This window comes from Rosa chinensis, chromosome 6 (assembly GCF_002994745.2).
Source record: "Rosa chinensis cultivar Old Blush chromosome 6, RchiOBHm-V2, whole genome shotgun sequence".
Classification (NCBI taxonomy): domain Eukaryota; kingdom Viridiplantae; phylum Streptophyta; class Magnoliopsida; order Rosales; family Rosaceae; genus Rosa; species Rosa chinensis.
The window spans coordinates 14,990,976-15,061,571 of NC_037093.1; the positions used below are offsets into that span (position 1 = coordinate 14,990,976).

The 70,596-nt window shown below is 40.4% G+C and overlaps 5 protein-coding genes and 3 pseudogenes across 14 annotated transcripts; 7 read left to right on the forward strand and 1 right to left on the reverse strand.

Annotated features, from left to right (window-relative positions):
- LOC112168885 overlaps window positions 1–126 on the forward strand; it is a 3,190-nt pseudogene extending 3,064 nt beyond the window's left edge.
- A 1,495-nt stretch (window positions 127–1,621) lies between these two features.
- LOC112170884 lies at window positions 1,622–2,244 on the reverse strand (annotated as a pseudogene).
- A 13,874-nt stretch (window positions 2,245–16,118) lies between these two features.
- On the forward strand, window positions 16,119–21,221 carry LOC112170885. The gene is made up of 4 exons (XM_024308166.1): window positions 16,119–19,043; window positions 19,140–19,424; window positions 19,521–20,742; window positions 20,962–21,221. The coding sequence occupies exons 1-4, from the start codon at window positions 16,119–16,121 to the stop codon at window positions 21,219–21,221; spliced, it is 4,692 nt and encodes a 1,563-aa protein (XP_024163934.1).
- Window positions 21,222–26,695: 5,474 nt separating this feature from the next.
- Window positions 26,696–34,262, forward strand: LOC112168827 (B3 domain-containing protein Os01g0723500-like). Of its 7 annotated transcripts, XM_040508029.1 has the most exons (15): window positions 26,696–27,062; window positions 27,290–27,342; window positions 27,818–27,900; window positions 28,017–28,097; window positions 28,575–29,114; window positions 29,239–29,395; window positions 29,622–29,765; window positions 30,534–30,672; window positions 31,195–31,315; window positions 31,947–32,092; window positions 32,730–33,075; window positions 33,174–33,251; window positions 33,351–33,428; window positions 33,528–33,625; window positions 33,818–34,262. In XM_040508029.1, exons 10-15 carry the CDS (start codon window positions 31,997–31,999, stop codon window positions 34,067–34,069), a joined length of 948 nt encoding a protein of 315 aa, XP_040363963.1. In that variant the 5' UTR covers window positions 26,696–27,062; window positions 27,290–27,342; window positions 27,818–27,900; window positions 28,017–28,097; window positions 28,575–29,114; window positions 29,239–29,395; window positions 29,622–29,765; window positions 30,534–30,672; window positions 31,195–31,315; window positions 31,947–31,996; the 3' UTR covers window positions 34,070–34,262. The 7 variants fall into 7 exon arrangements, with proteins under 7 accessions (XP_040363963.1, XP_040363967.1, XP_040363962.1 ...); XM_040508033.1 differs by lacking the exons at window positions 26,696–27,062; window positions 27,290–27,342; window positions 27,818–27,900; ... (2 more) ...; window positions 29,239–29,395; window positions 29,622–29,765 and having other exon boundaries at window positions 30,429–30,672; XM_040508028.1 differs by lacking the exons at window positions 26,696–27,062; window positions 27,290–27,342; window positions 27,818–27,900; ... (2 more) ...; window positions 29,239–29,395; window positions 29,622–29,765 and having other exon boundaries at window positions 31,177–31,315.
- A 365-nt stretch (window positions 34,263–34,627) lies between these two features.
- LOC112173267 (B3 domain-containing protein At2g35310) lies at window positions 34,628–37,303 on the forward strand. Of its 3 annotated transcripts, XM_040508969.1 has the most exons (7): window positions 34,628–34,833; window positions 35,467–35,561; window positions 35,705–36,059; window positions 36,160–36,468; window positions 36,562–36,704; window positions 36,815–36,900; window positions 36,969–37,303. In XM_040508969.1, exons 2-7 carry the CDS (start codon window positions 35,475–35,477, stop codon window positions 36,973–36,975), a joined length of 987 nt encoding a protein of 328 aa, XP_040364903.1. In that variant the 5' UTR covers window positions 34,628–34,833; window positions 35,467–35,474; the 3' UTR covers window positions 36,976–37,303. The 3 variants fall into 3 exon arrangements, with proteins under 3 accessions (XP_040364903.1, XP_024166634.1, XP_040364902.1); XM_024310866.2 differs by having other exon boundaries at window positions 34,629–34,833; window positions 36,815–37,303; XM_040508968.1 differs by having other exon boundaries at window positions 34,630–34,833; window positions 36,568–36,704; window positions 36,815–37,303.
- Window positions 37,304–45,727: 8,424 nt separating this feature from the next.
- LOC112170887 (B3 domain-containing protein Os01g0723500) lies at window positions 45,728–47,428 on the forward strand. Of its 2 annotated transcripts, none has more exons than XM_040507542.1 (4): window positions 45,728–45,857; window positions 46,026–46,380; window positions 46,480–46,607; window positions 47,219–47,428. In XM_040507542.1, the coding sequence occupies exons 1-4, from the start codon at window positions 45,768–45,770 to the stop codon at window positions 47,255–47,257; spliced, it is 612 nt and encodes a 203-aa protein (XP_040363476.1). In that variant the 5' UTR covers window positions 45,728–45,767; the 3' UTR covers window positions 47,258–47,428. The 2 variants fall into 2 exon arrangements, with proteins under 2 accessions (XP_040363476.1, XP_024163936.2); XM_024308168.2 differs by lacking the exon at window positions 47,219–47,428 and adding an exon at window positions 46,724–47,178.
- Window positions 47,429–47,853: 425 nt separating this feature from the next.
- Window positions 47,854–51,440, forward strand: LOC112170888 (annotated as a pseudogene).
- Window positions 51,441–53,870: 2,430 nt separating this feature from the next.
- LOC112169248 (cell division cycle protein 48 homolog) lies at window positions 53,871–57,135 on the forward strand. The gene has a single exon (XM_040509368.1). The coding sequence runs from the start codon at window positions 54,431–54,433 to the stop codon at window positions 56,831–56,833; it is 2,403 nt and encodes an 800-aa protein (XP_040365302.1). The 5' UTR covers window positions 53,871–54,430; the 3' UTR covers window positions 56,834–57,135.
- The last annotated feature ends 13,461 nt before the right edge of the window (window positions 57,136–70,596 follow it).

Sequence of the window (70,596 nt, forward strand, 5' to 3'; positions counted from 1 at the left end):
ATTATTATGACATGTATTGGTAATTTATTATTTGATAAGTGATGGGAAATCTTGTGCAGGATTTTGAATGGTGAAGATGTAGATATAGAGGAAACGATTCTTCGCACTCCAATATCCAAATCCTAGAAGAACCATTAAAATTTGTTCTACTCAACACCACAAACAAATAGGAACATTCCTTCTGGTGCTGCAATATGTGCTAACTTGTGAAGCTTCACAACAAGCTTGGAGGTGATGCAAATAAGAATATAGTGCACAAGATGCTTGGTAAAGTGACACAGAAGATTTTGTTGAAGTGAAAAGATATTATATCAGCTTTTGATTCATGTGTAGCTAGTTAGGAATGTTTTTCTTCTTTTATTGTTGGCTTGAAATTTGGACAATTTTGTTTGGGAAATACTGCCTTTTGCACAAATTAATGCACAAATCAATGCACAAATGGACCAAATTGATGCACCAAATCAATTCGGAGAATGGATATTTGCAGCAATCATATAACAAATTTGCAAAAATGTCAACCAACGTTGTCTGAACCAAAAATTCTGGGTATTCACACAACGCATTGATAGGTATCACACAATGGATTTCAATAAGTAACGTTGTCTAATTTAACTCATTCATAGATATCACACAATGGATTTTAATAAGTAACGTCGTCTAGTTTTAAGCTCATACAACAGAAAATACTAAAACACAGTTGTCTTACTTTTAATCACACAACAGCTAAACTACAAAACCGTTGTATGAAAATCTCAACCCACAATGGCATAAAAGCAAATTTTGTTGTGTGAACTGCTGCGCATGGGTGCGTCCGGCATCTGTCGAGTTCTTGGACAACGGTGTTAAGAAATATACGTCGACTAACTTTGTATCATACAACGGTGAATTCACCGTCGTCTGATTTTTCATCAGACAACATCGAGATAGACGACGGTGAGTCTTCAAATCAGACGACGTTTTTTTCACCGTCGTGTGATGCAGTTTTTGGTGTAGGGTATGTTTTGCGGTTTTTGCCCTTTTGCATATATGATGATGTCATAGACAATTCAATGTAGGGAAAATTTTACAAACAATACACCAAGTAAAGGCTACTAATAATTTTCATACATAAAGTTTCAAACCTAGCATTTTAGTACACGGACTCTCGAACCCAACCTACTGTGTAGACACGACGTCAATGACGCCGTTAACTCTTATGTAATTATTAATTTGTCAAAGGGTAAATTAGTACTCTCACACACTGGTTCATTTTTTGGTTAAAAAAAGAAAGAAAAAGACCCTTCAAAAAAGAAAGAAAAAGAAAAATAGATCTCCTCTCTCTCCCTCTCCCTCCTTCCCTCCCTCCCCATACCCAAACCCAGAAAGCTGGACCCCGAACCCAGAAAGCTCTACCCCGGCGACCACAGCATCTCCTCCCTCCTTCCCTCCCTCCCTTCACATACCCAAACCCAGAAAACTCGACCCCAGCGACCACCGCATCTCCTCCACCTTCTAAATCCACACCACCAAACTCAACCCCACTTCTAATCCCACCAAAACCCTATTCTAATCCCAGCCCCATCCCCATCACTGATCACCACCACAATCCCTACGCCCATCCTTAGTTCAAATTTCACATTCATTAAATCGAAGCAACGAAATCGAATTGAGAATTGGAATTGGAATTGGAATCAGAATCAGAATCTACCTTGAGCTTGAGCTCAGATGGGGAATTGGAAGAAGAAGAAGGAGAGGAGGGATCAGAAGGATCAAGAGCAGTGCAATAGGGCGGAGACTCGAAGAGGGACAAAGAGAACTGCTTATCGACAACGCCGACGTCGAAGTAAATGAGGCCGGAGCTGGGCACATCAACTCGGATACCTTTAACTGGAAACCAGAGGAAGAGTTCCTGAGCGGAGACGCCGGATAAGTCGGCGATTCGGCCGAAAGTGAGAGTCCCAGAGACATTGAAATCGTACCGGACCTGATTCTCGAGCTTGGCAGGCAAGGCTGGGGCAGAAACACCTGGAATTTGCCGCTGGAATCGTCGAGGGAATATTCCTTGATGCCTTTGGGGAGGAGGCCGATGGGTAACCCATATTGCCGGAGGTGATCGTAGATGCTTCCTCCTCCTCCTTCTCCGATGCTTGTTTTGTTACTGGATTTTGGGGCCGGCAATGCTCCGACCATAGCGCCGATCGCAATAAGGAGGAGCAGAAGAACAAAGCCCCCTAGGGATTTTGAACCCTGCAATCCCAGTGCCATTTTTTGTTTTGACTTTTGAGTTTGAGAGATGGGCGTAGGGATTGGGAGACGGGATTGATGGTAATGTTGGAATTGCAGAGGTGATCAGGATTGGGAGAGGGGAAGAGAGATGGGTGCCCATGGCCAGAGAGAGAGAGAGAGAGAGAGAGAGAGAGAGAGAGAACATGCTGGGTGCCCAGAGAGAGAAAGCTGGGTGCTCAGAGTAAAAAACTGAAAAGACCATATTACCCCTCAAATTAACGGCGTTATTGACGTCGTGTCTACATAGTGGGTCGGGCTCGAGAGTCCATGTACCAAAATGCTCGGTTTGAAACTTTATGTATGAAAATTATTAGTGGCCTTTACTTAGTGTACTGGTTGTGAAATTTTCCCTTCAATGTATAGATCTAGATACAATGTAGCTCTGTATTCAAATTGGTTTTTGTCGATCAGTTTCTTTTTGTGGTGGCCGGTTTTTTGTCGATCTAGGTACAGTCTAGAACACAAAGGATCATCCCTCCAGAATTCTTTCTGGAAGATTAAGATATTATCAAGTTCTTATTTCAAAAAAAGATATTATCAAGTTCTATTGATGGGCTTCTTCCCTATAAAATTTCATTCATTGATCCTTGAATTTCTTTCTTCAAGCATTGCGGGATCAACCGTACCCATTAATTTGGTTGTTGTATTTATTTTCAGAAGACAAAATTTAATGGAAACCGCTAGATTAGCAGTTGGTGTAACGTGTAAGTATTGGTGTTGAGAGAAGGAGTACAAGAAGAATGTGAGAGAGAGAGAGAGAGAGGGAGGAGATCAGAACTTTTGCGTGAAATGAAGAGAAGAATAACATAGAGAATAGAAAATGAAAAGAAAAGATAGCTTTGTTGTAGACCATTGGATATGAAAATTAACACATGTCATCATCTATGTGAAAGCTTAGGAAAGGATCCGAGTCCTTTACACAATACTCTCACTGCTTAGCTGTATCCCTTTATGCCCATTTAGTTTGGACTATTTGGTAACTTTGGCATCCATACTATATATCCGACAACAAAAATTAAAAGGCCAATTACATATAAGGCCATTTTTGAATTTTTTTTAGCCATAAGACCACTAACTATTATTTTCCCTCATAAGGCCACTACATTAAAAATTGTGTTATATTTTAGATATAAAAACTAACATATTTACATAAATATCATTAGTGTAAAAAGTCAACAATTATTATCTCTCTCATCTACGGTGAGGTCTCCGGCCGACCTCCAGCGGGTCTCAAGCCGACTCTCGTGGGTCTCCGACCGACCCCCAGCAACTCCAGTGAGGTCTCTGGCCATTTCCAGCGAGGTTACAAAAGCTACTGTTACCAACACTAAAAGTTACTCTCACCAGCAACAAAAGCTACTGACTCAGGTGATGTCTCCCGCCAAATTTCCGGCAAGATCTTCGTTAAGGTGTCAAAATCTACTGTCACCACTAAAAGCTACTCTCACCAGCAACAAAAGCTACTCTCACCAGCAACGAAAAACTACTCTCACTAGCAACAAAAGCTACTGTACCATCAAAAGCTACTATCACTAGCATCAAAAGCTACTCTTACTAGCAACATCAAACTACTTTTACTAGCAACAAAAGCTACTGTCACCAACAAAAGCTACTCTCACCATGACCAAAAAGCTACTGTCAACATCAACTAAAGTTACTCACACCAATACTAAAAGCTACTCTGACCAACCCCAAAAGTTATTATCACCAACACAAAAAACTACTACTAAGTAAAATAAAAGCTACTCACAGAACTAAGAAAGTTATTTACGTAAATTGAGAAAGTTATTCCAAGCTATCAAAGCTACTCCCATCATCTGAGATAGCTATTACTAACTCATTCAAAAGCTACTAAGAACAACTAGTCCATTAGGAAAGAAAAATTTTCGGTTCTTTTTTAAAATCACTCAAACTCATATAAGGAAGAACATTAAAATGAATATCCAAATGAATCTAAATCTACACAAACATGTGAACATCCAAATGAATCTAAAGAACACATAAAATAAGAAACTCAATCACCACAAGATATATAATTTCATACCAGGAAGAACATTCATCATCAACCAAAGAAGAAGAGATCACCAATCCTCATACAAAACAAATCAAAAATTAAAACAAAAATAAAAGAATTAAGGACATGTTCAATCAAATCAAGGACTTGTAGGACTTGTAGTCCCGATTATTCCCAAAAAAAAAAAATTGAGCTAGTCGCTCGCCAGAGAAGAGCAAGGAGGCTCGGGTTCGCCATAAGCCCAAGAAATTGCTCATGTTGTCGCCGCCGCCACTGGAGGATAATAGGAGAGGTCTGGCTAAGGCTCCTTCCTTTGGCCTCCTGTGCTCAGTAGCCTTTGACTACTAGAATTTCATATTTTAACCTGATCTGCGAAGTAGTTAAAGAAGAAAAGCTCTGACTCCGGATCCGGCTCAGGCATGCTTGGACGGTTCTACAGAGTCTATGCGGTGATCGGAATTCAGCTTCGGCTTTGACCTGCTTTGACTCTAACAACTGGACCTGCTTCCTCGGCCTGGCTAATCGAACCTCTGTGAGCCGTAGAATTCAATTGTTGTTACGACAATCCGAACTCAGCTCCAGCCTACTTCAACTTGGAGAGTTGCACCTGATTCCTTGGCCTGGCCAATCGGACCTCAGTGCTCCGTTGAAGTTGATTTTCCACAGCTTCGACGCCATTCGAAGCTACTCTCAGATCCCTCGCCGGACGACTCCAATTGAAGAAAACCCCAGAAAACCAGAACGAGGAAAAGAAGAACGTCGACGGAGAGAAAGAAGATTTTGCCAAAGAGAGAAAGAGACAGGTCGAGCGGTTAGTATTCTTAGGTGGAAGGGTAAAATCATCAGAAATGAGATAATTTAAAAATGCAAGTGGCCTTATGTGTACAAAAAAAAAAAAAAAAAAAATTAGTTGGCCTTATGGCTAATTAAAGTTTCAAAATAACACTTGTCTGTAATTTTCTAAATTAAAAACTAATAAGGTTAATAATAATATAAATTTTAACTAATTATTTTCTAGCGGCATGCAGTTCAATTTTCATAAGAATTTACAAAAAATTGCACCGTAAGGGTAAATTCGACGTACTCTTTATCAATTAAGCCAATTCTACAGTGTATAGAGGGATGGCTAAATTTTTGAACCTCTACAAATACCTCTTTTAATCAAAAATCAATTAAATAAACTATTTATGTGAGGACACAATACTAATTCAATAATATATAATTAAATAATAATAAAAATAAATGTATTATCTTGAGTTCTCGACAATACAAGGACAAGTTCCCATCAAAATTAGGAGAGGATGGGAAAGAGAAACGTCCTTAACAAACTTTTTTAAGATTGTGTGTGTGTGTGTGTTTTTTTTTTCCTCAAATAAGAGAAAAAAACAATTGACATGTGCGAAACACACGTTAAGGATAGACCTGTTAATGGACTGGATTTTGATTTGGCTTTGGTCCGGATATGTGATTTGAAAAGAATGAAAGAAAAAGATAGTTTGCTGGAATGAATTCTTCTATTCAGCTGTGTGAAATATATATAGTAATTACATTAAAGAGTCTCCATAAAGCAAGGAGACAAATAAGGAAAACTATCCTAGATGATTGATGCTGAATGATACAGAATGAATGCAAAAAGATATGACAGCGATTCTAACAGATTATGCTAAACTTTCTAACACTCCCCCTCAAGTTGGAGAGTGGATGTCTTGCACTCCTAACTTGCGAATCATTGGTATGAAGATCTCCTTGCCAAGAGCTTTGGTCAAAATGTTAGCAAGCTGATTTGCAGAACTAACAAACCTTGTCTCCACAGAACCATCTTGAATCTTGTCCCGGATATAATGACAATCCATTTCTATATGTCTTGTACGTTCATGAAACACTGGATTTGCTGCGATGTGTAATGCAGCCTTATTATCACAATACAACAATGCAGTCTCTTGACGCAAAACCCCCCAAGTCTCTAAGTAAATAACGAAGCCATGTCAATTCATAACAAGTTCCTGTCATTGCACGATACTCTGCTTCAGCTAAAGAAAGAGAGATTGTTTTCTGGCACTTTGACCTCCATGAAATCAAGGAAGGGCCTAAGAACACACAGTATCCTGTAGTAGACCTTCTAGTAAGTGGGCATCCTGCCCAATCTGAGTCACAGAATGCTCATAGCCGCAGATCACTAGTTGAGGAGAAGATTAAGCCTTGGCCAAGAGCAGATTTCAGATAACGCACAACTTGTAGAGCTACCTCCCAATGTGCTTTTCGAGGCTGGTGCATAAACCTGCTCAATATATGGACAGAGTACGTAATATCCGGCCTTGAAACTGTGAGGTATATCAACCTTTCAACTAATCGCCTATATCGCCCTGGATCTTGGAGTGGCTCACTTTTATCAGATAATTTTAACCCACGTTCCATGGGTGTATCGATGGGAGCTGCCCCTAATAATCCTGCATCCTTAATGATCTCCAACGCATATTTGCGTTGAGAAATAAAAATGCCTTTCCTAGATGCAGAAATCTCAATACCAAGGAAATATTTCAAGTTACCAAGGTCTTTTAGGCGAAATTTATTATGCAAGAACTTCTTGATATCAGCTATACTCATAGGATCATTGCCAGTAATTAAAATGTCGTCAACATATATCAAAAGGGCAGTAAAAGACTTGCCTTGCTTTCTGATGAAGAGTGAGTAGTCAGCTCGGGATTGCACTGAACGAATAGCTTTGGAGAATTTAGAAAACCACTGCTGTGAAGCCTGTTTCAAACCATACAGAGATTTATGTAACCGACAAACCAAATGCTCCTCCCCCTGTCCCCGAAGCCCTGGCGGCGGAGAAATATAAATTGCTTCATCTAGGTCGCCATGAAGGAAAGCATTGTTGACGTCTAACTGGTGAAGTGACCAACCATGAGAAGCAGCCAATGCAAGCAAGCAACGGACCGAAATGATCTTGGCTGTAGGAGAGAAGGTGTCTTGATAATCAACACCCTCTAATTGGGTGAAACCCTTGGCGACTAACTGGGCATTGTACCGCTCGATAGAGCCATCGGACTTGTGCTTGATTTTGTAGACCCAACGGCAGCCAATGGGAGTCTTGCCTGTGGGAAGAGAAGTGAGGGACCAAGTGCCATTAGCCTGCAAGGCCTCTAACTCAAAATGCATAGCAGCACGCCATTCTGGAAGAGCAACAGCCTCCAAATAAGACTGAGGTTCTGTGACAGTACTGACTTGAGCAATAAAGGATCGAGATGCAGGCCTATATCGGTGATATGATACATAATGGGCTAGTGGATAGCGCATACCTTTTGTCGGACCCGGGATAAGAGAGAGCGATTGGTCGGAGCAAACATTGGAGCAGACATAATCGGTGAGCTTGGCCGGGGGAGCAGTCGGGCGGCTGGAGCGACGGAGAGGAGCGGGGTTGGGAGGGGGTGCGGGTGCGAGGTCGGGAGTGGGTACGGGTTCCAGAACAGGGTCGGGGTCGGGTGACGTTGGGAGAGGGAAGGGCGAAGCGGGAAGCTGGTGCGGTGGGGATTCCGGTGTGGAAGAGGAGCAATTGAGAGGGAGAGGAGGTGAAGGCGAAGGGGGCGGTGGAGCAGGGGTGGGAGGACGGCGACGGGAGTAAGTGCGAAGAGTGGGGTGAGGTGGAAGTTGCGGTGTAGGAGGAGGGGATGAAGGGGTAGACAGATCAAGATCGGGAGTAGAAGAGGAAGGAGAGGCTGAGGTGGGTGGACGATGGTCAAAGCTGAAATCAAGGAGATCGGGTTCTGAGTGCTGGGTCAGCACAGGGATTGGGCTGGAGGTGTGGGCCAATGGAGTTATAGGCATGATGGAGCTCGGCGGAAGAGAGGCATAGGGAAAAATATGTTCATGGAATTTGACATCCCGGCTAGTAAAAACCTTTTTGGTCGATAAGGAAAACAATTTGAAAGCTTTTTGACCGACGGGATAACCAAAGAAGATAGAAGGAATAGCACGGTGATCGAATTTGTGAGAAGTGTGAACATTGGTGGCATAGGCTAAACATCCAAAAACCCGAAGATGAGAAAAAGAGGGGGGTTTGGAATAAAGAAGTTCAAACGGAGTTTTGAAAGAAAGTATGGGTGAAGGTAACCGATTGATAATATGGACAGCAGTGAGAGCACACTCACCCCAAAATTGGGTAGGGAGATGAGCTTGAAATTTTAAAGCACGAGCCACTTGGAGTATATGGCGATGTTTACGTTCCACAACCCCATTTTGTTGAGGCGTGTAAACACAAGAATGTTGGAAAACGACACCATTATCTTGAAAAAAAGAACAAAGTGAGAGAAATTCGCCACCATTGTCACTTCGAAAAGTTTTAATGCGAGATTCAAATTGAGTGAAAGCGTAGCTAAAGAAGCGTTTTAAGAGATGTTGTGCTTCATCTTTGTGTCGCATCAAAAAAATCCAAATGAAACGTGTATAATCATCAACAATAGTAAGAAAATAATGGGCACTAGAAAGAGAAGGATGTCGATATCGACCCCAAATATCACAATGAATAATCTCAAAAGGTCTTGTAGAAGAAATAGTACTAGGATTGAATGGTAAACGACTCTGCTTAGCCAAGGGACATATGTGGCAAGCTTTATTAGACTAAATGGAAAAATTCAAAAAATTCTTAACAATGAAACTTAAACAAGAGGAAGAGACATGGCCTAAGCGATTATGCCAGAGGTCGGTGGATGAGGTGGTAAGATTGTAGGCTGGGCGATGTGTGGATGAGGAAGGGTTGGTTGTTAACTTCTCCGACGCTAGTGCCACTAGGTAGTACAGCCCACCACGTTGTTTACCCAAACCAATCGTCCTCTTCGTAGCCAGATCCTGCAAAATACACCAATAAGGGGAAAACGTCACTGAACAATTCAGACCTCTTGTCAGACGACTAACAGACATTAAATCAACTTTGAATGTAGGCACAGATAAGACTTCATGTAGATAATAGATGGTATTCAGAGGCAAAGATCCTTTCGCAACAATATTCACTTGTTCTCTACTAGGTAGTAATACGGGCGGTAACGAGCAATTTGTATTTTTATGCAATAATTGAGATGATGAAGTAATATGATCAGTCGCCCCGCTATCAATGATCCAATTGCGGGAAGCGACTTTAGACAAACTTGGTTTTGTTACCGCATTTGCTTTGGAGGGAGAGCCTTCATTTTGTTTATTGAGAAGAGACAATAATTGTTTGAGTTGGGCTTCTGATAATGAGACTGCAGGTCTTCCTTCATCATTGTTTAACACCTCAGATACTTGATTAGCTGAAGGAGTTCCTCTAAAATTGTTCGTATTTGGGCCAGAATTCTGTTTTGCTTTAGGATGGCCTGGTGGAAAGCCAATCAGCTTATAGCAATTTTGGGCCCAATGGCCCATATCTCCACAATAGGTACATTCAGGTCTACCTCTACCTGATCCGCGACGCCTATCAGAGTCAAAACAACGTCTTTCGTTCGATGGGGAAGAGTGATCTGGGAAGGAGCGATTGGATCGCTCGAACTTTCCTCCTCTAGCCGAACCGGAATTGTGCTTGTTACCGTTCCTTACTGCCATATGGCTGCGCTAGAGCCTGATTCCACTGAGGTCTGCGAAACGCTGAGAAGTCACTGTTTTTCTTCTTGAGAGACAGCGGAATATGCTTGACGAACACTTGGAAGAGGATTCATCAGAAGAATTTGTCCTCGAGTTGCACCGTAAGTCTCATTCAAACCCATTAAGAATTGCATCAATTTCTGTTGATCTGTAATCTGGAGTTCACATCCAAAACCAATTCAATTGACAATGGATGGAGTGGCCAAAACCCTTATAAACCCACTAGCAAGGTCCCATTTTTCCCATGTGGGATGACATATATTCTCAACACTCCCCCGCATGTGTGGCAAATTTTCAAGCCATACACGTGGACAACTTTGGGTGACGTGGAGCCCGTGTGGCCATTAGGCATGCACACGTGGGTAACCCGCTCTGATACCATGAAAAGAATGAAAGAAAAAAATAGTTTGTTGGAATGAATTCTTCTATTCAGCTGTGTGAAATATATACAGTAATTACATTAAAGAGTCTCCATAAAGCAAGGAGACAAATAAGGAAAACTATCCTAGATGATTGATGCTGAATGATACAGAATGAATGCAAAAAGATATGACAACGATTCTAATAGATTTTGCTAAACTTTCTAACATGATTATTATACGGGTTTGGATTGAAAATTTGATCCGTTGATCCTGTAATGTTATGGATTCGTTACTCTGTTATATTCCGATCAAACACAAATTTAGGTTGATCCGATTGGTTAATGATCTGATTTTTTTTAATTATGTAATATATATATATATATATGTTGTAAATATTATTATCTATATGGTTGTCCACGTAAATACTCATTAGTTATGTACTTTGATGTAAACTCTACCTCTATATAAAGGAGGCTAATGAGACTGAATGATATACTTCTATTTTCCTCCCAACTATTCTCTCTTCATCTTCTTCCTACTTTATAACACGTTATCAGCACGCTCTGCTATTATTTAAAAAAAAAAACTCTATGATGATCCACGAGTTTATGGTGCAACGTTGTTGCTATTAACTATAACTTATTATCTATGAGTTTATTTATGATCTATGTCATTTATGCATATCAGTTTTTATAAAGATAATTCGGCATCATATGTATATAGCCGATACTCAATGCCACGAGCACTGTTCCTTATATATGCTATGCGTTTGCTTTGACTATATTCCATTTTTGAGATATAGGAATCACACCTCACTTTGCCCTTAATCAATCTTATAATCATAAGGGTGCCATTGATTCCTGCTTCATATACTTATATACATATGTTTATTTCTTATATAAATATTGTGGTTATAGTCGTATAAATATGTGATATTATCTCTAGCACAAGGACATTTTTTTTCTTCTGTTTTGTTTTCAAGTCTGATACGTCTCCCATAAACATTATCATATTTATTCTTTTTCCATATGATTTGAGATTTAATAATGTTGCTAGAAAATCTGAAAGAGACGTTGAATGGGTTATCATGATCCTTCTCCTCTTTCTGTTGGTAATCGGTTGTACGGACCGGAGTTATATTCAATTGATGATACAGACTCAATGGAGTATAACAACAGCAGCCGAAGATATGCATCGATTTGGGCAATAAATTAGTTACAGATCTGATTTCTGCCGATGGCTAGGGATCTATAATTCTACAGAAGGAAGCTAGCTAATCAAGCGAAACAGATTTGTTCTTTCTCTATCACATATATATATTTTATATATATATATATATATATATTTCATTACTACAGCATATCAATTATTTAATTCATATATGCTTTGTTACTGATTTTTTAACATATGCAAGGTTAAGTCGTACACAACAGAGTTATTAACCAAATTGGTTGATAGAACACACAGTTGATAACTGTTGCAGACTTCGGTGAGGAAATAAATTTGTTTGGTTCTTTATCAAAACAATTGATTATTCCAGAAATAGTGGACTAGTTTTCCTTTGGTCTACAATCCCGGTACGGGTGAGCTTAACTTATCAAGGTATATTTTTATTTTAACCTCTGTATTTATTGCTTGATTAGACCATCTTATTTTGTAATAAAAATAATCGAGACCTGAAGTCTCTTGATTCAATTACAGAGGGCCTGAAGTTCCTCGAGAGTTACACAATCAAAATTGTGACATGAAAATTTTTCAAAGCTTAACGAGGGCCAGAAGTTCCTCAGAATTATACAATGATCAAAATCGCATGTTGCTTGATCCCTGATCATATGGGAACCTGAAGTTCCTCTAGGGTTATGAAATTTTCTCAGAGCTTATACAATTACGAGGGCCAGAAGATCTTCAGAGAGATACAATGAGAAATTATGACATGGAGTTCCTCACAACTTATGCAATTAATGAGGGCCAGAAGATCCTCGACGTAATATATGAACTCACATATTTTTGATCCCCAATAATTATAAGAGGCCGGAAGTTTCTCAAATTTTTTTTTTTGGTATTGGGGTTCCCTCCTCTGTACGATAATGTGAATTTGAAGTTAATCTTGAACACTTGGCCAAAGCTAGAGGCTACGTTCTCCACAAGATAAAATTATGTTCTTGTGTGATTAGAGGAGCGAAGAAAGATTATCATTTAGTGAAGTTAACCAGACCAGAAGTTCTGTGTATTTCTTCATTAATGGAACCAGAAGTTTCCACAATTAACTTTATTGCATAATTTATCTATTTATTTTCCCTGCAATTTTCCTATTTTCATTACAGTACTTATCTTTTAAATTATTTTTTTGTTACTCATACAGACCAGCAGTGCTATACCTCGAACATATGAATTTTGAGTGTAATATTTTTGAACCAGAAGTTCAAAATTTCATAATAGAACCTGAAGTTCTAACAGTAAAACGCAAACACGAAGCTTTGAGTATAAAAAATAAATTAGTTAAAAGTGAACTTGAAGATTCACTTTAGTCACCTTGAGCCTGAAGTTTCGAGCGCCAAATTTATTTGAACCCGAAGTTCAAATTACAAAATCGTTGAACTTGCAGTTCATAGAAAAAAAATTTGAACCTGAAGCTTCGATTACACATATAATTCATTCATAGTTTATTTGACTTTATGTCAACTCGAACTAGAAGTTTCGAGTAAATTTTCATATGTCGATTGATACATTCTTCTTTTATGCCTGCTTAAAGCATTCCACCTTAGAACTTGAAGTTCTAATTGTGCAGACTCGAGCCATAAGTCTTGAGTGAATATATAGACAATTTATCATAAAGTTTTAATCTGGGTCAACCTCAAACTTGAAGCTTTGAGGGGATTATTTTGACACCAATTTAAAAGTAAGCAGATATTTAACCGTTGGTTTATGACGAATGAGTATGAGTATACCCCAAATTTGTGATCGTGAATTTTTGTAATTAAAAGAGATCAGAACCTGTAGTGAGACCTGCAGTTCCTTGATCCTTAATTACATGAGGACCTGAAGTTCCTTAATGATCATATTCACTACATGACCATATAAAATCTCTCATTTATAAGTTATAGTCATGATAGATGCTACTACAAGATGGTCACATGTAAATACCATATTTGAACATGCGGTTCTAATTAGTAAAACTCGAACCAGAAGTTACGAGTAAATATATGATGGAAACTTAATGTTTCCCGATTATAACAGGACTAGAAGTTCCTCAACTTGGTATTACATGAAAATGGGCGTACAGTCTCTCTTTTTATAATTACATGTGAACCTGAAGTTCACTCCACTCTTAGAACCTGAAGCTTCTAATTGTGTAGACTCGAACCTGAAGTTTCGAGTGGATCAAGAATGAAAAAGTTCTAGTATGTGTCACACTCGAACCTAAAGTTTCGAGTTAGTTGTTTTTCAACATGAGATTGTACAAAAACCTGAAGTTCTAAATCCTGACACATCCCATTTATGAAAACGTTGTGTCAACAACATAATGCGATCGCGTTCATGGTTTTTAAAGCTCTGGTAATAACAATAATCTCAGGTCTTGTAGATCTGATTGATCGATGACTTCAGAAGAGTTCATCTAGTGGAGTATAGTTGCATTATGCACCTCCAAAAGAGACATATGTTGGAAGAGCTTACCAATCACGTTCTCATACAAAATTCGACATTAATTATTGGCCAGATTGGAAAGAGGCAATTCCAATGAATTTGACACGTGATGAAATATTTGGACCTTTAACCCTACATGGTACAAAAGGGTATTTATCAAAAGTGAAGATAAATCACTATGACACAATGTCTATTTATAGAGACATGAGATTATGAATATCTTTCCCTATACGAATGACAATTTTCTATAAGTACAGTGTTACATATAGCTGTTATATTGACGAGAGATTTATGGCACGTCGTCATCGTATATTATGAAGATCTTAAAGACACATTGCTAAAAGCAAAATCTCAAAAGTAAAGTGTCATTATAAGCGTATTGCTTATCAAATCCTCAAGGGATTTAAATACATGAATGATTCAAATGCAAGTCCATGAAAGGTTGAAAGAGCCTGAAGCTCACTGATGGAATCAAAGAGTCTAAAGCTAACTCATATGTACTCATTTCGTTCTAGTCAACGAGATCTAAATTGCCTTAATGAGTACTATGACGAGACTACTATCGAATTCGAATTTTTATTATAATGTTGCAACATATTCTAACTTTCACAAAGTTATGAATTACTTAGAGCTCTTGAAGACCTTATATGAGACATATCAATACGCAAAGATATTGATATGTATGGCTAGGTATGCCATGATGATTTTTCAATGTTTTAAACTATACAAAGTTAAATGTGTCAATTTCTTTATATTGTTTGGCTATTACTTTGTGTATGGTTTTAAGCATATGAGATTGTTTTCTAACCTTATCATATGAGGTAAGGCTTATTGAAAATCGTCTAGTTTTGTTAGTATTGCTTAAACTTTGCAGGTATGAAAATTTGTGATGAGCCCCCATATGCAAAGCACACATGGTCTCACTTTAGTGATAGACACATCAAACCACTATACATGGTACATGTAGCTTATTGCATACATAAATGAGGCTTGCAACAATCAGGGGGAGCATCCAGAAGCATGCTACCTAGGACATATGCGCGTTGTGCTCTTTTTGTCCTTCGACCAGGGTTATTTTTGTCCCATTGGGTTTTTGTTACCTGGCAAGGTTTTTAACGAGTCAATAATAAGCGCGTCCAATATCATCATTCATTAGTGGACATCCAAGGGGGAGTGTTGTAAATATTATTATCTATATGGCTGTCCACGTAAATACTCATTAGTTATGTACTTTGATGTAAACTCTACCTCTATATAAAGGAGGCTAATGAGACTGAATGATATACTTCTATTTTCCTCCCAACTATTCTCTCTTCATCTTCTTCCTACTTTATAACAATATATATATATATATATATATATATATATATTTTGTAAACATAATAATTTGCTTACTTTAGTGTATTGTTCAACATTCAGTGACACTCTTCAATATTTTTTTTAATGTTTATTGAATTTTTATGTAGTATCACTTTCATGATAAAAAAAAATTATTATTTAAAATTTTAGAATATTCATTATAATCTACTAGTGGACTGTGTATTCATTAACTAGATATGGATTTGGATTGAATTATTGATGATTCGCTAAGTTATCAGATTGGGCCAAGTTGGATTTTCTTGTTAATAAACAGATTTAGATTTAAGTTGATATGCACCCAACGTAGTCCATTTACAGATTACATAGAACCGGGAGTTTTATTTAACTTGGTGTACATACTGGGAAGTCTCAACTAGGTTTAGCACTAGCCTCTGAGCCCCCTCGGTACTCCCAGGTACTACGCCATGGGCCGGGTTCACGACCCACCATGGCGGGCCTCACATGGGATGCCACCCTGGGCACCCAGGGCCCGGGGCAAGGCCACCACAGCCCATCTATTTACGCAACAAGAGAGCTGATATGACATCAGAAGAACAACCTGTGTCCCACATCGAGGATAGGGGAGACTCCCTTCCCACGCTTAAGTATAAAGACATTAGCACAACCACCTTTCACTGGTAATAACTCCTATATACACAAATTGATCTCTACATCTATTAGCTTCTCACTCAGACATCAGAGAGGTATAAATCATCCGATACGGTTTATCCCTCTGACGTTGTGTTCTTGATACAGGATTCAGGAGTTGATCGGTGCCCCAGACAGTATAGCATTCTGTGTGAGGTACCCGGAGAAAGCCACCAGAAACATTGGCGCGCCAGATAGGGGCTCATATCATGGATGAGCCAGAAGCGGCAGGAGAGGGTAGAAGTGTCGCCCGGGCACTGATATTCACTCCGGGAACCTCTTCAGCAGAAGCGCCGAGTGTTCAAGGGTCAACGCATGGTCTCGGATGCTTGGACCCCATAGTCCCGGAAGAAGTGACTCCGGTATCGGAGATGGATTCTATGCGAGCTGAGATCGCAGCCTTCAGGGAACAATCCCAGATCGATCGGGAACAAAGGAGTGCCGATAGGGAAACAAACCGCCTTGCACAACAGAAAATGCAGGATTTGGAAGATGAAAACACAGCGCTGGCCCGAGCATTGGATAGGAGGCACCAGCACAACGAGGCACTCACCCAGGCCCTGGCTAGAGCATCCTCGCTAGCAACAGGTGTGAACACTACACCAACAACAGGAGGCCCCAGCACCGCCCCAGCACCTTCTGTGGAGGACGGCCATCGGATAATCCAGGTACCGGTAGACTTATTCCCGGAAAGCTTGAGGCATCTACCACCACCACCATTACCGCAGCCAGTTCACAATATCCCACCGGTAACCGACGCAAACACGGCTTTACTCGTACAAATGAGCAACTCCTTACATGCCTTGCAGGCAAGGGTACAGGCCACAGAAAATAGGGACACCTGGAGAGCTATGAACAGTTACGAGGACCGCCCGGGGCCTTTCACCCAACAGGTTAGAGGAGCCATTCGAGCGAATACATCGAAACCATTGAAGATTGACTATACGGGAGTTGGAGACCCCTACCAGCATCTCCAGGCTTTCCAATCACAAACAAACGCCAAGGGATATACGGATGAAGTGTGTTGTATTATGTTCCAGGAAACCTTGTCAGGGGAGGCTTTGAGTTGGTTCTACGAACTGCCGGTCGGTTCTGTAGGGAATTTTAAGGAGCTGGCTGACAAATTTGTCGCTCGATTCATCTTATGCACCGATGGGATACACACACCAAAGGGCTTGTTAAAAGTCCAGCAGGGGGAAGATGAAACTTTGAAGTCATTTGTAAATCGATGGCAGGCGGCTACCGCTAAGTGCCGGGACCTTAATAAGGAACTGGCTGAGCTGGCTTTCAGGAGGGGCTTAAGGCGCGGAGAATTTCTCTACGGGATCAACCATAATCCTCCAGCTAGCTACGACGAGCTGATGGCCACTGCCATCAGACACGCCCAGGCCAAGTTTGAGACTTACGGGGACAACCCCAGACCGGAGCTAAGATTCTCCTCACCGACCTCGGTTGTCAGGGATGAAACACGAAAGAGGGAGTGGGTCCATAGCCATGATAGGTCACCCTATACCTCGAACAAAAGAGGCAAAGAGTCCTCGTCCAGGTCAAACAGTTACGGGACCACCCACCCTCACCGGGAGCCGAAGACACAGCAGGCCCCACGGACACCACCACCACCCCGGTATGAGGTGTTCACAATCCTCAACACTTCATACGAGACTATTTGGAACGAAAACAAAGATGAGATACCGGGACCACCCCCAAGGAAATTCCCGAAGAGTAAACTTACCCAGCAGGATACCGGAAAGTTCTGCACTTATCATGAAGATGCCGGACATAATACCAATCTCTGCGTTGCTTTAAAAAATACAATCGAGTCCCTCATCCAGAGGGGCAAGCTTCAACGATACCTACCTGCTAAGGAGATAGGAGCTGTAGACGTGTATGGCCAGATCTTCACGATCCACGGTGGGGGCCCGAAAGAGTTGCCCCCCCAGGGGAGGAAACGAAATTCTAGTTTCGGCCGTCCGGAAGTTTTCAACTTCCACAAGGCTATGCAGCAAGACGGTGGCACCGGATGGACATCGGTGACATTCCTGCAGGAGGAGGAGGCCGACCTAAGGATGCCCCATGATGATCCCTTCCTAATCACGCTCCAAATGGACCATTATATAATGTCCCGGGTGCTCGTGGACACCAGGGCCTCAGTTAGCGTATTATTTCGCAATGCATACAAAGCTTTGAACAGAGAAAGGTCCAAGTTGTCACAGGATAACGAGCCCCTAATTAGTTTTTCAGGAGATATCGTCCAACCACTCGGATCAGATTACCTATCGATCACGATAGGCGAAAGTCCGAATTGTTCAACCATCAAAACAGAGTTCATTGTCGTGGACTGTGTCTCGTCCTACAATGCTATCCTAGGCCGGCCGACACTCTGGCGTCTGAAAACCTTCATAGCAGGTCACATGTTGATGATGAAAGTACCAACCCCGGCCGGCACTGCTATGATCTGGGGTGATCAGGCAGCCGCGAGGAAGTGCTATTCTCTAACTGTATCACGCGGTAAGGGAAAGTCTGAAATGTTGCACGTAGCTACTAACCCTCTGTTGGACAGGTACGAGGATCCCAGAGCAGATACCGACTCCGTCGAAGAACGGCCCGGTGCCGTAGAAGACATTGAAGAAGTGGTCCTATCAGAGCAGTTCCCGGACAGGACTGTTAGGATTGGTACAAGGCTGTCTCCGATTGTCAGGGAAGGATTGATCTCGTTTCTTCGATCTAACACATTTGCATTCGCCTGGTCTTATGAGGACATGCCCGGTATACCGCCAGAGATAGCCACGCACAATCTTAGTATTGTTCCTTATTCAACACCGGTAAGACAAAAACGAAGGGCCTTCACACACGAGAAGTACCGGGCTATCCAGGTTGAGGTAAAGAAGCTGATCGCCATCAACTTTATCAGGGAAGTAACATACCCCCGGTGGTTAGCCAACGTGGTAATGGTACCAAAGAAATCCCCGGGATCATGGCGCATGTGTGTGGACTACACAAGCCTCAATCGGGCATGCCCTAAGGATAGCTTCCCGCTCCCGCGAATTGATCAATTAATCGACTCCATTGCTGGGTACCGGTTACTCAGTTTCATGGATGCGTTTAGTGGGTACAACCAAATTCGAATGAACCCGGCAGACGAGGAGCACACTGCTTTTACCACAGACAAAGGTCTCTATTGCTACCAGGTCATGCCTTTCGGGTTAAAGAATGCAGGTGCCACTTATCAGCGACTTGTCAACTCCATGTTTGCGGAGGTTATCGATACTATCATGGAGGTCTACGTGGACGACATGCTGGTGAAGAGTCTAACTCCGGAGGATCATGTAGCCAACTTGTCAATCGTCTTCACCATCATATTGCGCAATGGGATGCGGTTTAACCCACAGAAGTGCATCTTCGGGGTCGAGGTAGGAAAGTTTCTCGGGTACATCATTAGCCACATGGGAATTGAGGCCAATCCAGAGAAGGTGCAGGCTATATTAGACATGGTGTCCCCAACCTACAGGAACGAGGTCCAATCTCTAGTAGGCAAGGTGGCCGCCCTGTCAAGATTCATCTCCAGGCTGACGGACAAGTGTACTCCTTTCTTCAAATTGCTAAAAACCCAGCACGTCGAAATGATAGCCTGGACAGCGGAGCACGAGGCTGCTTTCCTTGGCTTGAAGTCATACTTGTCAGAGGTACCTCTACTCTACAAAACTGTTCCTGGAGAGATGCTTTACGTATATCTGGCGGCATCGTCAACGGCTGTGAGCTCAGTCCTGATTAGGAAGGACTCCGATTGTGAATACCCAGTGTACTACGCTGGAAAAGGTTACACTGGGGCAGAATCCAGGTACCCGGACATTGAAAGAGTGGCACTGGCTCTCCTGGTATCAGCCCGGAAGCTCAGACATTACTTCCAAGCACACTCGATCACCGTTTTCACTAATCACCCATTGAGGCAGGTTTTACAAAAACCAGAGGTATCGGGCAGGTTAATTAAATGGGCCATCGAGCTGGGGGAGTTTGATATCAAGTACCAGCCCCGGACAGCCATCAAAGGCCAGGCAGCGGCAGATTTTATTTCAGAATCAATCCCCTCCTATAACCCAAACCGGGAATCATCGGAACCACTAGCCGCAGATCCACCTCCGCCAAGCACTTGGCGATTATACGTTGATGGAGCATCCAACAGGAAAACCAGCGGAGCCGGCATCCAGCTAATTAGCCCGGACGAGCAAGTCTACGAGTATGCCCTCAAGTTTGCCTTCAAAGCATCCAACAATGCCGCAGAGTACGAGACACTTATAGTGGGTCTGCAGATCGCCCGGGAGCTAGGGGTGCAACACCTTAGTATCTTCAGTGATTCTCAGTTAGTCGTAAACCAGGTCAGCGGTAACTTCGAGGCAAAGGAGCCCCACATGTCCTCCTACCAGGCCTTGGCCCGGGCATTAGTTCAGAGGTTTACCTCCTACATTTTTACTCAAATACCGAGGGAAGAAAAAGACAAGGCAGACGCCCTTGCAAAGCTCGCATCAACTTCTCCAAACCCTACCTATGGGGCCACCAAGGTCGAAATACTCGCAGGACCTAGCACTTCTAAGACGGTGTCAGAAATATTTGCCATGGATCACACAGCTTCATGGATGGATCCAATTTTGAGATACATGGTCGACGGCCTAACACCGGATGATAAGGTCGAGGCCAGAAGACTACAGCTAAGGTCAGCTCGATACACGATCATGAATGGCAAACTGTACAGAAGGGGGCATTGCTTTCCCAACCTGAAGTGTGTAACGCCGGAGGAAGGTCACAAAATAATGAAGGACATTCACGCTGGTGTATGTGGTAACCATGCCGGAGCCCGATCTCTTGCACACAAGACCCTAAGGGCAGGATATTTCTGGCCAACCATGTCGGCCCTGGCCCAAACAATATCCAGTTCTTGCCACAAATGCCAAATGTATGCAAATATCCCAAGGGCACCGCCCATCGCCCTTTCCATCCTCCTGGCACCATGGCCGTTCTGTCAGTGGGGTTTGGACCTGATTGGTAAACTTCCCACAGCAATGGGACAGTTCAAATACGCCATTGTTGCCGTGGACTACCAAACAAAGTGGGTTGAGGCAGAACCTCTCGTCGCCATCACCACGGAAAAGGTCAAAAGCTTGCTATGGAAGAACATTTACTGCAGGTTTGGAGTCCCGGATACCATAGTCACGGACAATGGTACCCAGTTTGGCAATGATGAGTTGAGGGCTTACACACAGAACCTAGGCACTAGGATCCTCTATGCATCCCCGGCACACCCCCAGACCAACGGTTAGGTCGAAGCTGTCAACAAGATAATCAAGAAAATACTGAAAAAGAAGCTTGACGAAGCCAAGGGTCTTTGGGCTGCTAAACTCCCGGAGGTGTTATGGGCTATCAGGACCACGGCAACGGAAGCTACCGGAGAGACCCCTTTCTGCATGGCTTTTGGATCAGAAGTAGTACTCCCTATTGAAACACAAATCCAGAGTCCCCGGATCGAATACTTCGATGCGGGTACCAACTCACAGGGCCTACACCTCGATGCTGATTTACTCAAGGAACGAAGAGATGTGGCACACATGCATAACTTGGAAAACAAGCGGAGGATAGCTCGTTACTACGATGCCAAGGTACAGTCCCGGACATTAAAATTGGGGGACTGGGTCATGAAGCAAGTCTACCCAGAGCCCCGGGGACTGGATCCATCTTGGACAGGCCCTTACGAGATCATTGAAGAAGTAGGTCCCGCAACCTTTTCATCCGGGACATGAACGGGGTCGTTTCCAGGCATCCATGGAATACCCAGCGCCTGCGGTATTACTACAAGTAGCTCCGGGAGCATCTTGTCCTAGCTTTTGCTTTTTGAACATACAGCTATGACAAGCTACCCATCGGGTACTCATTCTGTATTTAACCACCGTGTGGTATTTGAATGGAAAAATGAATTATTCAGACCATTTCTAGCATTTTTTTTTACCTACCCCGGACATTCCCGGACATAGCTATTGTCAGTTACTCTATTCCGGTAATAAGTGATGCAAACAAATGCTTACGGTAACGAAAATCCTAAAATTTTAATTCCTTTCCAATTCCCATTCAAAGTCTGGATGTTTCCATTCACAAAAGGCCTAGACTACCAGACAAAATAAGACAATTGTTCAAAGTAAAATAAAATTAAAAAAAATTTTTACAACCGATCTCCACCGGTACTCTGGGACCCACCGGCACCAGACTTGGCCGCCGCCTCCCGATCTTTCTTCTTCCTCTCCAGGAGACCCCGCTTGAATTTGGCTTCATCTAAATATCCGGCCGCCACCCACTCCTTGAACTTCATGATGACAGCCTTATCTTGGGCAGCAGCTAGCATAGAGATGAGCTCTTTCGAGGACTTGTACTCCTCCACGGCCTCGTGCCTCTCTGCGGGAAGGCGATCCCCCAGGTGGTCTGCCTTCTCCTTCCATGAGACGGCAGACTCTGCAGCCTTTTTCTCGGAGTCCCGGGCGTTTTTTACCTCTTCCCGCGCCTCAGCGACTTCACCCTCAAGCTCCGCGATCTGCTGCTTAGCGGCGGCCATCTCAGTCCTCATTGAGTCCCGCTTCTTCTCCAGCTTGGCCTTCTCGCCATGAAGATACTTCACCTGCCCGGAGAGATTGCTAACCTCCTCCTTCAGATGAGTATCTTCCTCACTGGCGTCAATGGCGTACACATTGAAGAGTGCCTGCAGATACACCGATTAGTGAGTGTATAACAAAAAAAAAAAAACCGGAGAAAATAAAACAAGACGTACCCGCATCATTGATTCTCGGGCAAGACGACGATTCTCCTGGGGAGTATTATCCTTGGCCCGAACCCGGTCGAGGTTAATATCCTTCAGATCCCCAAGCATGGACCGCACGAACTTTTCATCGGCAACTCCGTACTCACTCAGCAGCTGCTTGATGGGCTTCTTGGGGATTACCGGAACGGCGGGAGATAACAGGCCAAGAGAAGGCGACGACTCTGGTCCCGGGTGATCTTTCTTCTGCCTCTTCGCACCAGTACCTTGTACATCCCGACCAGTGTACGTCACCTCCTTATCAGCCCGATGCCGATGCCTGTGGGATCTCTTCTTCTCACCAGGGAGTAATGCCTCATCGCTCCCAGTGGAACGAGAGGAAATAGGCAATGGGGCCGGTACTTTTCCCATCCCGATGTCATCTATCGTGATAACATCGGCCATTGAGGGCTGCGCGACGAGGGTCACGGGAGCGTCGGGGTCAGGCTCACCATATCCCTCGTCGGCGATCTCCAGAAGGGTTTCTTCAATTGACCGACTCGTACCTTTCGACCCTAGGTCGACGTCGATGTGAAGGGCGTCTTCTCCCTGGCCCATCAGCATTTCCATCAATTGGGCATCGTCCATTTTGTCCTCCTCCTTGCCTTTCCGGGGTTTCCTCTTCGGCGCTTTCACTACAACAGTTCAAAGGTTAGTCGAAAGTAAAAAGGACGAGTGAAAAAAAAAAAAAAATTACTACATATTTGTGTAATGTTTTAAATCCCTTACCGGGGAGCCACCCTAGCCCTAGCCTATAAAGTATAGAGTGCCGGATGAATCTATAAGAACTCCTCTCTTTCTCTGACCAAACGACATATACCCGGGCTATCCTCTTCCTTTCTACTTCAGATAGAGTATAGGACTGGTCCCCGATAGCTTAGAAGGTATCGGTCAGCTGCCACTTCTTATTTTTAATCTGCCACCGCCCCCCAGCTAGGAACACTTTGTTCCTCCACCTTTTGCTCATCGAGGTAGGCATGTCGGTAACTAGTGGCTCGTAATCCCTAGCGGCAAAGGTAACCGTACCCGCACACGACTGCTTCCTTGAGTACAGTACCCGATGTACCGCGCGGAACTCGTTTATGGACGGCCACCCTTGTTGGCACAAGTCCCACATGGCCATCATACTGTATATTTGACGAACGGCATTCGGGGTCAGCTGCCCCGGTGACAGGTTCAGCATCCGCAGCAGATACTGTAGGCACCGGGGCAGCGGTAGAGATAACCCTTGGTGAAACTGATTCTCGTGCAGCGCCACCCACCCCGGGGCAGGATTCGCGGCCATCTCTCCATCTCTGAGAGGCCTAAGCTCAACCGCGTCCGGTATCCCCCACTTCAGTCGCATGTCGATGATCTCCTTCATCGTCATACTTCTCCCGGGCTCGTCGCATACGGTCCCATCCGCAAGTGTATACCTCGGCTTCAGTATGCCCTCCGGAATGGCCACTGTGACTACCGGGGCCTCCGCAGATCCACCCTCGCTCTCACCCTCGTCGGACTCCTCACAACTGTCCGAGAACACCCTAGTCAAGGATCCCGTGTTCTCTGCTAATTGATCTACTCGGCCTAAGTACCGGTCGATGTCCACTTCAGCTTGCCTGGCAGAGGACTGGTAGGACGATCCCGTATCCCCACCCCTGGCTTCTGATTCCATCCTAACTACGGTACCGGGGACCTCAAATCTCGCTATCTGGAACCAGAAGCACAAGGGTTAGCCTAGCCAAAACCCAGAAATTCAAGCCAAAACCCATAAAAACCCAGAAATTCAAGCCAAAACCCATAAAACCCAGAAATTCAATGAAAAACCCAGAAAGTGAAACAAACCCGAAAATCTAAAACAAAAAGACAACGACACTTGTATTGTTCGTTTCTGTCTATGCAAACAGGAGGAACAAAAACACAAACAGAAACTGCCATGGCAGAAAATTGAAACAATGAACCTGACAAATAAATAAATTAAATCGTACAAGCAGAGCGAGAGATCTAACCTCTTCTTCGGCAGACGATCGATCTGTCACTCCACAGGCACTCACACTTCTCCCTTGGCTCTCCCTTTCTCTTCGCTGCAAATCGTCCAAGTCTTCTGAGCTTCTTTTTCACGAAAGTGAGGGAAAACAGTCGGTTTCCCTCTTAAATTCAATCTCCAATACATCAGGGCCGTCGAAACCGAAAAGCCCTCAACCATAGGATCGCTACACGTGTCCCACGCATTCCCCCATTTCTCGAGGCCTTGGCAGGCGAAGGGACGGGCATTTATTGCACAACCCAGTCTGCCCCAAGTGGCCGACATGCACCGCCTACCCCATCGGGTATCAGAACCAAGCCTCTCTCTTTACCCCACTGGGTACTGGAAGCTCAAAATTTTCTACCCCATCGGGTATCATAACCAAGCCTCTCTCTTTACCCCACTGGGTACCGGAGGCTCAAAATTTTCTACCCCATCGGGTATCATAACCAAGCCTCTCTCTTTACCCCACTGGGTACCGGAGGCTCAAAATTTTCTACCCCATCGGGTATCAGAACCAAGCCTCTCTCTTTACCCCACTGGGTACCGGAGGCTCACAATTTTCTACCCCATCGGGTATCAGAACCAAGCCTCTCTCTTTACCCCACTGGGTATGGGAGGCTCACAATTTTCTACCCCATCGGGTATCATAACCAAGCCTCTCTCTTTACCCCATTGGGTACCAGAGGCTCAAAATTTTCTACCCCATCGGGTATCAGAACCAAGCCTCTCTCTTTACCCCACTGGGTACCGGAGGCTCACAATTTTCTACCCCATCGGGTATCATAACCGAGCCTCTCTCTTTACCCCACTGGGTACCGAAGGCTCAAAATTTTCTACCCCATCGGGTATCAGTAACCGAGCCTCTCTCTTTACCCCATTGGGTACCGGAGGCTCACAATTTTCTACCCCATCGGGTATCATAACCGAGCCTCTCTCTTTACCCCACTGGGTACCAGAGGCTCAAAATTTTCTACCCCATCGGGTATCAGAACCAAGCCTCTCTCTTTACCCCATTGGGTACCGGAGGCTCAAATTTCCTACCCCATCGGGTATCGGAGCCAAGCCATCTTTTTGCCCCATTGGGTATCGGAGGCTCAAATTCTCCACCCCATCCAGTACTAGGGACTCAACCTCATTGTCCCAGCGAGGTGGCTTACCTACAGCGTAGCCCGCTCAAGATTTCTCTCTTGAGGGAACTTGGGGGACTACCTATAGGCACACTAGTGCCAAACCTTGAGACAAAAAATAATAATAATAAGTCCCCACCTAAGAAACATCTTGAACGGGAACTTGGGGGACTTGTACATACTGGGGAGTCTCAACTAGGTTTAGCACTAGCATCTGAGCCCCCTCGGTACTCCCAGGTACTACGCCATGGGCTGGGTTCACGACCCACCATGGCGGGCCTCACATGGGATGCCACCCTGGGCACCCAGGGCCCGGGGCAAGGCCACCACAGCCCATCTATTTACGCAACAAGAGAGCTGATATGGCATCAGAAGAACAACCTGTGTCCCACATCGAGGATAGGGGAGACTCCCTTCCCACGCTTGAGTATAAAGACATTAGCACAACCACCTTTCACAGGTAATAACTCCTATATACACAAATTGATCTCTACATCTATTAGCTTCTCACTCAGACATCGGAGAGGTATAAACCGTCCGGTACGGTTTATCCCTATGACGTTGTGTTCTTGATACAGGATTCAGGAGTTGATCGGTGCCCCAGACAGTATAGCATTCTGTGTGAGGTACCCGGAGAAAGCCACCAGAAACACTTGATTTAAATATTTGTCAGTTTGGTTCTATTTAATTTGTCCCTTCTTTGGTTAAAAAAAACGCAACCCTACTTCTGAGTTGGTCAACTTGTACGAAGCAAAGTCAAAAGACCAATTGCCCGATTTGCAGAGAATCGATTCTCTGTTTTCTACAGCTTTATGTCAACTGTTTAACAACTCTTACCAGTTGTCCGATTCACGCAGAGAATCAATTCTCTGTTCTCTGCAGCTTTATGTCAATTGTTTAACAACTCTCTCCGCCTCTCTGTAGTTCACTTCAGCCAATATATTCACGTCCATTTTCTGTACAACTCAAGTTTCTGGAGCAGCTCCACACACTTCTTCTGTTCTATGATCTCCTAGTTAGTTTGTCTGAAATTAGCATCTCTTCCGATGCAGTTTATCTCAATTCTTTTGTTGCTCGATCATTCAATTCCAATGATCATCATCATCCCATTTGAAAAATGGAGGGAAGAACATGTAGGAATGGTGAAACAGTACCTCGAATCCCTAGTAACTAGGAACAATGCAAAGTAAGACTTTTCTCGCAATATTTGATATTCCTGCATTTCTTGTAATTAAATCCATATTTGTAGTCTTTGCAAATAATTAATATCAAGACTCAGTTTCTTGTGTTAGTTTATCTCAGTTTGCAAATGAGATGTTATGGTGTTCAATTTGAAGGGAACTGTGATTCATTATCTGTTAAAATAGCATCATGCTTTGTCACAATATTTAATGCACGCGTGTTGAATTTCAGGACAGAAAAAAGTTGGAGAATGGTGGGAAGAACATTAACATCCGAGATTGATGGTACTGAATCTACTGATTGATGTTTATTGATTCTATAAATCATTGGGATGAAACGTGTTTGATCTATCCTTCCATCCATTCATGCTTGCACTATTTTCTTTTGCCTAATTTTATATAGTACTGATTGATGTTTGTTTATAGATTCGATAAACCATCAGGATAAAATGTGTTTGAAATAGATCTTTCCATTTTGCTTGTCAGTGTTAAGAACAAGTGATTTGATAAATTCCCTTGCCTTCTTAAGTTCGGTTTTTATCCCAGTTGGGTTGGTTTGGTGATCCACTGTATAAACTCTGTTACGTATTCAGTTCTTGTTAATGGTTATCCACACGGTTAATTCAGTTAAAGTCTTAGAATGTATTCAGTTCTTGTCTGCTCCTTCTCCCTATTCTTTCATTTTGAAGATGTCTTTGAGGTACACTGTAGAGTTGATTTGATGACATATAATTTCTTACTCTTTAAATTGCCTTTGTAGGTCCGGAGTGCCAAAAACTCTTAGAATGAATGTCGATCAAGAGGTAGCTCCTGATTGACCTCATTCTAATTTTAAGGAAACAGGTAATCTATCAGTAATTTTAGATGGTCATTATCTATTGTTTCTGTCTTTGTTGCTTATTCACTGTGCCTTATTTCTATATAGCACTCTCAGCAACCATCTTTATAATTTTATACAGATCTTCAGAAAGAAAGTATAATTTGTCCTAATCCCAAAAGGCCATCATGAGGTGGTTAAGGAAAAGTTTAAGAAAAAGAAGGTGAGAAACTGAAGTCTTTTTTGTATATAGGGTGAGAGCCAAAATCTTAAAATGGATAGAACTTTTTTGTATCTTTCTTGAAGATGATCCCGGTAGGATTCTGGAAGTATACAGTGAATAAACTATCTGAAAGTGATGATCTGAAATTGAAGTATTCTTCAGATTGTTCATGAAATATTGTTTAACTATCAGCTGATTCACCTGGACCCTGTTTACAAAGATGATATCATGGTATTTTTGGACCTAGTGTTTCAGTTTGCAACATTTACTATCATTACTCCTGACTTTAATCCAAGGGAGAACAACACTTATGACTGTAGTGTTTATGTTATAAGGAACAAAGCGAATTGTGGGAGACAATGGAATTTCATGATATGGGAACATTGATTCAATATGGCTATTTACTTTCTGACTGCATTGTGCATATATTAGAACTGTTATGGAGAATTTCATTGAATAAATGTTGGTTGGTTTCAGTTTAATTCTGCAGTCCATCGCGTTCATCTTGCTCTTCAAATTGTGAAAAACAAGAAGAATGAGAGCAGACTAATGTTCGGTTCAGCATGCCTATGCATAGGAGTGATGACTTGGGAACGAGGACATGGCTGGTGATGACTTGGGAGAGGACAAACCTAATATCCAAGGGGCACAAACATGAAATCAAGAAAGGAATCTGGTAATGACAAAACAACCCTTTGCAGGTTCGTTAACCCCCTCCTCGGCGCTACGAGTATTTAGTTTGGCTAGCAGGAGTTTATAAATGATAACACATTAGGTGACCATGAGTTTTTAGTATTTAGATGCGAGGGGAATATGCATTTCGGCATCCAAGTTTTGGAAAAGAGTGGATGTGAGTCAATTTTCTCGATACCATGAGTACATCAAAAGTTCACCTCCACGAGGAGTAAAAGACCTTGTGGCTGACCAAGAAGAAAAGTGTATGCTTATAAAAAAAACCTTTGTGGTAGACAACAAAATTCCCCGTCAGCAGCAGTAAGCACCTCTATGATAATCCAGGTATCAGAACCACATTCATGTATTAGATTGAGATAGATTGTTATTCCATTACCCTTAAAGCTTAAGTTTTTGAGGATCAGTGGTGTCTAACATCATGTACATGTTACCTATCATGTGAAATCAGATGCAGATAAAAACCTTCCAACTTGCGAATCCGATGAATTCAAAGACATTAGAAAGAAAAGTACCAAGACAGCATACCTGCGGATTGGGAAGCTGCTGGATATATCATATCCAAATTCCCTCATTTTAAAAGCATTATTAGAAAATAAAATATTCTGGTAAGCCAGCAAGCCAATCTTTTCCTTTGTTTTCATTTCCTTTCATGTAAGTTTATGTATGTGACTGATTCCAAAAACATCAACATATATCTTTGAGTGAGAACTGTAATTAGCCATTATGTTCTAGACACAATTAGTCCCCTTCGTATTTCTATAAACCCTGCCATATAGAAAAATAAAGGTCTTATGAATGATATATAACCTTTTGGATTGATGACTCATGCAGGCTGTCCCCAGAGTTATCTCTACAAGGTCTACACTCTACAGAGCATGCTTTCAAAAGTAATTCAAAGGAAGAGACCTAGACAGTAAATGCCATCTTCCATTTGAACGCACTAATTTTCTGCTGGACGGACTTCTTTTTCACATGGTAACCAAATGAAGCTTGGGGTGATTACTAGTACTTGAGCTAGTGATTAGAGACAAGATGACAGTTACATTTTTCAAAACCGATGAGTTTGTAGCTAATGAGTATGGTAATATAAGGTGTGAGATTTTGAAGTTTTTTTTTTCATTATTAGTACATGTATTACTTTTCAATGATGTATTGGACCAAGTTAATGTAGGAGTTAATATAGGGTTGCAGAAGTTTAATCGTGAAAACATCAAATATGTAATTATTATTTTAGACTTGCGCTTACCTTTATAGTCTTGAACATATATTGAATTAAGAGTTGTTTGTGTCCTAATTAAGATGATGGCATTACCTGTTTATCTTTTAGTCAAAAAACCAAGTTAGCTACATTGTTCATGAAGACGTATATAATGGGTGATAAAATCTACATGTGAATTCACCTTGCTGCTTGTTACAAGTCTATAACCCATGACTTGACTAGTTAGACTTGTAGAACGTCATGGACTCATGGTCACATTGTTACCCAGGTAACCGATGTTCATTGCATAGAGGTTGTCTCCGTTCAATAATGTAATGGAAGTATGGTTAGATGCTTACCCAAATTAGAATGACATAACCCAACTTTGCTGATGATGGGTCAGTCTTCAATACTTTATGAGTAGTAATTGCAGTGCCACCTGCTAGAGCTTCATACTATTGTTCACTGGATAAAGAAAAGCATTTATGGCTTTCTGAGTAGAGTAGAACTGAGCCTAGTTTTATATTTGTTTTGGTCAAGAGTAGGGTTGAAAGCAAGGGACAACCTAAGACTGAGGAATGTGTTGCTTCCCTCGTCTTCCCCACCCGCTTTGTCTCAGCAACACAACACAACACAACACAACAGCAACCACCCAGAATTGCAGACAGACCAGCAATTGTTCAGGTAATTTCATGGTAGTGTTTCTGGCCTGTTGACCTTCTTCTTCTTCTTCTTCTTTTTTTTTTTCCAAGAACTTTTCTCTCGAATTTTTATGGGCATTTTTGTTTTCTAGTTTTGTTGTTTGAATGGGGGATAGCTGTATTAATATCCCACTCAACCATTTGTAGCTGAGATAAGTTTTGGTTTGGATTCCTTCATGTGCTGTGTTGATAATTGTGCTTTAGATAAGATCATGGGCTAATATAGACTGATCAATATCTATTAGTTTCACTACTGTTTATAAACCCTTGTAGGGAACTCATTACCTCGCCCGCCTAACTACCCAAGTTCACAGTATGAGTTAGATTTCTTTTTAGGGAAGCAATAGTTCATATATTCAAAGTAAATTGTCTTCTGAAGGATTGTATTGGTTGATTGAGTTCTACAATAGCAAGGGGCTTACTCCAGATACAATTGCTTTGTATTTCCTGGTTTAGTGATATTATTCTGTCCCACACTTTTTAACAGTTGCATTGATGTCGTCAGGCCTCACAAAAGCCCCTATTTTGGCTCATCCTCCAGATAAAATTTCATTGCAAGAAATTTCTTACTCACTGATACAATCCATCAGCAAAAGAAAACTTGAAAGCTTCACTCTTCACTGCGAGTATGCTCTTCTTCCTTTTACTTTGGTATCTAGGATATATTAAGTAAACAACTGTAATCAATTTCAAGATTTCAAGTTTTACACAAGTTTGTGAATGTTTTTCTTGATTTCCATTCAGTCAAGTGTTCGACATATTAGTGTTGGTGAATTTGTTGTGCCACGTTTCCTCGTGCCTAGTTCTATTTGCATCTTGAATAATTGCTGATGGTTAATTTTAGGTCTTGGCAAAGTTGATATTATTACATGTGGTCATGTCATGGTTGATGTTATAGCACACCAAGGTTCAAATTCTGGTTTCATCTAGACCCATCGAGAGGGTCTTTCAATGTTGTCGACGCTTAAAATTGGGTTTTGTCTATTTGGAATTGTAATAGCATTATTTTTTAACGAGTGCTGGCACTTATATATTGATAAGTATGTTGGTGCAGAGAAGTTTTAAGACACTGCTCCTTTGTTTTTGGTTCTAGTCACTCCTTTCTTCAAACTGCAGTAATCGTTAACAGGAGTACCAAGCTATTCATGTCTTTTAAATTAAACTAGGCTTATAAGTCTTGAATATGCATTTTGTAATATTTAACCCAATCCAAACTGAACTAACCCATCCCCCCCCCCCCCTCGTTCTCTCGTGTAGTAACTAAGATATAAGAGCAAAATTTTGAGTCTGTTCAAGGCATCCAAGAAATGGCGAGAGCAGGATTCAACAATGGTGGTATGGAGGAGCAGAAGGGTCCTACCTTCTTCAAGATAATCAAGCCCGGATTCAACACAGATCATCTGGTAATTTTTTACAAGTCCATGTCTTTGATTTCCTGTTTTTGTTTCTGATTGTTTTGTTACTACTAGATCATGTCTTCACATGTATGCACCTTTGTCTTTCTTTGGTTTGGATGTTGTACAAAAAAGGTTTATGGATTTCGGACAGTAGTTATCACCATTTGATTTTAGATCTCTTTAAAATACATTCTTGCTAATTGGATTTTATGTAGTAAAATGATGAGATTTGTCTGTTGATTATGAACTGATGAGGTGTAGATGTCTGTTTTCTGTTCAACTTTCCCAGCTATTTCCTGTGTAAAGTCCATCTTTAACTTTTTGATATACAGTACCTTTGAAAGGGTGAAGTGGAAAGGGACTGTATTTCTGAGATAAGGTTATATGGCCAAATTTTGTATGTCTTTGATGATAACATATTTTCTGTTGGAGATCTTGTGGGTTTGTCAGCAGTGTTTGATTTTTAAGGATCTGTAGTGATTTTTACTGCATAATATGTTTTCCTTTTATTAAGGTTAAACTGTATATATTCTCTTGTTCAGTATGAAATGTTAGCTCTTTCCTAAAATATTGCTAGTGCGTTTTCCTCCATTTGCATAATCTGATTTTATGGGTTCTTCTTTCTTTTTGTTATTTCTTGAAGAGAATTCCACCAGCATTCAGGAAGCACATCTTGAATGAACTCTCTATAGGGGCAACTTTGACTCTGAGCAGTTCTGCAGATTCTTCATGGAATGTCAGAGCCCATAAAATAGGAAGGGATATTTATCTCAAGGAAGGCTGGCAAGAGTTTCTAAGAGATAACTCCTTAGGTGATTCAGAGTTCTTGATGTTTGGATATGATGGAAATATGCATTTCAGCATAGATATTTTTGAGAAGAATTGTTGTAAGAGAACCAAAGCTCCCGCTTTGAGAAGGCATCAACAATCCACCTTTACTAACAATACTAAAAGACCACGTGGTAGACCAAGAAAGAGCGGTGATGCAGGTATATTTGTGTGACCACATGTTGCTAAGTGCATATTATTAGTGGTCAAACTAACTCATGTAGTTGCTAATGTTTTACTTTCATATGTGAAACTGCAGCTGAACACACTCTAAATGGTGAATCCAGTAACAGTACTAAAAGACCACGTGGTAGACCAAGAAAGAGCGGTGATGCAGGTATATTTGTGTGACCACATGTTGCTAAGTGCATATTATTAGTGGATCAAACTAACTCATATAGTTGCTAATGTTTTACTTTCATATGTGAAACTGCAGCTGAACACACTCTAAATGGTGAATCCAGAAACACTACTAAAAGACCTCGTGGTAGACCAAGAAAGAGCGGTGATGCAGGTATATTTGTGTGACCACATGTTGCTAAGTGCATATTATTAGTAGATTAAAATAACTCGTGTATTTGCTAATGGTTTAGTTTCATATGTGAAACTGCAGCTGAACACACTCCAAATGGTAAATCCAGTATTCCCATGGAGTATACTGAATCAAGATTCCCCGCTTTTATCCGAACCATTAATAAAGTCTATGGAGTGGTAAGCAATCCAACCTGTTTACTTTGTTTTCATTATTCATTAGTACAACTGTAAGCTTCAAACAGATTAACTTCTTGCCCATCAGCCTTCAATTTGTACCTTTAGATTCAATTCATAACCTTACATTAGAAAAATCTTATGAATATTAGATCTTTACATGTTAAATTGATAGATTTGATGATCTTCATGCAGGATTTGCCCACAGGCTTCTGTAGGAAGCATCTTCCTCCTGACTACTACAAATTCATCCTGGAAAATACAGAGGGAGACAGATGGGAAGCGAATGGTGTTCCTAGCAATAATACAATTCTGTTGTCTAGAGGATGGGTTTCTTTTGCACGGGGTAACGGAGTTGAAATAGGAGATGATTGCTTGTTTGAGCTCCAGAGCAAAAGCAAGATGGTGGTTCACATGGTGGTTCACAAAATTAGGCAAAACAACTGATCATTTTGAAGCTGCAGTTAAGCAGTTTTATTTTTTTTATGTGAGCTAACTTTAGGGTTCTCTTTTCACCACCAAATATGTTGGTATTATTTCTTATTATGGGATGATTATGCTGTATTTAGTGTCGAAATGGTGTATGAGATTATAAGTGTTAATTTAGATTTGGTGAGCCATATGAAATAACCACTCTGTTCTGGAATAGCCACCCTTCGACTTCATACATGCCCTTCTGGAATAGCCACCCTTCGACTTCATACATGCCCTCCATTATTCATTTCAGTACCATAAAATCAGGCAGAAATATTTGCAAATTCATGTGCATGGTCAAAATCATGTGAGATCACTGAGATGTGAAGCATCTAGGAAAAAATAATATTAACTTTTTACTCTCACTGCTTTTTAAAATTACCCATCTTTAATGTAAGAGTTCTTTTTTTCCTTGAATATGAATTGGAATCTTAGGCTGCTAATGTACATTTATGGAAATGGAAATGGAAATACTGCCATAAATGTGTTCAATTACCATAAATGATAACAAAGTAACCTATACGGGTCCCTAATCATGTTTCCCATTTTCCATTTCGTCACTGCAAATTATGAGTGACTTGTCATTTTTCCACAAAGGAGAGAATCCCTTTAAACTCTGATGGGGTCTCCTCGATTGCAGTAGATCAAGTTCAAACTCATAACAAATTTTTCACCAAACAAAAGCCATTGTCAAATACGCTCTCTCAAGCCTCAAGTTCAAGTTCAAGCCTTGTGGGGTGAGTTCTTTAATTTTCTGAACTTTTTCTTTTCTGGGTCTTGAATGCTTATTCTGTTTCCTCCATGCCTCAAATACTTTTTAATTTCCAGGGCATTAATAGTATCTATGATAAAGTGAATTTTCTTGTTCTGTGATGTTTAATTCTTCAGTATCCTATGTTCTTCTGGTTCTGTTTTTCCTTGAGGGCGCTAATATCATGTCAAGTAACTGAGTTTTCCAGTTTGATTTCTTGTTTTGTGATTTCTGTCCAAAGAAAGATTATTATATATGCTCATCCATTAGTAAAATAACATCAAAGAGATGTTCTTCAATGAAAGAAATAAACTGAATCAAGAGGCATTACCAGTCTAGGAAAGGTACTTTGATAGATTCAGAGGTTAATTTAGGGTGCTCTGTGAGCAATATAATTAGTTATATATAGCTTTCCACTGATCTACTGGACATTGGTGTTTGAATTTTTTGTTGCTTCTTTTGATCAGCTTCAGTTCCTTTTAGTACTTATTGATTTCATGGAAGATTGCTGGTTTGTTTGTGCTTTGGGTTGGATCTTCCCCTTTGTATCTATTTTTATTTATTTATTTATTATTATTATTTTTTCTTTCTAAACAAATTGTCAATTACTTTGACATAGGAAAAGAAATGGTGAAGATATCCAGGAATGGTGTTGAGGAGAAAAAGCCTAGCTTCTTCAAGGTTATTCTACCTGGCTACAGCACTGAGCATTTGGTAATCAATTTTCATGCATTTTCTTAAATGCTGTTGATGTTTTGCAGCTGTTTTATTTAGAATGTCATAAGCATTCTTCACTTCTCCATGAATTTCATTATCTGTAATACTGGTTTCTCCTTTCTTTTTGTTGTGTCTTGAAGAGATTCCCACCTAGATTCCTCCGGAAGCACATTGTGAACAAACTTTCTAAAAGGGCGACATTAAAGTTGAAGCGATCCCCAGAGTGGTCATGGAAGGTTGAAGTGAGAAAATCGGGAGGAGATGTGTATTTGAAAGATGGATGGCAGGAGTTTCTGAGAGATGCCTGCTTGGGTGACAAAGAGTTTTTAGTGTTCATATACAATGGAAAAATGCGTTTCAGCATAAAGGTTTACGACAAGAATGGGTGTGAGAGAATGGATTTCCCTGACATCAACACACACCAACACACAACCTCATCTAGGAGTACTAAAAGGCCTGTTAGGAGACCAAGAAAATCGAGCACAGGCAATTCAGGTATGTCAGTATGTGGTTAGATGTTGCTATATAGATTATTACTACTCGATCTCATACAACTCATGATTATGTTTTTGTATGTTATACTTTGTATGTGAAGCTGATAAGCTCAAAGAGGTTAAAGAAGAGGAAGTAGATTGCAATAACACTACAGACAAATGCGCTTCTAAGAGTACTGAAACGCTTCGTGGTAGACCAACAAAAACTACTGAGGAGTATACCAAGAGGCGTCTTGGTAGACCAACAAAACCTACCTCTAAGAGTACTAAGAGGCCTCCTGTTAGAGCAACAAAAAAAACTACTGAGAGTACCAAGAGGCCTCCTGTTACACCAGCAAAAACTACTTTTGAGAGTACTAAGAGGCCTCGTGGTAGACCAAGAAAATATCCTGTCACGTGTAAAGACTCGGGTAATTTAATCAGATATTATATATACATACTATTGGAATACCCATGTAACTTGTGGCTCTCTCTGATTCTGCTTGTTTATATTGAATGTGAAGCTGCAGGTAAGCACATTCCAAATTCTGAATTTGATGTACTCAGAGAGGTCAAAGAAGAGGAAGAAGATTACCAAGAATCTGGTGAACTGTTCAAATCCAAATTGCAATACTTTACATGCAAAATCAACAGGCTAAGTCAAGTGGTAAGCAAGCCAGGCAACTACATTTGTGAATGAATAGTAGTCTTCTGAATGTTTACTTGAATTTCTTTTGCTCTGGTTGGTTCTGTGTTGATTGTGTGTTGGTTATGCAGTACATGCCCAAACCGTTCTATGGGGAAAATCTTTCTTCAGGAAACTATGAAGTTATTTACCTGAAAAATTCTGAGGGAACAAAATGGTACAAAGTGAAGCTTTCCCGTTACCATAACACGGTCTTCATGACTAAAGGGTGGGGTGCTTTTGCAGTTGCTAACCAAGTCAAGGTGGGCAGTCTGTGCCAATTTCAGTTCCTAAAGGAAAACAGAATTGTTGTTCACATATTGAACAATTGAAGCTATCGAGCAACCGTAACATCAGTTTGAGGTAATTTGTGATCTTTAAGGTCTTGTAGCCCGAGAAATATGGTACTCGCACTTATGGTAAGTTTCCATTTTGTATTGTATCGTATCACGTCTGTCATCTGTATGCATGTATTTAGTGTTATGTGGGATCATGAAGCTCTTCCAATTCCTACAAGATTATGCTACCCTCTGTTGTGAGTGTTACGTTTGTATAATAGATAAAAATGAGTCAATTCTCTACTTTTCCTACAAGATGTATTGACATGTTGATAATTTGATAAAGAATCAACATTAAACATCATGCATGTCAAATCGTTCACACCTGCATGAATATGTTTTCTCTCTTCCTTACCTTTAAGGCTAAAATATACTCAGCATGCGTAGCAAGGAAGAGGCTGCGGTTTGTTCTTTTGCTTATTTTGGTAGAGCATTCTTATATCATAGAAATGGAATTGTTTCCGAGTTTAAGAAAGTTTGAGTCACTAAAGTAATTTCCACATGACCACATGATTTTGCTTACCCGTGAAGTCGTGAACTTTGAATTTTTGTTCAGACCAAAAAAAAAAAAAAACCAAAACAAAACAGAGAGAGAGACTGAAATTTTTTGCATGACCAAAAGTGTCCAGACTACAGTGACTTTCTACAAGTCTTGATTGTTTCCTTTGGAATCAGATTTGAAGACTTACACTTCCAAGCACAGTGCGCGAGCTTTAAATTATTATCACCATACGCACAATCATCGATTTTGATTTCTGCTGAATTGTTCCATGGTGCTTTGATATTTGGTTATACTATCCCTATCAAATGCCCTTGATAGTTGGTGGCAGCAGTTGAGTTGGTCTATGCACTGTGATGTTTCAGTTTTTATCTCTATATTGTGAACTACACTTGTGTAATTCGTTTTAGGCTCCGTTTGAGATTGCTTCGCTTAAAAAAAAAAATCAGTATTTGTGTAAAATTTTAAATTTTATTGTGTTTGGTAAATAAATGAAAAACAGCTTTAATTAAAAATTATAGTCACTGACAGCAGATTTTAGAAGCAGACCAAGGTTACTTTTAGAAGCTGCTGTGGATCAAAACACACTTTGAAGTGTTGTGCGGAAGCGTAACAAACACAATATTGATATGGAACTAGATGAGCAATCAAACAACGAAAAAGAAAGCAGAACACAAGAACACAAAAATTTGTAGTGGTTCACTCAATCAATGCGTCCACTATCGGAGCCGGCGAGAAATTCCATTATAATCAATCAATTAAAGAGAATACAACTAGAATTTGAGAAAAAAAACTCTCTACCCAAAACCCCAATACAATTAGGTTAACTTTCTCACACTAAAAAAATCTGTTGGCAGCAACAATGCATATATATATATATATATATATATATATATATATATATATATATATATATATACGAAAATGTTCTGAAGAGGACGTCTGCAACCCAAAAAAAGTGCGGACGGAGCTCCTCCGGCCACGATCGAGCATCGGCAGCGCGACGAGGCTTGCCGGAGGGATGCCGGGGATCTGCGGTCCGGTGGAGTTGCTGGCGAGCGTTCTGCATGGCTGCACAGAACCTGCAACTGCAGGTGAGGTGGGCTGCCCAGAAACCCGCAACCCCGACCTCCTCCTACCTCGATCGCCACCTAGAAGAGGTCTGGGACGCCTCCGGCCTCCCTCCGGCCAGCCCCGCGCCGCCGCCGCCGCAGCCTGCTGCGTCGACGTCTGCACTTTAGGGAAAGTGCGGATGTCCGCTTCAGATCCTTGCTCTATATATATATATATATAAAGTAGGCTTACATATCTCCTAATTAACCTATAGGGTCTTGCCCAGGTGATCTCCACCATCACCATGGGCCCTTCACATTGGATTTTACCCACCAATCAAATTAAAGGCAATATTCAATATGAAGTTTTTTTTTTTTTTTAAGAGAATATTCATTTGAACTTGTTTTATCTACTAACAGAACTTTTAAAAATATTATTATTTTTTAACCAAGCAATTCATTCATCTCAAGCTAGAATGACACGGATACATACATTTCCTTGCCAAACTTAAGGGCGAGTTTATGACGTGACATGCTAGCACCACTCATTAGACAACCAGTGCTCACTTATTCAAAAACGAGCCTATACACTATGAAAATAAAACATAGTAAATAGACTAAGTTCAAACAAAATTTAAATTTCCTGAAGCCTATACTCTAGACAACTCTAGTACCACACGTGTCAGGTATAAACATAGATTGTTGGATCAGACCACCCAGATCCCAGATACGAAACCCTCGAGAATTAGCTTTCCTTACTTTGGTCCACAAGTGGGCCTTAATCCAAAGAACATTCCCAAATAACTTGGACCCCCAACACTTCCAAGCAGATCTAAGCTTCAGAGTTGATTTGGGCCACCCAACTGAAAATTATAGTCATTGGCAGCAGATTTTAGAAGCAGCCCAAAAGTTGCTTTTAGAACCTGCTATGGATCAAAACACGCTCTGAAGTGTTGTGCGGAAGTGTAACAAACACAATATTGATATGGAACTAGATGAACAACCAAACAACAAAAAAGAAAGCAAAACACAAGAACACAAAAATTTATAGTGGTTCACTCAATCAATGCGATCGAGCTACGTCCACTTTAAGAGCTGGCGAGAAATTCCACTATAATCAATTGGAGAGAATACAACTAAAGTTTAAGAAAAAACTCTCTACCCAAAACCCCAATACAATTAGGTTAATTGTCTCACTCTCTCACACTAAAAAAAATATGTTGACCCAGTACCATTTGGTCTAGTGGCATAAGTGTCTCCTTTGTAAGTGGGAGGTTGTGAGTTCGACTCACAAAAAGACTAGTTATTGATATGATAAAAAAATATATATATGTTGGCAGCAACAATGCATATATAATTATATAATTATATATATATATACACACACACACTACCAGGGCCCACATACTATGTGTGTGGAGAAAAATTAAAGATAGTGGAAAAACTTCCCGTACAACTACCATATTTTTCTGTTTTTTAAATTTTATTTTTTTATTTTACAATTTACCATATTAATCTTATTGATTAATTATATTTTATAGTTTTGTTGACCAAGCTCTCCTCTTAATAATAGTGTGTGTGTGTGTGTATATATATATATATTGTTATAAATATTATATAAATGTGGTTGTCCACTGTAAATATTCATTAGTTATGTCTTTATGATGTAAACATTACTCCTATATAAATGAGTCTAATGAGAATGAAATACACACTTCTACCTCCTCATACATTTTGTTTCTCTATTCTATCTCTCATATTCTCTAGTTTATAACACGTTATCAGCACGAATTTGCTCTTATTTTTCTTCTTCTTCTTCTTTGAACTCCATGATGATCCGCAAGCCTTATGGTGAAAATAATTGCTTATGATCAAGGCTAATGATCTATGAGTTTTTCTTCTTTCTCTCCTAGATGAATATCAATTTTCTTTATGCGATCATTTACATATATTTGTATGTAACTGTTATATAATATAATTGTTGAAAATTTATATTTCATATACGACAATGAGAACTACATGTTCCATTGCTCAAGACTCGAGTCTTCTGACCGAGTAGTCTTAGAACCTATGGTTCTATAGACATCACATGAATGTTTTTCTCGTGTGTTCCCTATGGGATCCATTGTTCATATTTATGAACTCTTCGAAACCATTGTTTCGTATATGAACTTTCATAGAACATACTGTTCTAATAATTATGGATCTTGATATATCTCATCTTTTCTCTTTGTAGAAAGATGACGCATCTAACAAAATTGGACTTTGATCCTCTTAAAATTTCTGGCAAGAACTATTTGATGCTGAAATTCACCTTATGGCTAAAAACCTTGGAAATGTCATCAAAGTTGACAATAAGTCATCTGTGCAAGATCCCGCCAAGCCTATGATTTCTTGCGTTATCATCTTGATAAGATCCAAAAAAATTATTATCTTACGGTGAAAGATCCACTTGGGATTTGGCAAGCATTGGCTGATCAATTTGCTCACCAGAAAATCATTGTTCTATCTAGAGCACGATATGAATGGACGCATTTTGAGCCTTCAGAACTTTAAATCTGCCACTGATTTTCAATTCCGCTAAACATATGATTATCTCACAACTAAAATTATGTGGAGAATCTGTCAAGATAACAAGCTCAAAGTCTCTGATTTTTTTTGTAAACCATGGAAAACATATTAATGACATGATCAACGCCGATCTTATTGACATCGGTTAATTTTAAGCCTATGTCTAGGCATTTTTTTTTGTCTCTATTTATTTTATTTAGACATTTTAAGTCTATGTTTTGCCACCGATTAAACATAATTACGTTTTCTTATCTTTATCTGTTTAATCACATTTATTACGTTTAAATTACCTTTATTATCTTGTAGTTATTGTTATAAGTAACTCATTCTATTACCATTATTCGATACTTATCATAGTTATTTATTTTATTCGATCATTTATTACTTATGGCTGGGACTTGAACCCAGGTCTTTTTGGATGGGAACCAAATATCCTAACCAACTAGACTACAACAAATTTATGATTATTTTCTTATAATGTTATATTAATGCATGTTTCAATTACTGACTCTAAATGAATCTATCTCTATTTTGGAATATCCTGTTACTCACCAATTGATATCAACAATATCAATTCTATTTTCAACCGAATCGAGGTACGTATTTTCATAAGTTCGACGACTTCATTTTGATTTTCTATTATTATATTATTTAATAATTTGACATAAAGTTGTCAATTTCTAATGAGATCGAAACTACATGTTTCTTGATCCAATTATCTGAGGACTTAAAATTCCTCTACTAATTGTTATACAATCAAATAGACCGAAACCTCTTGTTTCTTGATCTCCAATTATGTCAGGACCTTTGTCCCTTTTCTTTATGAGTACAGTTGAACCTCTGTTCACTCCACTTTTAGAACATACTTCTAATTGTGAAGACTCAAATCAAATGTTTTGAGTATGAGGGCTATGGTCCCTAAATCTATTATTATTAGAGTATATGGTTATACCCATATGGACAACTGTCCCATACTCAAATTTGAGTATATAATTTTGACATTTGTTTTCAGTGTCAAACAATAATATGAACAACGTGTTGATTAATAAATTCAATTTGAACCATGAATGTTCATGATAAATATAATGACAAACATAGTTGTCTTGCATGCATATAATGCAACTATGGACATGATCCATTGCAATTGTTGATAATTTTTCACAATTGATGCTTCAGAAAACTAAGGTAACAATCATTTCAAGAGCTGCAGATCTTGATTGATGGCTCCAACTGAGCTTGTATTATGTTACCTATATGGAATACCATTACATGTATTGGTGATGAAATTTTCATCCAACTTATGTTGTAAGTATACTACTGTCATGAACTAAAAATTTTCATTAAGCCAAATAAAATTATTTGGGTGTGATCAATATGTCCTTATTTTATCTACTATGTCATGTAGACTCATCTACATACATACTTTACATTGTTGTATAATACAACAACAGTTGCAAACTTTCCTAATAAGGACATTATAATTTATCGCATATTTGCGAGTTGTCACTTTAATGGGACAATCCTCCCGCCATTAGGGGGAGCAATATCGTTTATGAAAAACGACATGAATTGGTGTGTAATATCTATTCACTATGTCTCATTTTAATTTTGAGAAAAAATCTCAATTCATTATCTTCTTGACCTAAAAATTGGTTTGGGCCCACCACCCACCAATGGATTTTCACTCCAATATTTATGAACACATATTTTGTGTGGTCAAATTTGATAGTCTTCCCGCCATTAGGGGGAGGAAAGACTAATGTAACGGCGTGAATTATGTGAGATATATCCACTAAGTCCAATGTTTTAATCTCCCTTTAAAGGAAAATTATACAAACCCTATAACACTCTTCATAAGGTTATACAAAGATCCACATTTTCTGATTAATTTGTCCTAAAGAGACAATACATTCCTAAAAGAGGAATGAGTACTTGATATCAACAAAGCTTATTATAGCTAATGCATGCATATATGAATGTGTGAGATCGAAATTTGATGATATCTCATCTATAGTAGCGCTACTGAAAATCATCAGGGGCTATATACCATACCAGGTTTCGATGTGTACGTTAACAAATTATACTATTGGCCAAATTGGAAAGAGGCAATTCCAATGAATTTGAATATTGTAAACGTGATGATATATTTAGACTTTATAACCCCTAAAATACAAGAGGGTGTTCATTCCAATGAATTAAAATCACTATGACACAAGTCTCTTTATAGAGACATGGGACTTATCATTCTTCTCCAAGCGACAACTTTTCTATAAGTACAGTGTTATATTGACGAGAGACTTATGACATGTTGTCTTGGTTAATTTGAAGATCTTATAGGCAAATTGCTAAAAGCAAATCTCCTAATTCTATGTGTCATTATAAGCATATTGCTTAATCAAATCCTTGACTGATTCATATTGTTATAGACAAGTCCATGAACGAATGAAAAAACTTAAAGCTCACTCATGGAATCAAAGAGTCTAAAGCTTCATATATACTCATTCATTTACAGTCAAAGTGACTTATTGCCTCAATGAGTACTATGACAAAACTAATAAATCGAATTCGAATCATACTCATAATGTTACAACATATTTTAACTTTCGCGAAGTTATGAATTTATCTAGAGCTCATATTCAGCCTATATAAAATTATCAATTACACAAATTGATATTTATGGCTAAGTATGTCATACTTAAATTTCAATGCTTGGATAAAGGTAAATGTGTCAATTGTTGTTCCTTTATATTATTATTCTTTCACTAATATCTTTATCTATAATTTGAGCATATGAAATTGGTTCTACTCTTATCATGTTAGGTAAGATTCATTAAGAACATCATAGTTTTATTGGTAATGCCCTAACTTTTGCAGGAATTGCAATTCATGATGAGTCCCCTTTATGCAAAGCACACAGTCTCACCTATGTGATCGACACACCATATCTAATATACATAGTGCATGTATTTTATTACATACATAACTGAAGCTTGTAACAATCAGGGGGAGATTCTCATCAGGGGGAGCATTGAAAATTATGCTACCTAGGACATATGCGTGTTGTACTCTTTTTCTCCTTCAACCAGGGTTGTTTTTGTCCCACTGGGTTTTTGTTACCTGGCAAGGTTTTTAACTAGGCAACATTAAGCGCGTCCAACACCATATCATTTAGTGGTGGACATCTAAGGGGGAGTGTTATAAATATTATATAAATGTGGTTGTCCACTGTAAATATTCATTAGTTATGTCCTTATGATGTAAACATTACTCCTATATAAAGGGGTCTAATGAGAATGAAATGCACACTTCTACCTCCTCCTACATTTTGTTTCTCTATTCTATCTCTCATATTCTCTAGTTTATAACATATATATATATATATATATATATATATATATATTCCTTAGTTAAAGTAGGCATACATATCTCCCAATTAACCTAGAGGAGAAATTCTTCCATAGTGGCTACCGCACCAAGTGGCGGTGTGGCCCTCTAATAAAAAACCAGAAATTTTTCCCCCTTCTCGAAACTACCCCTGCTTTTTAAATGTACAATACTCAAAAGACCCCCTTGCTGGCAGTGATTGGTCTGCCGCACTACATGGCGATACGGGTGCCCCACGCAAGTTTTTCTCAACCTAGAGAGTCTCGCCCACGTGATCTCCACCATCACCATGGGCCCTTCACATTGGATTTTGCCCACCAATCAGATTAAAGCCAATATTCAATATGAACAATTCATGTACTGATAGTACTTTTAAAAATATTATTTACCAAACAATAAACTATTTTAATCACAGCTGATTATTCTCACAATACTGCAGCAGTAGTTTTTTTTTTTTTTTTTAAAGTCACAGCAATCCAAAACTAGCCTTTAATTGTTTGTAGATGGTATTCTGTTTTCAATTCAGAGTTTTTCCTATGGATTTTATCTGAGCAAGGTTTAAAACTTTCAATGAGGCCGTTACTGTTTATGTTATTTTAATCAAACAGCTTTTAGATTTTGCTTAACAGATCGGGAGAAGTGAAAATCTTTTTCTGTTTCTTCTATTTTCTTGTTGTAAATATATATATTTTCGTGAAGGTTACAGACACTGCAGCTAATTAACATATAAAATACTCGGTCTTTGAGCTGTCATGGTTGTGTAACTTGTGCAAAACAATTTGATATCTCTGTCAATTTTCCGTTAAATATGATACATAATGTGTAAATGACCATTTCAAAATCATCGAACTGCGTTTTTTTATTTGTTTGGGAAAAAATAAAATGTATTTCCTAATAGCCCCAAAAAGCATTTTGGTGGCAAGGTTGCCATACCTTATATTTTCAGTGTGAGTGTGTGATAGAATAAAATTTACTATTTTCGAAAATAAAAAAAAAAGCATTTAATTTACAGGGATGGGATGGGATGGGATGTGACGTGATGTGTAACTTACCCAACTGCTATATTCTAGATATTTTCATTGTTTTTGGATAAAAGTAAAAATTACTGTATAGCCTTGTCGTCTGTAATCATTACCTTTCTTTATGCCCATTTTTTACGTTGTCAAAGCAATATTGAGTTCACTTTGACATAGCAGAAAAAATGGGGAGGAAAATACTCAGGAAAGTTACTGAGAAGAAGAGGCCTACCTTCTTCCAGCTTATTCATCCTCGTCTCACAACTGAACATCTGGTAACTCGTTTTGACTACTGCTATATATTGATATATCCCAGTATATAATCTCTTGAATGTTGTTGTTTTTAGGTACTTACTGTTACAAGCATCTTTTTAAGTTCCTCATCACTTGTATAGTCTTGAATTTTAGTCTCTCTTTTTTTTGTTGTTGCATAAATCTGGAAGAGAATCCCACCTAAATTCACCCTGAAGTACATTGCAAAAGATCTGTCTGAAAGGGCAACATTGAAATTGGAGCGATCTTCAGAGTGTTCATGGAGTGTGATAGTGAGGAAATCAGGAAGAGATGTGTATTTCAAGGATGGGTGGCAGGAGTTCTTGAGAGATAACTCCTTGGGTGACAAAGAATTCTTAGTGTTCATCTACGATGGAAAAATGCGATTCAGCGTAAAGATTTTCAACAAGAATGGGTGTGAGAGAATGGATTTCCATAACATTAAAGCACATCAAAATTCCACAGTTTCTAAGAGTAATAAAAGGCCTAGGGGTAGACCAAGAAAATGTAGCAAAGCCGATTCAGGTACTCTTGTGGTTTAGATGTTGCTATATACATGTCACTACTGGATCTCATGTTACTCATGATCGTGTCTCATTTTCATGTTTTATTTTGGTTGTGAAGCTGATAAAGAGGTCAAAGAAGTAGAAGAAGAAGAAGATTACAATGACAACCCTGCTCAGGAATATGCTGAATTGTTTGAATCTGAAGTCCGCCAGTTTACAAGCACCATTTATGTACCTCACAATGTGGTAAGAAATTTAACCTCTTTATCTGCTCCTTTAAACTGACCATTAGGCCTACTCATAAAAGTAACACCAAACATATATTATAAATTGTGAAATGAAATATTACCTTCAAAATGCAGTCAATCCCGAAAAGCTTCTCTACAGAGTATCTTTCTCCGGGTGAGGTCTCCCTGAGAAACTCAAAGGGGAAAGAATGGGTAGTGAAAATTGTCGATTCGAATGGAAAACTCTGCTTTTCTGCAGGTTGGAAGGCTTTTGCAGAAGCCAACCAAATCAAGTTCCATGATGTATGCACGTTTCAGCTTGTGAGTGAAAAGAGATTGGTGGTTCACATTTGTAGGAAGTGAGTTTGGAGTTGTTAACATGGTGATCTAGGTTGTGGACTTTAGGGTTCTATTTTGATCAGCCATAAGTAATGTTGATGCCAATCAGACATAGTAGTAGTGTTCAAATGGCCTGTATTAGTTCTCATTTTGTTTTGGACTGGTTTGCATAATTGCATTACATGGGTACAGTTTGGATATCGGTGTTGAAACCAGTAGAATTGTAACAGGTAGGGTGAATTTCATTATCTAATTCGAGTCAATTTTTTTTTTTTTTTTTTTTTTTTGCAGAGTAGTAACCTTATTGATAATGAGGTTACAATTATCTAAGCAGTCATTGATCAACTTGAGAAGCCATTCCAGCCCATTTTTGAAACAGTTTCTGTCAAGAAATTTAGAATTCGAGTTGATTTAAGCTTATATATGCACCGCTCACCTAACAAGGCTAAAATTTGTTGATTCAAATTATGAAACACATAACTCATTAGATTCCAAGTTGACATGCACTTGTTGATGAATTTATGATAGGAAATGCGCAACACATAAGTTTTTCATAATGAAAATTTGACGGAATTATGAATTTAGACTCAATTCGATAATAAATCACTCTCTATGTGTATAGCTAAATAACTATTAATTTTTTGACGGACGTAAACTTATTTAGATAAATGGAACAATGATTGGTCACCCCAGATTGTATTTTGGAACAAGCTTCATATACACATTTAAGAACCATTACTATTCAGGTGGTCGGAGTTTTGCTTTCTAGGCCGGTGGGTACCATTAAGTGTTGGTCTTGTTATAATTGACTGTTGCCAAGTCTGCACCATTAGGCATGCAAGAAAACTAACAACTACACCAGCGTTGGTGTCTCTTGTTCCTCGTTTCAATGACCAACCTCGTCATTAGGAGAACGATTCTGGGCAATGCACCAATTGGTTTCCCATTCTGATTCTTGCCTAATCATTCCTTTTCCTCAACTTCGAAACCCAACAGTGCCACTGTGCCCAAACACCCAGACTAGTTTTCACTTAACAAAAACATCTCCCATTTGATTCGAACTGGTCGGATAGCCCAAGCTAGGGAAGTGTTTGACAGGATGAAGCACCGAAATATCGTAACATGGAACTCAATGATCACTGGGTTTGTGAAACGCAGAGAGATGGCCAAGGCCCGGAACCTGTTCGACGAAATGCCTGAGAGAGATGTTGTGTCATGGAGTCTGATGACGATCTCGGGATATATTTAGCGCCGAGAAGCTAGGTACATTGAGGAGGGGAGGAGTTTGTTTGATCAAATGCCTGTGAGGGATTGTGTTTCTTGGAACACAGTGATTAGTGGGTGTGCCAAGAATGGGAGGATGGGGGAGGCATTGCGGCTTTTCGAGTCTATGCCTGAGAGGAGTGTTGTGTCTTGGAATGCAATGATTACTGGGTTTTTGCAGAATGGTGATGTAGTGAGTGCAGTTGAGTTTTTTGAGAGAATGCCACAGCTGGATGGAGCTTCTGTTAGTGCACTTGTGTCGGGGCTTATTCAAAACGGCGAGCTGGGTGAAGCTGCGAGGATTGTTGTTCAATGTGGGGATGGGGGTGAGGGTGTGGAAGATTTGGTGCATGCTTATAATACATTGATTGCTGGTTATGGTCAGAGAGGAAGGGTGGAAGAAGCTCGGCGCATTTTTGATCAAAGCCCATTTTGTCATATGATATAAGGGGAAAGAGGGTGGTAGGAGGGTTGAGAGAAATGTTGTAACATGGAATTCCATGATTATGTGCTATGTGAAAATAGGAAATATTGTTTCTGCTAGGGAACTTTTTGACCAAATGATATAATGAGATACCTTTTCTTGGAATACCATGATCAGTGGCTACGTTCATATGTCAGATATGGAAGAGGCATACAAGCTCTTTCGGGAAATGCCAAATCCTGATACTCTGTCATGGAATTCAATGATCTTAGGGTATGCCCAGGTTGGTCGTTTAAAACTGGCTCATGATTTTGGTGATAGGATGCCACAAGAGTCTTGTCTCTTTGAACTCCGTGATAGCAGGATATGAAGAAAATGAGAACTTCATAGGAGCAGTTAAGCTCTTTGCTCAGATGCAACTCAAAGGAGAGAAACCTGATAGACACACTTTATCTTCAGTTCTTGGTGTGTGTACTGGGTTGGTGGATCTGCTTGTCACGAAGACAGTTATGACTTATTGCAGATTTGCCAATAAACAATGCCCTTATAACTATGTATTCACGATGTGGTGCGATAGAGGAGGCGCAACCAATTTTTGATGAGATGAAATGGGAGAAAAATGTCATCTCGTGGAATGCAATGATCGGATGCTACACATCTCATGGTTTTGCTGCAGAGGCTTTAGAACTTTTCGCTTTGATGAAGAGGTTTAAGGTGTGACCTGCTTATATAACATTTATTGCAGTGTTGAATGTGTGTGCTCATGCAGGATTAGCTGAAGAAGGGCGGAGGCAATTTAATTCCATGATTAGTGACTTTGGTATTGAGCCACGTATTGAACACTATGCATCCCTTGTGGACATAATTGGTTGGCATGGACAGCTTGAGGAGGCTATGGATTTGATCAATAGCATGTCATTTGAATTTGAAGCAGATAAGCCTGTGTGGGGAGCATTGTTAGGTGCCTGTAGAGTGCATAACAATGCAGAGTTGGCAAAAGTTGCAGCTGAAGCATTAATGAGACTTGAATCCGAATGCTCAGCTCCATATGTATTGTTATACAATATGTATGCTGATGCTGGGCAATGTGATGAAGCAGCAGCTGTGAGACTGCTGATGGATAATAACAAGATAATTAAGCAAAAAGGCTATAGTCAGGTAGATTTTTCCCAGTGCTGAGGATATTTTTGTATGCTGAGTCAAGCACCTTGGAATGGTATCGGGCACAAGAGGCTTCCTTCTTCAGGATTATTCTTCCTGGCTACAACACCGAAAATTCGGTAATTGATTTCCAAAAATATAATGCTGTTGTTGCTCTGCAGCAGTTTAGAATGTTATCAGTGCTCTCGATGAATTGCATAATCTGAGACTTTAGTTTCTCACAAAATTGTAGTGAGGATATTAATGTCTGATAGGGGGCAAGATTGAAATTGAAGCAATTTTCTGATTTTTCATGGAATGTTAAAGCAAGCAAATCCTGGAAGAGATATATATTTGAAGGACGGGTGGCAGGAGTTTCTAAGAGATAACCTAGAAACTCCTTGGGTGACAAAGTGTTTTTAGTGTCCATCAGTAGTGGAAAAATGTGTTTCAGCGGAGAGGTTTTTGATACGAATGGGTGTGATAGAGTGGGTTTTCCTGACACCACAAGTCATCAAAACTCTACCATTACTTAGACCAGTAAAAGGCATGGTAGACCAAGGAAATTCATCTTGTTCTAAGCACCTCAGTCCTTTGGATCATTGCAAAGAGAATTTAGGTAATCTAATCAAATGAATGTTGCTATGCATAATCTTTTGGAATTCGTATACGGTATACTTATTGTCTCTGGTTTAGCTAAGTTTTATTCTGTATCTGAAGCTGCAGGTAAGCACAATCCAAGCTCTAAATCTGGATACTCAAAGAGGTTCAAAAAGAGGAAGAAGATTATGAAGATGACTGCTGAATTATCTGCTGAACAGTTCAGATCCGAGTACCCCCATTTTAAAGAAAAAATTAGCAGACATGGTCCAGAGGTAACCAGCAAATGAACCATTTACTTTGATTTCATGCTCCCTTAAGAATACTTTTGGCCGATTATTGTTGTAAATTGGTCCTAATCCTAGTAACTGCAAACCAAGACAGGCCAACAGGAACGTCTTAAAGTGATCTTATTCTTCATTCTAGTAAACCTATAGGCCTATTTAATTCAATCTCCGTACAGAATATTTTATGTACCTTTGACCATGCATATAAAAAAGTAGAATAAAAATCTGATTAATGTTTATGTGATTTCTTTTCTCTGATTGGTTGGTGTTGCCGTGTTGTTTAATTTGTCTCCAACATTTCTAGTGATTAGATGCCATTCATGCAGCATCTGGGAACACCCTTCAATAAGGAGCATCTTCAGGCAAATATAAAGTTGTTTCCAGCCTCAACGCAAATGATATACGTGACTGAAAATAGTATGCTTTTGCACTTGATAACTGTTAGAGAGAATAACTCATTGGCTAAAATCAAGCCATAACTTAGCCTTCCGTTTCTGATTTGCTGTGTAATTGCTGTAATATCATCAGTTTAGGATCTGCTGTATATTTGTAGTAAATGCACTTTATTCTCTCTATGTAACAGTAGCATATCTGCTGCTATATAAGTTGTATACTTGTACAAACAAAGGTAATGAAAATCACTTTCTACATGGTATCAAAGTAGGTCTAGGATCCATACCTGTGTCTAATCTTCTTCTCACGTCTTGTTCTTCTCCTCTGTCTCTCCTTTCTCTTGTGTCTCTTCTTCCCCATGGCTGCCTTTCCTCCCTCTTCTGCTCTCTCACAAGCTACTGCCCCATTCCCCCCGCTTCATGACACCAACTACCTCACTTGGCTTTGTCAAATCAACCGCGGTCGTAATTTCCAACAGCAGATCGCGCCCCAGCAAATTTTTAATTCCTATGGCCCTTACACCTCTCCCTCTTGGGCTGCCCGCGACCCTCTCCGGTTTTCTGGACCATCCACTGCGGCACCGTTTGCTGGTGCTCACTCCGCTGCTGATCCCACTTGGTACATGGATACAGGAGCTACCCATCACATGACCGCCATGCCTGTCACTAATCCTCACTCTTACGATGGTCCTCATACCGTTTTTATGGGTAATGGGGACTCAATGCCCATTTCCCATACTGGTACTCTTCCTTTGTCCTTGGGCTCCTCCCATTTTTCCTTACAAAATGTCTTTCAAATTCCGTCTATTCGTAAAAATCTCCTATCTGTTGCTCGCTTCACTAAGGATAATAAAGTTTGTTTCCTTTTTGCTCCTGATTTTTATCAAATATTTTGCTTACTTTCTGGTCGTCTCTTGTTTCAAGGTCCCTGTACAAATGGCCTGTATCCGCTCAATCTGTCTAGCGTCTCCACCACTCCCCAAGCTCTCACCTCTATTCACTCCTCCATCTGGCACAATCGCCTAGGTCATCCGTCCTCTGATGTTCTGTCTCGTTTAGGTACTTCACTAGGTTCCAAGTTGTCTTTCCGTACTTTTTGTCGCGAGTGTGCCCTTAGCAAATCTCATAAATTGCCTTTCAATTCTAATAAAGAGTCTGCGCCTTCACCATTTTATATTGTTCATAGTGATGTCTGGGCATCATCTACTTTCTCTGTTAGTGGCTTCAAATATTATGTTCTCTTTACTGATGATTTTTCCCGCTATACTTGGCTTTACCCCATGCGTCGCAAAAATGAAGTTCTTACCCATTTTCAAACTTTGGTTGCCATGATTCAAAATCTCTTTAACACAACCATCAAGTTTCTTTAAAGTGACAATGGGACTGAATATGTTAATAATGCCTTCTCTCTTTATTGTAAATCCATGGGAATTCAACAGAGATTTTCTTGCCCTCATACACCACAACAGAATGGACTTGCCGAGCGCAAACATCGCCATATTGCCACAATGAGTCGTAATCTTCTCCTTACCTCTGGTGCCCCCTCCATCACAGAATACCGTTGGCTGCAAATGGGTGTTTCGAGTAAAGCACAATTCGGATGGCACTGTAGAACGTCACAAAGCTCGTCTTGTGGCTAAAGGATTTCATCAACAGCAAGGTATTGATTATGAGGAAACCTTTAGTCCTGTGATTAAACCTGCCACTAAACCTGCCACTATTCGTGTTGTGCTTTCTCTTGCTGTGTCTAGAGGCTGGTCGCTTTGTCAATTGGACGTCAAGAATGCGTTCCTTCATGGTTTTCTCAAGGAAGATGTGTATATGACTCAACCACCAGGGTTCATTGATCCATCTCGCCCATCTCATGTTTGCAAGCTCAACAAGGCCCTTTATGGTCTCAAGCAAGCACCACATGCTTGGTTTCATCGCATGACCTCTTTCTTATTGTCGGTTGGCTTTGTTCAAAGTTTGGCAGATTCTTCCCTTTTCATTTTTCGTCATGGAGTCCACATGGCCACACGTGGATAACTTTGGGTGACGTGGAGCCCATGTGGCTATGAGGCATGCACACGTGGGTAACCCGCTCTGATACCATGATGAAGTAATCTGGGGTTCACATCCAAAACCAATTGGCAATGGATGGAGTGACCCAAACCCTTATAAACCCATAGGCAAGGTCCCATTTTTCCCATGTGGGATGTATATATTCTCAACACGCCCCCGCACGTGTGGCGAATTTTCAAGCTATACACGTGGATAACTTTGGGTGACGTAGGGTTTGCCTATTTGAGTTTCTGAAAGATAAGAAATTGGTTATTCTAATTTTGGAGAAGTGAAATTATTAACACTATGATTCGTGAAGGTTGAGCTTTATGGTTTATAGCTGTATATATAGCTGTATGAACTTTCATTTTGTTGTTTTAAATTTTCAATTTGAATTGGAGGTGTGTAATGCTGTTATACTATTATTGTTGATTTTCCTGAAAAGAAAAAATCGGTCACCACCATTTCTAGCGATTTTATGGTAAGTAAACCTGTTTTTGACTATTTGTTGACTCAAGTCTCATGGAAAGTCATATCTACTGTGTTTGGTGGTATCAATTTCCATCAGCTAAAGATCGAGTCGATGGGAAAAATGATACTCATACTAACTTTAAATTTGACATGCCTTTTTTGTCGATTGAGCCTATTATATCGTAATCTTACACTTCAAGCTAGTAGCGGGAACGCCTCAAGGCATGTTGGCTTTTGGACTAGGCAGTCGTCATGCAAGACAGCTAGTATGAAATGTCTTAGAGAGCCATGAAATTGGTTAATCATGTCAACCCATGTGTAATAATAGTTTTCTGATGAACTATCCAGTACTGTAACCTTGTCTATAGTTATAGCAGGTGGCAATAAGCCTCAAAGTTGAAACAAAACCAGCTGATGATCCTAGCAAGAGCATTACAATTTGACTATGACTATGGATGACCTAATGACAAATAAATCCGGCAAAGCCATTTGTTTTTTTTTTTTACTGCTCTGTCTACTTTTAATCTCTACTGATTCAGTTGTGACCAACTGGCCGGGATCCAAATTCGATAGATTTAAGGCTCCCCCTACTAATTAGTATGGCACAAGAACTCCAAATGGAAACGAAATAAGTTTGTAGGTTTCCTGATATTAAGAGGAGAAGGTTCTGACATCTAGAACTTTCTTTTCTCACAATTAGCTTTATCTTTCATAACAGGAGAAGGACTAGGAATCCAACTTAACTAAGGAAAACCGAAACTTTTCCTCTCCTCACCAGAAACGGACTTGCCCTCACGCCTCTCCTATAAATATCCCCGTTCCCAACTAAAAGCCTCATAACGCACACAATTTCTTTTGCTTCTAATCGATTAACAAACTCACAATGACGAACCAACGTGAAGGAACAAATAAGCGGGACTTCAGCACCGCGATTCTGGACCGCAAGAAGGCTCCAAATCGCCTTGTTGTCGATGAAGCAGTGGTGGATGACAACTCCACCATCCAACTCTGCCCGGAGACCATGGAGAAGCTCCAGCTCTTTCGTGGCGACACAGTCTTGATCAAGGGAAAGAAGCATAGAGACACAATCTGTATTGCTCTTGCTGATGACACCTGTGAAGAACCAAAGATAAGGATGAACAAGGTTGTGAGGAACAACCTTAGGGTTAGGCTTGGTGATGTTGTTTCCATTCACCAATGCGCTGATGTCAAGTATGGAAACCGTGTCCACATTCTTCCTATAGATGACACAATCGAAGGGATCACTGGAAATCTGTTTGATGCCTACTTGAAGCCTTATTTCCAGGAAGCCTACCGCCCGGTGAGGAAAGGCGATCTTTTCCTAGTGAGAGGAGGAATGAGGAGTGTGGAGTTCAAGGTTGTTGAGACTGATCCTCCTGAGTATTGTGTGGTTGCTTCAGACACTGAAATTTTCTGCGAGGGAGAACCTGTTAGAAGGGACGATGAGGAAAGATTAGATGAGGTAGGGTATGATGATATTGGTGGAGTTAGGAAACAGATGGCTCAGATTCGCGAATTGGTTGAGCTGCCTCTGAGGCATCCTCAGCTGTTTAAATCAATAGGTGTCAAACCACCAAAGGGTATTCTGCTCTATGGTCCTCCTGGAACTGGAAAGACTCTAATTGCAAGAGCTGTTGCTAATGAAACTGGGGCCTTCTTTTTCTGTATCAATGGACCAGAAATCATGTCCAAGATGGCTGGAGAGAGTGAGAGCAACCTCAGGAAAGCTTTTGAGGAAGCAGAGAAGAATGCACCATCAATCATATTTATTGATGAGATTGATTCCATTGCTCCCAAGAGAGAGAAGACTAATGGAGAAATTGAGAGGAGGATTGTTTCCCAGCTCTTGACACTTATGGATGGACTAAAGTCCCGAGCACATGTAATTGTAATGGCGGCTACTAATCGTCCAAACAGTATTGACCCGGCTCTTAGAAGGTTTGGAAGATTTGATAGGGAAATAGATATTGGTGTTCCAGATGAAGTTGGGCGCCTTGAGGTCCTCCACATTCATACCAAGAACATGAAGCTTGCTGAAGATGTCGATTTAGAAAGGGTTGCCAAGGACACTCACGGTTATGTTGGGGCTGATCTAGCTGCTTTATCAACTGAGGCTGCACTTCAATGCATCCGAGAAAAGATGGATGTGATTGACTTGGAAGATGAGACAATAGATGCTGAGGTACTTAACTCAATGGCGGTTACAAATGAGCACTTCCAAACTGCTCTTGGAACAAGCAACCCATCTGCTCTTCGTGAGACGGTTGTTGAAGTGCCCAATGTCACTTGGGATGCAATTGGAGGTCTGGAAAATGTTAAGAGAGAACTTCAAGAGACTGTTCAATATCCTGTTGAGCACCCGGAGAAATTTGAGAAATTCGGAATGTCACCCTCAAAGGGAGTTCTTTTCTATGGCCCTCCTGGATGCGGTAAAACTCTTCTGGCCAAGGCTATTGCCAATGAGTGTCAGGCAAACTTCATCAGTATCAAGGGACCTGAATTGCTAACCATGTGGTTTGGAGAGAGTGAGGCCAATGTCAGGGAAATATTTGACAAGGCTCGTGCATCGGCTCCATGTGTCCTCTTCTTCGATGAGCTTGATTCCATTGCTACTAAAAGAGGTAGTAGTGCAGGTGATTCTGGAGGTGCTGATAGGGTTTTGAACCAACTCCTTACAGAAATGGATGGAGTGTCTGCCAAGAAAACTGTGTTCATTATTGGGGCAACCAACAGACCTGACATTATAGACCCTGCACTTCTTCGACCAGGACGTCTGGATCAGTTGCTTTACATCCCTCTCCCTGATGAGGAATCTCGCTATCAAATATTCAAGTCTTGCTTGAGGAAATCTCCGGTTTCCAAATATGTGGACCTCAGTGCTCTTGCCAAGCACACACCAGGATTTAGTGGTGCTGATATCACAGAAATATGCCAGCGTGCTTGCAAATATGCCATTAGAGACAACATTGAGAAAGATATCGAGAGGGAGAGGAGGAGAAGTGAGAATCCTGAGATTATGGAAGATGATGAGAATGAAGTAGCTGAGATTACTGCAGCTCATTTTGAGGAATCGATGAAGTATGCTCGCAGGAGCGTCAGTGATGCTGATATCCTCAAGTACCAGGCATTTGCGACTACATTGCACCAGGCAAGAGGGTTTGGAGCAGATGAGTTCAGGTTTCCCAGTGGTTCGGGTGCTGCTATTGGATCTGATCCTTTTGCAACTACTAACGCTGGTGAAGCTGATGAAGATCTTTATGATTAGTATTTTACTTTGTTCTGTTGTTTGTCTTTTAATTTTCATGTTTGTTTTACGATTAGTATCTGTAAGTTCCTGACAAATAAATCTGTTATCAGATGTTAGAATTTAGTGTAGTCTGGTAAAAGAAAATTCAAAAGGTTTGTAATTTCAACTCTGTTGTCTTCCACATCATACATTTTCTTTTTTAATATTTAGTTATTCTGCTTCTACTCATCAACTGGGAATGTGAAAAACTGGCTCAAGTTGTTGCAATAGCATGCTTAAATTCTCATGGCAATGCTCATCATTCGATTATCTGCTTACTTTGATTATAACATAACAAAATAGAAAAATGGATATCATATGGTTTGGCAGTAATCTTTTTATTATCTTATTTTATTTATTCACCAAACAAGTTGGCTATGTAATGTGTAACATTTAGACTTGGATTGGGGAAAATGATGTCCCTTCCTTTGATGAAGGGCACCAAGGCAGTGGTTTTAGTCTTTCACTTTTCTGAAAAAATTTACCTAGTAAGGAAACTCTCTGACTCATGCAAGTTATTGAGGTCTTTAGTGATATTTTTTTCATTTAACTTACAAAAACTCAAGCGACTCCAGAGGTTTTTTGCTTACTTGCATACCAATAGCTCTAAATTTGTTTTGGCAAACGATCACAAATTTTGATGTAACAATGATAGCTGGTAAGTCTTTGGTACGTTGTTTTTTTTTTTTCCTTTTGCTTTTCTTCATAAGCAAATGTATCATAGAAATGAATGTATAGTATTAATTAAATATAAGGATACATTCATTTCTATGTGACAGAGAACCAATGTATCAAAGTCATTACCTTCACACTCCTCATTCCTCCTCTCACTAGGAAAAAAAACAATGGTGGAGTAATAATACGATGTTGACATTCTATCATTACCTTCTCTTTACTGTTCTTATGATATCTGGTTTAGTTTTTCTCCGGGCACTTCTGTTTAGAGTTTTGATGTTAATATTTAGGCACCGTTGTGAGCTATGTAGTTAATTAATTATGAAAGTACTGCTGCCCCATTGGTGTTTCAGAAAAACTTTTATGTAACATTGCTGCTTTCTTTGTGTTTGGGTTTGGTTTCTCCTCTGCATCTAATACTTTTCTTTTCTTTTCTTTTCTTCCTGTTTTGCCAAGTAAATCGCTTTTGTATCGACAGTAGAAAGAGACTCTTCATTTACTCTGGCAAAGGAACAAAAATGGTGAGGAAAATGCCAATAGATAGGAAGAGGCTTACCTTTTTCAAGATTATTCTTCCTAGTTTTTTTTTTTTATAATATTTTTTTTATAAGTAAAATAAGGGATGAGGCGATATTAGCTCCTCGGAAGTAGACGATTTAGGGAGCAAGTCCCGCCCTCAAAACCCGAAGGTGAAGGGTCTACCACACTTTGGGAGCCCACTGCCCGTCCCCTTATTTTTTTTATTAATAATAATAAAGAAAAATACAAACAAGAGAAGGGAGGACAAAAGCCAAACCCCAAAAGTACAGACCAGAGAAAGAAATAAAAGATGGAAAAGAAATAAATTTTCCATCTTTGGAACAGAGAAAAAGAAAGAGATAAACTCCAAGAAGCCCAAATCAACATCAAGAAGAAACACGAGAATAAGGGAACTCCTGGTCATCCATTCTCAAGTATGGAGAGATCTCGGGTGGAGGTGAGGCATGCGAAATCAGAGATGAAGAAGCCAAACCCAAATTTGTTAACCTATCTGCCACAGAATTGCCTTCGCGAAGATCATGAGAGCAGTGAAATGTCATTGACCGAATGTGAGATAAACAATTCAACCAAGCAATGCGCAGTGGCCAAGGAGGTGCAAATGAGGTAGAGGAAAGACATGCTAAAACACTAGTCGAATCACTCTCGAACCAAATACAATGCCAACCCATTTGAAAAGCAATCTCAATACCAATTATAACTCCCATTAACTCCGCAAAGAAGGCTGAGTGTTGACCTAAACCTTGACAATAACCTCCAAAATATTGACCATTGTTGTAGAGAATTGGAAAAATTGTATTGTCTTGTATTCATCTCACCATGAGGTGTATATAGGGTTATATCATGTATACAAAAGGCAATACATAATAGTGATACGCTCAAAGCAAGCGCGCAATTTAACCCTGAAAATGTCATCGTTAGTATATGGTAAGTAGGGATCGTTCTATTCCGGGGATTGAGGGTACACCTGTCATTGTAAGACAAATAAAGAATTAAAATAAAAAAAATATATTATTTTCAAAAATAAAATAAAGTATATACAAATTTACAAAATTAGGGGGGTTTTTAAGATTTGGTTTCCGAAAATTAAAAGAATTAAAACAAATAAAACTATACAAACACAAGTACAAGAATGAAACATAAGAGAGTGGGGGAGAGAACGCGCCTCACGCGCGGAGAAAAACCTAGAGGAGGTCGAGGGTGCTCTCTCCAGGCCGGACGCCGCCGGTGCCCTTGCCGCTACGTTCCGGTCCGGGAGGGGATGATAACAGGGGCTTATGGTGTGGTTCTTGGGCAAAGGCCTGGCTCAGGGATGGAGGAAGGTGTGGTGGTTGCATCTGGATCTGTGGCGTGGCTGAGGATTGAGAACGGTCCAGCATTGGGTCTTAGTCGGATTGGGGCGGCGTTTTGCGCCGGTCGGAAGGAGTGGCGGGATCTACGGTTTGCTGTTGTGGATCGGTGGATCGACGGTGATCCTTTGTTGTTTGCCTTCGGGTCCTATTGTAGATCCATGGGTTTTGGGTGTTTGGGTCTACGGAGGTGCGCGAGGTCAGGCAAGCTGGGGAGCGCTGGTCCTGGGGATCTGACGCTGGTGATGGAGCGGCAGGAGTGGTGGGGAAGCAACAGTGCAGGTGCAGGTGCAGCGGGTGACGTGGGTCTTCGGCGTGGTGTGATTTGCCGGCGGGGCACGATTTGCCGGCGGCAGCCTTGGTGGATCGCGATGCTACCTTGGTGGATTGCGGCGCAGGATTCTTGCGGGGAGTGGTGGTTGGGCTGGGCTTTTGTGTTAGGGCCTGGCTCTTTGGGCCTCTGTTTGGGTCTAGTTTTGTTTGGTTTGTGTTTTTCTGTTTTTTGCAGTGTCAATAAGTCCCTACTCGTTAGGGTAGTTGTCATGGATTCTGATGAATGGTTTGCGTTGGATGGTTGGTTTAGGGTTAATAGGATCCAGTCTTTTGCCGGCTTTTGGCCGCGCATCTTATTATCAGCCTGTGCTGACGTTTCCGGGAGATCCTGGGATGGCCCGCCCTATAGTTCTCTATTGTGGCTTGACCCCATCCCCGACAATGCTATTTCTTTTGGCCTAGTTACCTCGATTAGCCATCCAATTCAGTCTTCGTCGTTGATTTCATTGATAGTTCCATTTAGTGTCTTCAGAGTAAGTTTGTGCAGTACTAGTTGCTGCTTTACTCGATTGTAAGCCCGTGTTTGGGTGCTGTAATTGCAGCAACGTTGTAATTGCAGTTTCATGAATGATATTTCACCTGATCAAAAAAAAAGAAAAGAATGAAACATAAGAAACAAAGATCAAAACCAATTCCATAATCAAATTCGATTCAAACCTACAATTCTTCCAAGTTATGAGAAAGAAGTTGATCATGTAAAACATTTGAAGCAAATGATTTTCCATTTTTTAGTTTCCTTGCTAATTAATCTAAGTGAAAGCACCTAGATCAATCCTATCAAACATGCAATCAAAGTCTAGAAAGCTAGCTAATCATAACATGTTCAACGCAATACACATAGAGAAAGGCTATCAACTTAAGTGAACAACTAGTATGAAAAAGTTCATCTAATTGCAATCCTTTTCAATTAAACTTGATTCTTGTCCAAAACCTTTACTACTTTTGATTCAAGTTTACAAAACTATTAGGTGAATCACAAACTTAAATCTAGCATCAATTACATGCATATATCCTAAGTTGGCCACCAAAGAACATAAACATATAAAAGTTTTCTGTAAAGCAAATTCAATTGAACAATCTCACAAAAGCAACTTAGAATCACAATTATAGGAATCGAAAATTCATTCAATCATAAGAAATTTAGAATTAAACTTTGTTCAAATATTATTGTCAACTAGAAACAATTCCAACGAAATCAAACAAGGTTACAAAGAAAGAGGTTGAATTACACCATGAGATGGAGGGTTGACGTTTGGATGCTTGAATCTTGGAAGCAAGTCTTCAAGGTGGAGGATGGATGATGATGCTCACGGCTTCTTCTTCTTCTTCTTCTTCTTCTTCTTCCTTGCTTGAAACCATGGATTGCACTAGAGGGTGGAGAGAGAGCTTGACGTTATGGAGAGAATTTTCTGAATTATGGGGTGTGTGGAGTGTGGAACTCTTAACGTCAAGAATAGGGGAGTATATATAGGGGACGGCCAAGGCTCTCCAAGCATTCAGAAAATTCCACATAGCTTCGACCAATCATAGAGTGCCATGTCACCTTTGGTGTGTCATCCATCCAATCAAAACTCTCCAAAATAAGTTTATAATCCCTTAAATGTATATTTGCCTAAATATCTATGAATTAAATCTAAATATTTCCTTATTTTCAGCCAAAATTCCTTTAGGGAATGTAGGGATGAACCTAGACTTGTTTTGAGCATTCACCCTTCCTTAAAACTCTCCAAACCTTATCTCCAACGTCACCCTTGATTTCCTCTTGAGAATTTCACGTTAACTTCCTTATTTCCACGGCAAAATCAGTTTTAATTCTCCAAGAATATCTTTTATTTGTTGCACACACTCCTCCTTTCCTTAAAACTCTCCCTTGATTTCCTCCAAGGCATATCATTCCTTGTGTGGCGCCAATCTCCTTGATTTTTCACGTTACTTCCTTCTTTTCCTCTTTGTATTTTATGGCAACAACACAATTAACTCCTCCAAGAATATTTCCTCCTGCGTCACAAACCCAAAATCCAATGGGCTTTCTTCATTTGCCGAAAATCCACATTAATCTAGAAGATTCTTGGGCCTCCATGTCATCTTCAAGCCATGATGTCTCCTAGTGCGTCCAAGAATCTTCCTCCAACGTCAATTTCCTTTATTTTTCCGCTCATGCTTCCTTGTTTGCTCAGGAGTCTTGCTTTGACAAAGTTTCCTTTTCTGAACAGGGTTTCCTGGTTGAAACAGGATTTCCTGGTTGGACCAGGAAAACTTCATTTCTTCGTTTCAGCTCATTTATGCAGTCCTTGAGCTCCCTCCAACGTTGACTAGCTCTTCTTTCCATTTATGAGCTCATTCCAGCTCATTTATTCCAAAGACCTGAAAATAGAAATTGTTACCAAAAATAGAAACTTTCCTAAAACAAGAAATGGCAACTTTCCTAAACTAAAATGGGAAACTTTCTAAAAATGAAAAATAGAAACTACAAAACGGAAACTTTCTACAATTAGGAACTTTCCCAATCGAAGAATGGAAACTTTCCTAAATAGGGTTTCTTTAAGGAAATAACGCAGGAAATGTAGGGAAATAGCAGTTAAAACGTCGCATTAAAATGCTCCTATCAAATAGCTATACTAATCAATCGCACATTACAAGTATATCAATCGCATACATTACGAGTCTGTCAATCGCACATTACAAGTATGTCAATCGCACACATTACGAGTCTATCAATCGCATACATTAAGCAATACCTATTGCATGAATAGTCATTATCATTTACAACACTCCCCCTTGGATATTCCATGTCAACAGTGTTGCCTCTTTTATGGGCTTCTAAGTTGCCTCGTCAAAAACCTTACCAAGTAATAAAAACCCTATGGGAAAAAACAACCTTGGTCGAAGGAGAAAAATAGCACAACGCGCGTGAATGTGGAGTAGTCGACATCCTTCAACACTCCCCCTTGTGCCGCTCAAACTTGGTGATGACGCTTTGATTGTTGCCTCGTTAAAAACCTTGCCAGGTAACAAAAACCCAGTGGGACAAAAATAACCCTGGTCGAAGGACAAAAAGAGCAGAACACATCCTTCACTCTTCGAGATCGAACATGTAGACATCATGCATCCCCCTGATGTCGACATCTCCCCCTGATTGCTACAATCATGGGAGTTCGGATAACTTTCTCAATCCGAGGCTCTTCACATGTTTCTCGAAGGTGGATTTTGGTAACGACTTAGTAAATAAGTCCGCTACATTATCCTCAGATCGGATTTGATTCACTTCAATCTTTAGAAGTGATCAATGTTGTTGCTGATTGTAAAAGAACTTAGGCGATATATGTTTGGTGTTGTTGTCCTTGATGAAACCTAATTTCATTTGCTCAATACAAGCTGCATTATCTTCATAAATGCAAGTAGGTTCATCTGTGGTACACTTCAAACCACAAGTTCCTTGAATATGTCTAATCACAGACCTTAGCCATATGCATTCTCGCACGGCTTCATGTAGAGCAATAATCTCTGCATGATTTGAGGAAGTAGCATCTGTTTTTTAGACCTCCAAGATATTGCAGTGTTTCCCATGGTAAAGACATAACCCGTTTGGGAGCGACCTTTGTGAGGGTCAGAGAGATATCCTGCATCAGCAAAACCCATCAAGACATCGTTGTCATTTTGATGGAGGGGAGGAGGAGTAGGATGTCGGCCACCATGGATAGTGGCATTGACGGCTACATTACGGAAATTGGCGTTTTTCCTTATGGGGTCCAATCCCAAATTCCCGTCATTTCTTTTCTCTCTGTAGGGATAGAACAAACCCATATCTATCGTACATTTTAAGTAACGAAAGATTGCCTTTATACCAGTCCAATGGCGTTGCGTTGGCGTGGGGCTATATCTAGCCAATAAGTTTATAACAATTGAGGTGTCCGGTCTTGTATTGTGCTAAGTACAATAATGTGCCTATTGTACATAAGTAAGCACTTCTGCTATTAACACGTCTTCGTCATCATCCCTGGGATGAAACGGATCCCTTTTAGAGCCAAGACTACGGACGACCATGGGAGTGCATTTTTGACTTTATCAAAATGACAAAAATTTATAGTATACAAGTTCTAAATCTAGACAAAACCGTGTTCTCCCAAGGTCCTTCATCTCAAACTTGGATTTCAGGTGTTCAGTGGTTTCCCTTAACTCTTAAGGTTTCCAATTATGTTTATCGACATAAACCGCGACAATTGCAAATCCGGAACTTGTCATGGAAACGCGTGGGCATAGTTCATCATATCCCTTCCCAATCAAGTAGTCACTTTAGTGAGCGTTTCAACCTCGTTGCAAACGCGCTCCGTGGTCTAGAGCCACTTGACTTGGGTAAATGAAGTTCACAAGAACCTTCATTATATTCTGTATCTAGATCCTCATAAAGATACGTAGTGACCACATTCGTAAGCTGCATGTTCAGTTATTTGGAAACTACCAAACTGACACTACTAGAATTTTGATCTTAGACATCACAACAATTACATCGGTGATGAATTCACGCGATGTAAAAAAATATTTTTAACATCGATTTCTGAAAATTCGATTTCTATTTATATAATTAACATCGTCTATTACTGTTGACCGATGTCTATATTTTGATTTCAAAATTTTCAAAAACGCGGAAAGACCAAGTTAGAAATTTTCATACACGCGGGGACAAAATTTTCCCACTTTAGCTCACTCACTTTATCTCCAACCTAAACTTGCGACCCATTTTGCCTCTCGCTCTTCCCCGAAACCTGTCCCTCTACTCCCTCCCCTCCCACTTGCGCTCTCTCTCTCTCTCTTTCTCCCCCTTCCCTCCAATAGAACCAAAACCACACAACCCTAGAAGATGGTGGCCAACTCATCTCGGAGGTGTAGCCTGGCATTGACTCGTCGGAGGAAGGCGAAGAAGATGGTGGTTACGGTGAGTCCACCCCGGTGGTCAGAGATCAGTGACGGAGGAGAGAGATTCCTCCAGATCCACGGTGGTCAGAGATCAGTGACGGAGGAGAGAGATTCCTCCAGATCCACTTTCTCTCTCCTTTCCCTCTCTCTCGTCTGTGCTTCTCTCTTCTCTCTCGTCTGTACTCTGGTCTCAAGTAAACATTGAGGTAAAAAATTCGGCTAATCCATCCACTTAAATCTTTGGGCCTTTATCAATTTTCACTCTTGAGTACTTGGACTTGGTCGGAATCAGTGATAGGGTTCATTCTGTTTTTCAGGCAAAGAAATCCAAGGAGGATCTGAAGGAAGCCTGCAGGTATGGGTTTGCTTAATCTCAATTTCAATGCTATTTAGGAATTGTGCTAGTGTAATCTCAATTTCACTGTGACAGATCATGCTCAGATGCTCTTGAACATCCTATGAATTTGGGCCGTCTCCTTTTGCAGGTCTCTCTTATTTCATGATTTTGTGGCAAACTGCTTGACAAAAGAACATCGGGTTCGGGCGCGAAGAAGAATGACGGGTCGGAGTTTTTGGAAAACGGGTGGAATCCGGTGCTCAGCTTTCCCATCACATTTCAGTTAATTGTGAGTAGTAGTGGTGCCCTTTGATTATGTTTTTTATGTTAAAGATTTAATCTTTAAGCCTAATTTAGTCATTGCTCAGTTTTGAATTGGGAATTTACTATGGATTACAGAGTGTCTCTGTTTTGCTTCTGTTTTTCAACTTCCGAACTTTAGTTTTAGCTGATTTCATGCTTTTCGGGTAATGAATATTGCAATGATTGAGAGGAAGAATGGTTTGAAAATTTTTCAGGGCGCTGGTTCGATAACCATGGGGAATACTTGTTATCTCAATTCGGTGTTGCAGTGCTTGACATATACTGAGCCTTTAGCTGCCTACTTGCAAAGTGGCAGGCATCGAAATTGTGTGAGTACTCTGCTAATGCTTATTTGTTTGTTGATGTACCTGGTTTTGGGGATTTATCTGTAGTTTAAGGTAGGTCATTATAACAGGAGCTATTGAGTTAGCCTTGGCTGTAATTGACGATGACAATCCCGGAGAGTTTGCAGGATGGAGTGAGACCAGGGAATCCGCGCACGAGAAGTAGACAGTTGGTGTCTCCGGGATTTGTTAATGCTGGAAGCCACCGGGTGGGAATCCGGGAGTGGGTGATGAGTTGCACACTGCCTTTTTTGAATCCCGGTGGAGTGAGGTACCAAGAGCAGGGTAGTTATGATGACAATCCCGGTCGGTAATATGACAATCCCGGAGAGTTTGCAGGTGTGGCTGGGCTCAAACAAGTCCGCAAGTGAGGGTTGTGAGGCCAGGGAGTTCCCAGGGTGGGCGAATAAGTTACCGGATAAGATCATTGGGCTAAGTCGACTCGACCTTGCCATGTGGATCCGGGACTTGTCACCGAGAATTTTGGTGAGTTGCTGAACAGGAACTGACTGCCTGGAACTTTGGAAGTGATTGTCGTGCAGGGTAGATCACCCATGAAGCATAATCGAAGAAGCAGAGCTTCCGGGCATTAATACTTATGTGGGAGCCATGGTGCCCAGCAGATTACCGGTAAGGTGATAAAGTTACCGGTGATGATCACCAGGAGGTGAGGATGCTGTGGGGAAGGCCTGGTCCCAAGATTAATTTTCGAAGTACCGAGCAGGTTGTGAAATGGTACCCATACGTGACTCGTTCAAGGATCCAAGAAGGTGAATGCCATCGAGACCCATGGTGTGCAAGACTTCCTACCCGGGTATGCATAGGTGCAAGTGGACCTTGTACCTGCTGACTCATGAAAGTCCTGGTGCGAGGCTTAGAAGTGAGGTTGAGTGTACGGGAATGTGCAAGTACCCGATGGCTCATGTACCTGCTTATGACTCATGCTCAAGGTTGGAGGTTCATACCCAAACTCTTAGGGACCCTCATTCTAGCGCCAATGTTTCTGTGTGAGAATACGGAACGGGAACTAAGTATGAATCATGATGGGGAGAGAGAGAGAGAGGGACACAAGCATGTATAGTGGTTCACCTTGCCCTTGAGGCAAGGCTACGTCCACTTAGAGATTTCACAAGAAGTGAGGCCATGTAGCCTTTATAATGATACAAGTGTGGGGATCATGGATCCCATCCCCATCTAAGAAGGGGAGCACTTCCCTTTATAGCTAAGGGAAATCCCATTCTATTATATATTTCCGATGTGGGACATAATACACATATTTACTTCTCTTTAAGCTCTTGAAGATCATGGGAGGCTGGCCTCCCCACGAGGTACCGGTCGACCTCCACCATAGCGAGGTAGCTAGGGTGTCAGACTACAGGATGCATGTCGTAGGCGGGACTAACCATGTCGCGAGGCCCACCTATGAGGTCGTTGCTTATGCTTGGCGGTATGTGGTATAAGTGATATCAACAGCAGGTCATCACTGTTCCACCTCTTCAATGCTTGCTTGCTTCCACAACTCTCCAGCTTAATCCTCATCATCAGTACCCCCTTGATATAACACAGAAAAGTGCGAAAACAATTAAAACAGATAGTTAAGTATGAAAAATTAAAGTCAAACAGAAACTGAAACATAAAGCTAAGTATGGAAACCTCACCATTCTCCATCTTTTCCAACTCATTGTATAGATCCAAATCATCTTTAGTAGGCTCCTTATAAGCATTAAAGCCTGCAGCCCTTATCCAGTCACTCATGCAGTCCAAAGCTTCAACCATTCTTGGAGTGAGAGATGACCTAAAAGGGTCAACGACCCTTTTGCCGAGGTTAAACGCAGATTCACTAGCAACTGTTGATGCAGGGACAACAAAGACATCTTTGGCAACTTGGAAAAGTATGGGGTACCTCGGAGCATTCTCCTTCTACCAGGCAAGAACATCAAACTTGTCGTTGGCCGAATCTTCTAAAGCTTCTAGTAAGTACTTGTCCACCTCATTTTTTTATCTCGACGACATCTTTTTCTTGCCTCAGCAACTTGAATTGATGCAGATTCTACGCATGGTTGTCCTCAACACCTTGTGCAGCACTTGAATCCTCCATTCTTGGCTGAGTAGCATGCAATGAAGCCTTTGCAGCCAGTGGATCTTCTTTTCCATAATGAGTATACAACTGCATGAGGATGCTCTTCACTTCTTCAATAATCTCTTCTTGCAGTGCCTTGTCTGATTGCAAATTTGGGAAAAAAAAAATACTCAAGATACAATAACTTGTATCTTGGATCTAAGAGAACAGTAATCAGCAAAATCTTATTGAGGTCTTCAAGCTTCCCCCAATACTTATCGAATTTTTTTTTTCATCGATGTCCCAATGCTCACCATGAGTGGATCAACACAGTTTGTACACTTATCCAGCTTTTGGATAATAGTACACATCCACAACAATGGTTCATTTGCAGTCACAGACTTAACAGCACTGAATTTCAATGCAGCATCGTAAAAATTTTCAGAAATTTAACTAGCCTAGCTGCTTTATCCCAATCAGCACCCCTTGGAGGCCCCTATCTTTTTTTCCCAGCAATTCTCTCTTGAAAATACCCCTTAAACTGCTGATCTTCATCCTCTAACCTCTCAAAAACCTTCTTGTACTTAATTGCTACATCTAACATGAAATAGGTGGAATTCCACCTTGTGCAGACACCCAAAGGAACAATTCCTCCTTGGTGTTCCACCTTCTCTTGCAGTGCACACTTCCTAAACTTATCAAGCCTTGCTGGGGATGATCTAATATATTTCACACAATTCCTAATCCCCTCAATTGACTCATCTAGCTCCTCCATTCCATCCCTCACAATGAGGTTCAGAATGTGGCAGCAGCAACGCAAATGTAAGAAACTACCCCCCAACAACAATTCATGCCAATTTCCTATTTTCTCCTTCATATTATCAATGGCAACTTGATTCGGAGAGGCATTATCAACAACAATGCAAAAAACCTTCTCAATACCCCACTTAATCAAACAACTCTCAACTAGTTTCCCTATGGTCTTACCCTTATGATTGGGAATCACACATAAATTTAAAATTCTCTTATGCAAAACCCAGTTTAAATCTATAAAATAGGCTGTTAAGACCATGTAGTTGACATTTTGGATCGAAGTCCAAGTGTCCGTTGTTAGTGACACCCTCTGCTCACTAGTAGTCATAAACCCCCTAATCCTCTCCCTTTCAACTTGATAAAGTTAATTTCCAAATATCTCTAGCTAGTGTTCTACGAGAGGGGCACTTAATTAAAGTCTGTGTTACTTCATAAAATCAATAAAGCCCTGACCCTCAACGAAACTGAAAGCAAGTTCATCCCTCATTACCATTTTTTCACAAGCTAACCTAGAGACAGTGTCATCAAAACCCATAACAACAAGATTCCCACCCTTTTCCGCATATTCAAAAGTGAGGTACCTTTGTTTTTTGTTGGGGACGAACATATGACACTTCTTGCACTGGAACAGCATGTGGTTCCTCAATGAAGTGGTCTCATTTGATCTGGAGTCGCATGCATATGTTTGGGGCAATACTTGCATTTAGATCGAGTTGGTACCTTCAATGTCCCATCCGGATTCTTCACCCTCTCAAAGAGCTGCCAAGCTTTTGACTTGTTCTTCCTACTACTAAACCTGTTCAATCCCATAAAGTTATAAACAAATGACAAATCAACCACAAGTATACATTGTTCCAACCATAAATTCATAAACATTGTTCCAACTAATTGCATTCTACCGTTCTGCATACCTGGTTGTTCCATCAGGATCTTCTGAAACTGGTGGAAGGGGTGGCAGTGTTGTAGCTCCTTGTTGATGACTTTGGTCCATCATCTGAGTAGGAGTGGCTGTGGGTGTCGGAGTTGTTCCAATGCTAGAACCATTAGTTGGAGTAGGTATGGGAGTGGAATTAGGAGTCTCAGATGTCCCTTCCATTACTTGCAAGTGCAAACAGAAACACATGCATATTGAATCAGCTTCAACATGGCCTTCATATGTAGATGCTATGATGCAATTGCAATATGTGAAAGCAAATAATATCAACTAATGGCCTTCATATGCAGAATTACAACATGGTATCCAGTCATTTTGCAACCCAATTGACCCATATCGAAAGAGATGATATTTTTGAAGTAGCTTCTTCACAAATAATAGGTCATGTAAAACAAATCGGACTGAACATCAAAAAAGTCAATGTAAATTTCAAATTAGAAAAATGTACGTAAACCCTAATTTTGAATTATTAGCAAATGAGAAAACCATGCTCTTTACATATATTTTAAGATATATACAAATATAAAGATACAGCCATACAAGTTCATAGTTCGATTAGAGAACTTGCCTTAGAGAGACAGAGATCTTGTGCAGAGATTTTGCAACTGAGGAAATAAGAGAAGGATGAGTTAATGGTATAGATTACAAAGAAGTGAGAGAACAATGTTTAGAGAAGAGAAGCCATACTCGATCAACGATCTGGTGGGAAGATTGAGCTGGCGGAGCGCCATTCTCTTGAGAGAGAGAGTCAGAAATGAGAGACTGAGAAAGTGAATTGAGGTCGAATTCATTGGGGAATTAGGGTTTGAATTTAGGATTAGGTGTGGTCGAGTTTAGAAAGACTCGGATTTCAGCCACTAAATATTTGACACCTAGTTAATAATTAAATAAAAAATATATTTTAATTAAATTAATTCGGTTTGGTTTAAGTCGGTCGGTTTTGGGCCTTAACCCGGATCCGACCCTTATTTGTCTGGTTCGGTGGCCCACGTCCAGTTTTCTGTCTTCTTTGTATCCGGTTCGGTAACCGAATGTTCGGTCAGAAATGCCCAGCGCTAGCGCCACTATTTATTATTTGAAAAAGCAGTTGAGCATAATTGAGTAGAAAGTCGAGCTAAGGTTTTTTTTTTTTTTTTTCAAAAAA

What these genes read in the sequence shown, in the direction of transcription:
- LOC112170885 (XM_024308166.1), top strand. Translation starts at nt 16,119, where the DNA reads ATGGATGAGCCAGAAGCGGCAGGAGAGGGTAGAAGTGTCGCCCGGGCA. An exon ending in ACCAAATTCGAATGAACCCG is followed by an intron (nt 19,044 to 19,139) that starts GCAGACGAGGAG and finishes GCCACTTATCAG; the next exon opens with CGACTTGTCAACTCCATGTT. An exon ending in CCCCAACCTACAGGAACGAG is followed by an intron (nt 19,425 to 19,520) that starts GTCCAATCTCTA and finishes CTAAAAACCCAG; the next exon opens with CACGTCGAAATGATAGCCTG.
- LOC112168827 (XM_040508029.1), top strand. Translation starts at nt 31,997, where the DNA reads ATGGCGAGAGCAGGATTCAACAATGGTGGTATGGAGGAGCAGAAGGGT. An exon ending in AAGAAAGAGCGGTGATGCAG is followed by an intron (nt 33,076 to 33,173) that starts GTATATTTGTGT and finishes GTGAAACTGCAG; the next exon opens with CTGAACACACTCTAAATGGT. An exon ending in AAGAAAGAGCGGTGATGCAG is followed by an intron (nt 33,252 to 33,350) that starts GTATATTTGTGT and finishes GTGAAACTGCAG; the next exon opens with CTGAACACACTCTAAATGGT.
- LOC112173267 (XM_024310866.2), top strand. Translation starts at nt 35,475, where the DNA reads ATGGTGAAGATATCCAGGAATGGTGTTGAGGAGAAAAAGCCTAGCTTC. An exon ending in GCTACAGCACTGAGCATTTG is followed by an intron (nt 35,562 to 35,704) that starts GTAATCAATTTT and finishes TGTGTCTTGAAG; the next exon opens with AGATTCCCACCTAGATTCCT. An exon ending in ATCGAGCACAGGCAATTCAG is followed by an intron (nt 36,060 to 36,159) that starts GTATGTCAGTAT and finishes TTGTATGTGAAG; the next exon opens with CTGATAAGCTCAAAGAGGTT.
- LOC112170887 (XM_024308168.2), top strand. Translation starts at nt 45,768, where the DNA reads ATGGGGAGGAAAATACTCAGGAAAGTTACTGAGAAGAAGAGGCCTACC. An exon ending in GTCTCACAACTGAACATCTG is followed by an intron (nt 45,858 to 46,025) that starts GTAACTCGTTTT and finishes TAAATCTGGAAG; the next exon opens with AGAATCCCACCTAAATTCAC. An exon ending in TTTATGTACCTCACAATGTG is followed by an intron (nt 46,608 to 46,723) that starts GTAAGAAATTTA and finishes TTCAAAATGCAG; the next exon opens with TCAATCCCGAAAAGCTTCTC.
- LOC112169248 (XM_040509368.1), top strand. Translation starts at nt 54,431, where the DNA reads ATGACGAACCAACGTGAAGGAACAAATAAGCGGGACTTCAGCACCGCG.